The 60,001-nt window shown below is 44.2% G+C and overlaps 1 protein-coding gene and 1 long non-coding RNA gene across 2 annotated transcripts; both read right to left on the reverse strand.

Moving 5' to 3' along the window:
* Positions 1 to 18,350: 18,350 nt before the first annotated feature.
* LOC125941803 (uncharacterized) lies at positions 18,351 to 19,754 on the reverse strand. The gene is made up of 2 exons (XR_007464620.1): positions 19,443 to 19,754; positions 18,351 to 19,042 (listed from the first exon to the last, which is right to left on the reverse strand). It is a non-coding gene; the product is annotated as an uncharacterized LOC125941803 (long non-coding RNA).
* A 9,275-nt stretch (positions 19,755 to 29,029) lies between these two features.
* Positions 29,030 to 54,287, reverse strand: LOC119434951 (inaD-like protein). Its single transcript, XM_037701952.2, has 6 exons — positions 53,303 to 54,287; positions 46,558 to 46,832; positions 45,642 to 45,725; positions 42,525 to 42,731; positions 41,063 to 41,274; positions 29,030 to 36,156 (listed from the first exon to the last, which is right to left on the reverse strand). Exons 1-6 carry the CDS (start codon positions 53,412 to 53,414, stop codon positions 35,787 to 35,789), a joined length of 1,260 nt encoding a protein of 419 aa, XP_037557880.1. The 5' UTR covers positions 53,415 to 54,287; the 3' UTR covers positions 29,030 to 35,786.
* Between the last annotated feature and the right edge of the window lie 5,714 nt (positions 54,288 to 60,001).

The following is a 60,001-nucleotide window of genomic DNA, read 5'->3' on the forward strand; positions in this document are numbered from 1 at the left end:
ATGTTTCCAGGTACATATGCTCATCTCAATTTTAATACCCAGCATTATATGTTCACCTGTACAAATAGCTTTTATACGTCGTAACAGTTCGAATGTACACGAACGCCAGAAAAATATCCGCAGACATCACCGCAGCCGTGGCCTAGTGGTAGAACGCCCGCCTCGGCTGCGGGAGGTTGTGGGTTCGATTTCTACCGCCGCCCACCCACTGGTTCAAAAGGGTACAAGCGTACCCCGGCCTGGCGTTCGGCTTCCCTCAGGGGTGATACGCTTGGGAAAGGAGCCTGCGCCCTGAATTCCCGTCGAAACCAACGTGAGCACGGATGTACATGGTTTTCCCGCATCGACCTTTGTAAAGGATATTGGCAGGTTAGGCTTCGACAAGACGGTACTTGTCCACAAGAATAAATACGAGAGCGGAATGTCGCGTAACACACTTGTACAACTAGCTTGAGGTCATCACTCCCTATTTCGATGGATGCGAAATGCAATATCACTCGCCAACCGTGCTTTTTGTGCACAATAAAGAAACACAGGTAGTCAAACTTAATGCGGACTCCACCACAACGGCCTGCCTCATAATCTTATAGTGGTCATGTCTTTTTTCATTTTCTTGTCTTTCTCCCTATTGAAACGCCATGTGTTTGTCGAAATCAATGCATATAATAATCTAACAATAATTTTTGGCCTAGCCGACTTAGACGTAGGACAGGATGATGCCATGCTTTTTAATATTACATTTCCATCACCTGTGTTCCTCAGGAAAGATATCTGATGTAACCTACTTCATGGGCACCTCTGCTGAAACCGAAGAGGCCTAAGGTTATCATGATTTGTGAAAATGGTGGCACAAACCTGGTTGCATATATCTCTGCTCGCCACAGCAGTATACTCCCCAAAGCAAAAGCGCAGTTCACAGGAAGATGGTGGCTAGAAGCAATTAACAGTGGCAGAGCAAGGAATGTCGCTAAAGTCGTTTCGACAAGAGGACTTCCTCGTTATGGCAACAATCCAGTATTGCTGCCCTCAAAAAGACAATTCACGTTGTCGAAACATTCGCTTCTGCGACATTTCTGGTTTTAACACTGTTAATCAGTGTACACTCCGGTCTCGCAAAGCACAATGAACAATTCATTAAATATTAATACATCAACCGACACACCTTAGCGATTAGCAATACCTTACTAATTTCTTCAGCATTGCAGTTTTGTGTGTGGTTAACATAGATTTAGCACATTTCTCGTCTTTTTGCTTGTACGACATCTAAGATGAGTGCAATTCCACGAGAGATTCAGTTTTTGCCATTTACGTGGGGAGTATCACGAAAATTTGTCCTAGACCCCATTGGCTCGCTAACCCGCCGCAGTGGCTATGCGGCTATGGTTTTGCGCTGCTAATCCTGAGGTCGCGGGATAAAACAACCGGCTGTGGTGGCCGCATTTCCATGGGGCAAAAGGCAAAAACGGCCGTGTGCCTTGCATGATGATGGATTCAAATTCATCCCCTTTGAACGGGGACGGCGACAAATAGTCACCTAGCCTGCTTGATTTAATCAGGTATACTGTACATGTTCTTTATCTAGCATTTTTGTATGCTTCTCACCAATCTTTTTCAAAATTTACCTTGTACCGATACCTATGATTTTAAGAGATCAGGTCGTATCAATCTTTTCCCTGCCTTTTTTCCACCAGTACACTAATCGTCTCTTACTTATCTCTATGGCTCATCTGTTGATGTTTCCTTCCACTTTAAACCCAAGCGCTTATGGAAGTTTTACGTTACCTACGGTTCTCGCTGGGGTAATCCAGTCGCATTCCATTAGAATGTGCTGAGTGGTCTCTGGATCTTTACTGCAGCATACACATGCCTCACCTAGTTCCAAATATTTGCTCGGATACGTCTTGGTCCTTAGGCAACCGGCTCGAGCCTCAAATTGGGGGCACGTTAAAGATCCCCTTGTTGTCAAAATAAATCCGGAGTCGCCCACTACGGCGTGCCTCTCATCAAATCGTTGTTTTGTCACGTAAAACCCCAGAATCCATCCGATTGTCTCGCTGTACGCGAAAACGTTTTCGCGGTGCTTTGCAAGAGATATAAACTGCAATACGAGAATCTGTAGATGACACAGCATGACTGCTTCTTCATACGATAAGCATGTCATTTGGAAACGGACGTATATAATGAAATTCCGTGTTCATGTAGATGGTCTTACAACACTACAAAAGAAAAAAAATCGCAGCTATTGCACTCTGAGAGTGTGGGCTACCAACGGAGCGGTTCTTCGGCATTACGCACTACCAACACCTAAAAATTCCACAGCCCTGCACATCAAGTGATATGACGTCAACTACGTCATCACTCTCCGTCCGACCGGTCGTGTAGCGGCGCGCCGCCTCAAGCACTTCTCTCGTAATGAGGTAGCTGTGTCGCGATATCGCACGCAGTTCTGCGAAGAAAGAAATCGCAGCAGCATTGTTTCCTCTTACGTTTGTATTCAAAGCAGACATAGCATAGAGTATTGCTATATAAATTACACATAAAGGTGACGTGGAAATGTGGCAGTAAAACATAGTTTAATCTCAATTTGCACATGAAATAACACTAGATAATTACTCTAAAATACAAATACATAAAAATGGAAATGACAATTACAAATGATACAGGAGCATTTTATTTTCCAGCTACGGTTCTGTTTCCACGCTTTTGCAAGAGCTTTTGCATCAGCTTTAGCAACAGCCGCAGCGTCGTTCCTGTCTTTGCAATAATTATTTAGCATAACATTTGTTGCACATTTTATCAAGATTTATCACCAAATCTGGTGGGTGTCCGTTTGCACAGTTGACCACTTCCTCAAATTCTGGCACGCTGTCCTTCAAAAGATGTTGAACAATATCCCTGTGATTTCGTGTCTGCGAAAAGCACGCGGCACTTCTTTAATGCTGCAGAAGCTTTGTAACTACAACTTCAGTGTGCAATCACGACTGTCAAACCATACGCGTTTGGAAATTATAGACCACATTGATTTAGACTTGCTGTTAAACAATTAACGTCACCATCGCACTCAGCATAGGAACTGTCAGCAACATGGTTCGCTTGACACTAGTTGCACTTTAATGTTTGCAATACAGAATGCGCGCAAAACCCTCCAATGTAAGCAAAAACAGCGATACGTGTGCTTAAGCTGTCAAGGTCCTCAGGCTTTACAGAAATAATGAAGTCGTGTTGATGGGTGGCTGTTGCTAATGGCGGAGCCTCAATTTTAATAGGGAAATCACTACTCAATACAGGGAGAGTAGTTTGAAGTCGAATCCTGCCTTCATTTTTTTTTTTCAGTTTTCAGTTTATTCAGTCAACTTCATACAAAAACATGGTTACAAAAGTATTTGGACCATTAGCCTGTGTGGCTAGTTAGTGGTCCAATCTATTACATGTTTATTTTTTTTACATGTCAGGAGCAGAGGTGCAGTTAATAATCTGTACACAAATTCAATAAAAGGGTGGCTTTTAAGGTATATTTTATCTAATTAAATACACATGACAATAAAAGCTAAATAGCTGCAAATATTTTAAGTACACAAGTAATAAAGAACTAAAGGCATACAATGTAACAATACAGAAGATAGTGATACCACGAAATAATTAGCACAATTTAATAATTAATAATAATTAATAATTCATAATTAGCACACAAAAAATTTATTATGCCAGATGAGTGGTAAAAAAGTGTGGACGTGAGCTTAACTTTGGTTAAGAACATGAAAGACTTACAAAATGCATTTTACAAGTGAATATAAAGTTGCGGGCAAGTTTAATTTCAAGTGGAATTGTGTTCCAGATTTTAGCGCCAGTGAATTGTATTAACCGTTCGCCATATACATTCCTACAAGTAGGAAGGTTGAAGTTGCAATTGCCTGCATGCCTTGTGTTACGGGTCGGTGTTGAAAACGTACTCACAGGTAGTGGAAAGTTGGTGTTAATGATAGATTTTATCAACACCGCGGTTTTATAATTTCGCTGAGACGTGAAAGGCAGTATCCGAGTAGATGAAAACAAATCTGAGCTTGGGCAAGAAGAGGACGATGCCGTAATAATTCTTAAGGCGCGTCTTTGCAATCGTTTAATCGGTTCTGTATGCGTTAGATAAGTAAAGCCCCATATCTCGCTACAATAACTGACTTGAGTGTGAAATATAGAGAAGTATAATGATCGAAGCACGTTATATGGAAAGTAACATTTGGCTTTAATGAGTGTGAAGCATGCGAAAGCAAGCTTTCTGGATATGTAATTGACCTCATCTTTCCAATTCAGGTTTTCATCTATTAGAACCCCTAAGTATTTAAACGCGGAAACGCGCTCGATGGGCGCGTTGTCAATTTCTAAGCCCAGATGAATATAATCTAGGTTTTTTCTTCTAGAATGAAATATAATATATTTAGTTTTGGCTACATTTAATGCGAGCTTGTTGCGGGCGAACCATGCGGAAATCTGTGCTAACTCTGCCGTGATTTCTTTTTTTAGCGTGCACAGAGAGTTACCTCGAAAAAGCAATGCGGTGTCATCAGCGTACATTATGGTTTTGCGTGAAAGAGCAGATGGTAGGTCATTTATGTATAGTGAAAACAACATAGGACCTAAAACGGTTCCCTGGGGTATTCCACATGTTATTTTTCTAAATCCTGAAGATATACGATCAAACACAACGCATTGTTTTCTTTCTGCCAGATAACTAGAAAATAGCTGAAGTGTCTTCTCGGTGAAGCCATAATAAGATTCTAATTTCTTTAATAGTATGGAATGCGAAACAGTATCGAATGCTTTTTTTTATATCCAAGAAAACGCTGACGGCAATTTCGTTATCATGAAGTACTGAGTTGACGAACTGTGCCAGAGTAAAAACAGCTGTGGTTGTTGACCTATTTGTGATGAAACCATGTTGTTCAGGGCAGATTATGTCGTTTGAGCCCAGAAATCGGCAGAGACGGGACCTAATTACCTTTTCAAAAAGCGTGTTAACAATGCTGAGCACCGAGATGGGACGGTAACTGCTCGGATTTTCTCGATCCCCGGATTTGTAAATAGGTACTACTCTCGCTCTCTTTAGGATGTTGGGGTAAGTTCCATTTTGCAGGCTGTCATTCATGATGCGGGAAAGAGGCTCCGAAAGAAGGTCTACATTTGCCTTCAGTACTTTTGTAGTAATGCCATCATGACCAACGGCTTTATTGCATGGGAGTTTTAGTATTTCTGACCTAATTTCCTCAGTGGTTACGCTTGCAAGCTGAAAGTCTTCCTCAAATATTTTGTTTTGGCAAGAATGTAGAGGATCTGCTTGAGATTGAGCAGGAAAGTTGTTACCAACATTGGTAAAAAAGTTATTGAAGTTATCCGCGGTATTTGTTGTAGGATTATCTGGAGCAATGCGCTTTTTCACGCCTATTCCCGTAACTTCACGCACTAGCTTCCATACCTGCTTGATGTCGCCGCTCTGTTGGACTATTTTAGCACTGTAATACTGCTTCTTGGCTTTCCTTAGCATCCCGACTGATTTGTTTCTGAAGTGTTTAAACTGCTTTTCATAGTATTCATTTGTTTTGTTTCCATCTAGTGAAGTATGTATCTTTTTTCTTTATAACATTCAGTATGTCCCGCGTCACCCAAGGACATATTGCTTCCTTGTGTCTTCGGCCTGTGTATTCTTGGGTTGATTGGCTAATTGCATCCATTATATGGCAAATAAAATTTTCCCATTCAGTGTGAACATTGCTGTGGTACAAGGCTTCAAAATCCGTACGCTCAAGTAATTTGCGCACTACAGCGTAGTTTGTCCGCTTAACTCGTTTTGAGTTATTATGACATGGAGGTCCTAAATTTGCATTAGGCATAAACATAAAAGTTGGGCAGTGATCTGCAATAGTAACGTCATACACTCCGGCGAAAACACTCATATCAGTTCCACAAATAATATGATCAATAAGTGAGGAACAGTTATCACTTATTCGTGTAGGGGCATTAATTACGTTAATTAAATTATACGACTGGAGCATCAATACATAGTCAGGGTATTCATCTTTAAGTAGATCGACGTTAAAATCACCACATATAACCAGTGGGCGGTTGTAGGCTATCAAAGGGTCTAAGACAGTTTCCATAGTAGAAATGAATGTTGCTACAGGCGAGCTAGGTGGGCGATAAACAGCTCCGAGTATAACGCCACATTTCAAATGCACAAACAAGGCTTCACATTCAGGTTGGCTAGTAGAATGGTTAGGCATGCACTGGTAATCGATGCTTTTTTTAGGAACAGAGCAACGCCCCCACCTCGCGAAGTGCTCTTCCTAGGTAGCGATAATAATGTGTATCCTGGAATATGCGCAGATTCTCCTTCTTTCAACCAGGTTTCAGTAAGAGCGATAACGTCATATACAAATTAATGACGCGACAAATGAGCGCAGAATTGGTCCAAGTTTCTTCGCGCACTTCGAATGTTGCAATGAACAACAGACAAGTTTTCGTACTCATGCCAAGCTTGGTCGATACTTGAAAAATCAAACATCATTGCTCAAGAAATTTGGGTGCAATGAGCAATGTTATGTGCAATACTCGCGAATTTTCTGTCTTTCTCATGAGAATTTTTCCGCTGGATACCCAAGTGAATTTCCAGTTATTTTCGCGCTTCGCCTTTAATGCCTTGCCCAGCAGTACCTTGTTAGCTGGGCATAGGTGATCATTAATATAGAGCGGGGTAGAACCTTCAAAGCCTATGACTGAAGTGGTCAATCTTTGCTTCTTCGTGGCATTCATGAATTTATCTCTGGGGATGCGGGAGATGAACTTTGCAATGATGTTCGATTGTGACTTTTCCCTGGTTGGAACACGATGTACAACCTCGAGATCAGATTCATTTATATCCACTTTCAAATAGGCTGATATGCTCTTGATCACTGCTACAAGGTTCTCTCTTTCTTGGACAGGGACACCTTTAATTTCCACATTGTTACGGCGGCTATACTGTTGTAGCTCTGTTAGCTCTTTTCTTGTTTCCTTTAGCTCAGCCGTGGGCCTGCTGAAGTCGTTCTTGATTGCCCTGTTTTCCGTTCTGACGATTGCAATTTCACTTTTCAAGTCACCGATTTCCGATTTAAATTCCTCAAATTGCTTATTAATGAATTCCATTGCTTCTTTGAGGGGTTTGAGCTCTTTTTCAATTAGCTTAGGCAGCTCTTTCTTTAGTGCAGCATGCTTATGCTCAATCGACTGTTTTATCGGTTGTATCTCTACTTCAATTATTGCCTTTAAATCTTCCTTCAGTTGGTCATTTTTAACATCAAGTCGAGCACTCAAGTCCGCTAGTGCGACGTTAAGTTCCTTGACGGTTGTGGGAGTTTTGCTACTCATATCTCTGGCAGCACAAAAAAAAACTCGCGGAGCAGTCCAGGCAACACTAATTCTTAGGTTTTAGGCATTAACAAACGTAGCTTGTACGCACCTGCAGATACAGAAGAGACGATTAGTTGTTGCGCGACCCAGCGGCTGCCTGGACTGCTCCGAACAAAATTGAGAGCCTGAGAGCCTGACGCGCATTTGGCCTTGGGAGCTGCTGGACGTAGTGCAGTGTGAACTTAGGAGCGTGGAGTACCTATTTACTGCTTGGTAAATTTACTTATGAGTAAAACGCTTTGTGCAAGCACTCTTGATGCCATGCCAGCCAATGAAAAAGAGCTAAAAGAAAGGACTACAAAAGCAATCCTTGCATAATACAGCCCCTGAAGGCAGGAATGGTATATAAAAGTGCTACAAATAAAACTTCATTGTAAGTAAATTGACAGCATCTGAAAGTGGTCATGACTGAGCATACATAATGGTGGAGAAAAACAAAATTTTTTTCTCCACCATTGCTTAGTCCTGAAAAAAGTGCCAAGCTGCATTTAGAAAGAGTTGAAGATAGTCCTATGCAGTTATTTGTGAGGACTACACGTATAAAGATATGGCAACATAAAATGGTTTTATGCTCTTTTACAGGCCATGTAAAATGCTAACTAATGTGAGACTTTAGTCATTCACATCGTTGACAGCAAGAAAAAGAAAGTGCCTGTAAGAAATTTTTGTAATAGTTAAGAAGCAAGCATATTTGCTAGCAGGCTGTTTTAAATGCATGAGTTCAGTTGGGCAGCCCAACTTTGCGTGCAAAACTTGACAACTTTTGCCAAGGCAAAAATCGTAGCCTCTCACCGATCATCCCTGCCGAGGTTCCGGTGGGCTATCCTGTTGAGCTCCATGACAATCTCATCAACAAGACCCTGCCAGCCAAAGTTTCTGCAGCGAGTGGAGCACAGAGAACAACTTATAAACTGGAACAAGTGACAGCACTGATTTTAAGTGACAATGGCACAAACAGGCACCCACTTGTACTTGAATAGCCGCCCAGCTGCTCATCTGCACCCATTCCTAGGAAGACAACCTGCAGGGAATGAATATAAACGCAAAGTTCATTAAGGCTTCAACTGGGTCTGGTTGGCAAGACAGTTCTAATTGACTGCGCTGGTTTCTACAAGACAGCGAGCACTAAGAAGAACAAGGATAAGGTCAAGGGCAGGCAACTGCTCATTTTCTTGTTTCCATTGTCTTCTTTCATGCGGAAACCAGCAACATCAACCGAATAAGGATGGGTTGCAAAGGTTCACCCCAACATGCTTATACACTGAATCATCATTATCATCATGCTTCGTTAAGTTATCACTTCATATCACTTCCCAAGTGAACTGAAAGCAATGTGGGTGAAACTTTGTGCGTGTTACAGATCTTGGTGTAGACTGCTACTGTGCCATCATTGCCAGGCAGCTGCGTCTGAAGAGGAAGCTTTACCTCAGGGACAACTCCCATTTCCATATTCACATATAGTACATGTCACACGAAAAAATGCTCTCATTATACAACCGCTCAACCAACTTCGGTGAAGTTTTGTTGCACAGAGAAAACTGAATTTTACTGACTGTAGAAAGGTGAGTTTCGATCTAGGAAATCAAATACAGTGAAATCCCGGTAATATGAAATCTCTTAGTTCCAACTGATCGGCAAAGTCACAGGTCTTTGAATAGGGAAACACTCAAGCAAATTTGAATTCCTAGAACCACACAACACTTACTTTGAACAACATTTACCACTCTCATAGACTCCTTTCGAGCCAAAGGCCAAGGTCAAATGCATAGGAAGTCACCGTAGCGATGCATACTGCATAAGTTGAGTCTTATAGCTTCGTGCGATATGTTAGGCCTTCAGTAATGTTATAGCATGGTGTCATCACGTGCCACGCTTCAGCCAATAAGCAAATTAATGATGCAGCAAGGAATTAGGCTTTTAAGGCATTTAAGGCATGATTGCCAATAAATGACCAGTGTCAAGTGCTGTGGTGTTATCTGATAAGCGCATAATCTATGGGGCACACCAGTGCAATTATCGTTCCCTTTGCATTCCCAGCTCGAGTTAGCCGCACTCACTCAGAGATCCATTATTTCTCAGACAACGCTTTCAAAAATGCATGTCAAGGCCCTAAGCCCCTCAGTGATACGGTGCAGTTACCAATTGATAATCTGTACAGCTTTGAGAACATTTCAGACACTTTACAGCATGCTGTTCGAGAATTCGGACTCCATTCTGCTGCACCTGCATGATCAAATGCCATTTTGGCCACCAAGTTGAGTGAGTTGAGCAGAAAAGCGATATTTTGATATGTTGCTGGCACTTCCTAGAAACAAAAAATAACAATCTGCCTAGTCACCAAATTGATTCATACGTAGCCGGCTACACTCAAACAATGGCACAAGTCAATGCAAGCTGCTAAGCTGTGAAGGACTGCATTTGCGGTTCATCGCACTAGTTCCGTGCATTCAAGTTTGTTCCTTTATGCGTTTACGTAAATGTTGTCTAGCTCAACAACACAATACTGGTAAACTGCATTGGATGAGCTTAGCTCGACCACAGCAATGTTCTTGTTTTCAAAGCGATCTGGACAAATGGAGCGAATCAATTTAGTTTTTCTTTTACTGCACAGGTGGGCTGTACAGTCTCCGAACTACAAAGCCACAGTTATTGCGCTTTGTGTTTTACTACATACCGTATTTACTCGCATAATGAACGCACCGACCACTTTTACAATCAAAAAGTGTTTTTTTTTTTTTTTCCCTTTTCCTTGCATAATGGTCGCACCCCGAACTTGCTGCCGTGTAGTAGGAGACACACGGTATGATTTGGCATCTGATGCAGCGTCCAACGCACTGAAGCAGCAGGCGGAACCAAGGCATGTTCCCGTGCTGAAGTGCCGGATTGGATGTCTGCGATACCGCAGCGATGGCCTAGCGGTAGAGCATCCGTCTCGTATGCGGGAGGTACCGAGTTCAAATCCCGGAGCCGCCGGGAACCCACCAGTTTTTCTAATGGGTAGAGATGTCCCCTGGCCTGGTGCTCGGCTCTCGTGGGGGTACACATCTCAAAAGAGGGCCCAATAGAGATTTCAGCTCTTGTCTCTGGGCGCCTCTTGTCCAACCTGCAGACGGCATTATTGACGAGCATCCGCCGCGGCTGTGGGAGGCAAGTGCTGCCGCCGGGTACCTACCGGCAGTACAAGCGCGCTCCCGGCCTGGTGCTCGGCCATTATGGGACCTCTACGCTTGGAAAGGGGTGTTTGACCTCAACCCGAAGGCGCCCCCACCTCAATAGGTGCTTGGGGCGCCATATGGGAAATGACCGCCATGGGAGCGGCCCAGACATCACTTTTTTTCCGTGCTCACGTTGGTTTCGACGGGAATTCAGGGCGCAGGCTCTTTTCCCAAGCGTATCACCCCTGAAGGAAGCCGAACGCCAGGCCGGGGCACACTTGTATCGGTTTGAACCAGTGGGTGCCCGGCGGTGGTGGGAATCGAACCCGCAGCCGAGGCGGGCGTTCTGCATGGCAATATGCCTCAGATCCAGCTGCCGTTGCAGCGTTTCGAACGCAATATCAGACGCTGAACCATACTATGTGTCTCCTACTTTTGTTACACGCCAGGCGCTGACTAAGTAAAAAATTAGTAGCCCTTCCCCTGTCGAGGAGATGGGGGTAAGCGAAGCTTGTCGCAGTGGTGCTACAGCACGGCAAAATGTCTCAGATCCGGTTGCTGCTCCAGCGCGTCGAGTATCGTATCTGACGCCAAATTGTACCAAGTATCTCCTACTTTTAACTCACGCCAGGCGCCTGATCCGGTGCTACAGCACGGCAAAACTCCTCGGATCCAGCACGTTGGATGCTGAATTGTACCGCGTCTCCTACTTTTTAGAGGTGGCCGTGGAGAAAGAAATCTCTCAAAAGTTTGCCCCGCATGACGAACGCACTCCCCAACTTTGCACAAATTTTTCGGGGAAAAAGTGTGTCCATTATGCAAGTAAATAAGGTAGACGGCAGCACTTTTTCAGAGTTCGAAGGCCATGTTTATTAGGTATTTGTGTTCTACTACATAGATGGCAGTATTCTGTCCAGCGCTAAAAGACCGCATTTTTCACCGCCTTTTGGATGGAAGTTTTGAAACATGGTGGGAGCTCTGTGGCAAAGCTCTGTGCATCGTTCCTTGCTTCGTGAAATGTCAGACACTTTGTGGCATGCCTTAGCAGGAGAAGAATGGGTGAAAAGTGTTGTTTGATGCCGAACTTTGCTTTGCAGCATAGTTGAATTTGAAACACTGTAAAACATCTTCCTCATTTCCGACTGTATCATTCGTGGCAATGACAAATACATATTCGGTCTTAAGTGAGTAGATCAACTTAAGAATGTGGTTGGCACTGTAAGAATACATATACAGTAAAACCTAATTATAAGGAAGTTGAAGAGGACATATCCATTATTACATGTACTGCAATATGAACCTCTGTGGGGATTTCAAGGGGAATTTCACTTACTTTGTTATATATATTATTTCGTTACATCCAATGTTGTTATGAAAAGGTTTGACTGTATGTTGCTTAGTAAAGAGGTAAAATTAAGTTTGCACGCGTAAGGTATGAAGTAAATTGGTTGAAAACGCTTTAGAATAATTAAAATGCTTAACCCTTTAAGCCAGTTGTCGACAACCAACTGAATAAGTGCAGTCTGTGCCTTGGGAATTAGAAGTCTTCTGGCTCAAGTGCCGGTTGTCAAGCATTTGAGACAATTTGTGACATGCGGCACCATCTAGGAGTGACAGCGGGAGGCTGGCAACCATTGCTTGGAGTCGTGATCGATGAGGTGCTCTCACGTGTAACGTCAACTATTTTGCACATGTTTTGTGAAAAATTTTCTTTTTACTGTTTACATCTCAGATATTACGATGAGTATGCAGTGAGCTTGTGAATGCAGTTAATTTTTGCATTACCAATTTGGCAACTGTGTGTCGCGAATTTGCGAACATTTGGCATTTGCGGCACTCAATGACTGACGACATGTCCAAAGGTTTGGAAAGAGCTATGTTTTACGGCAGCGAATGGACATTAGGTCTTTTTACATTAGGCAGGAGCTTTGCACACGCCTTCCCCCAGAGGATATAAGCAACGACATCTGCCTAGGAGGAAGACAAGTTGTACGAAGTGGACACCTGTAGTGTAGTCAAATTTCTTCGAGGGATGAGGGGCACGCACATGATCGGGGTAAAGGGGTGGGGCATCTGGGTGTTGGTGCGCAGTTTTATGCCACTGGTACGAAAAAAGTTTGGGGCGGGGTAATGAGGAAGGCATGTGCTTGGTGTGTGCACCCCCCTTCTCCCTGGTTATGTCTCCTTCCTGTGCTTGCATTAGCACTTTAGCACTGACAGCACCGGACACTGGCCCGCCGTCGACAGTACACACCAACCGTGCAAGCAAACAGGGTGCAAGGGACAGACAGTTTATTGTGTGTGCAAAGTGCAATGTGCACCTCCATCTGAACAAGAGTGTCAACTGTTTTCAGTATTTTTACCAGCCATAGGTTATCAGCAAAGGCTGTGTTGCTAATTCGTTAAGAATGTAGTCATCCTTAACGAAAAATAAACAGGTTAGCTCAGGTTAAGCAAGGAGTGGCCTCAGACTTGTTTCTTTTTCTTGCAATATGTGCGCAACATTTTTTGGCCTATGTGCCAGATGTAGCGAATTAGTGACATACCCCAAAAAGTTAATAGAAAGTTCTGTCTTTCACACAAAACATTGGTTGCATTCGATTACGAAGGCTAAATGAAGTTTAAATTTCCCGCAAGAATTTTTTTCTGCTGTGCATTTAACCTATCCAGCGTTAAAGGGTTAAGGGGTTAAATTCCAACACGGTCTTCAGCAACTTTTTCGACTGCTATTACCATTTTTTGTCAGTTGAAATCGTCAAGTAGCTTCTAAAGGTGCCAACTCCCCCCTCAATGTCTCCGTTGAAGAAAGTGACGATTAGGTAAGAGAGCTGTTGGACAATGACTGTTGTGAGGAAACGTGCCGTTGGCCTCTTTTTAAAGGGGCCCTGAAACACTTCTTGAACATAGTAAAAAAAATGTTGCCGATCTGTTAATGAGGCTCCTGTTAACATGTGGGCCAAATATTATTGCACTGCATGCAGCAGGGAACAGACGCTAGCTCATGCATCCGCAATGTCGTCGTCGAAAGCTGATCGAAAGCAGTTGGCCGACCAATGCTATTATTGGCTGATATTGCGATCGCAAGAATATTCTCAGTAATACGCAATTGCTAATTTTAAGTTAAATAAATAAAAAACATATTTATGTCGGCGATCTCAAAAAGACAGTAAAATCATTTCATCTTTGCACTGCGTGCGGTTTCCTAGATGGCAGTGGCTTGCGTGTTGCGTGGCATAGTCTACCACAGCCGCCATGGGGTGTCGCAACGAGCCCGTTCGCTGCCGCGACATTCAACTTTTGGCCAGGGCATTGCCCTTTCAGATTCTCCACTGTGTAGCTTCTAGCACGCTAGCAGAGACGAAGACAGAAAGTCGAGTATAGTAGGATTTTAAAAAACTTTTCGGGCATCACATTTGTGGGACGACATCTTTAATAGTGAGGCCATTCTATGATTAGTTTGAAAAGTGTCTCAGGGCCCCTTTAAGTTGCAGGGGATGAAGATTTAATGCATTTTCAGACCATACTTCCATCTGTCCGTAGCCACGACAATGGTCAAAATACAGACTCGCTAGGTTGCAAGCAAGCACATGCACGTGCGTGCAGCAAAGTGTTTACCAGCTTTTCTGGCCGCTTGCGGAATAAAGACTTATTTTCTGGTGAATTCAATATTTCGGACTCTGATTATTTGGACTTTTAGGCAGCCCCACTGATTCGGAGTTAAAGGTAGGTGATTGTATCGCACAGCACTGTGCGTATTATTGGGTGCAACATTTAAAGGCGCTAACTTTTGTTCGAACTTTGTTTTATTCAAATAATTTTCTCGTCCCTTTGAAATTCAAATTGACGAGGTTCCATTGTAACAAATATTGGCCATAACAAAGGTATTCTCATATTTGATGCAACTTCACTGAAGCAAGCTTTTACTGCATTGCTGATTTATTTGCATGAAGGCTTCTTACCCTTGCTGGGCTCTCATAGGGAGCACCAGGGTGCGGCGCGGTGCCAGAGACATTTTCTCTACCGCGAGTGGCAAACCACAGGGCACACCCGAGGCTGTCGTTCAGGACGGTCTCCAGTGGGTAGATCAACTTGCGAATGTGGTTGGCGCTGTAAGAGAACACCGCACATGTAGGAGGCTGGCTGCCAACACTGCTTATCCTGGCACTTTGAGGCGAAACTAGGACTAAAGGAATGCAAAGCCAGACAGAGTGTGACAGAACACGATGCTGTAGGTACCCACCGGCTCAAAATTTTCAGTTTTCATTTTTTGAGAATTCGGCATACTTTGTTCTTCAGTTTCTATTTGCATCTCAAGTTCTGGCTTCTGTTTGGCGAATGTAATTTTTAACATTATCTTTCAGTTACTTTTTTCGGCGAATAAATTTTTGTGTTGAGCTCGTTGTTTTTTTCAGAGAACACAGTCAAACTTCGATATAATGGACACGAATATAGGATATAATGAAGCAAATCTAAAATGTTTCGCGCCAATATCAGCATGTAACAAATACATGCTTATAATGAAAACTCAGTATAACAAAGGTATTTTCTTATTGGATGAGATGCGGAGGCGAGCACCACCTGGGGGTGTTGCATGAAACCCAGCGGCGTGTGCGGGCTAGACCACAACAGCAGCAGCAGCGCTCGGAAAGTCAGGCTGCTTGGATTGGAATGCATATACGTATCTTGCAGCAGTGTGCCGATTGTTTAGCTCTCTGGTAAACCTGCTTTCACTGACCATTTCCAATTTTTAAAAAAATGTTTTTATTGGAGATGGTCATTGAAAGCAGATTTTTAAATTGGTATACAGTAAATTTTCGTTAACTTAAACTTTGATATCTTGACATACAGTCGAACCAACTTATGACAATATTAAAGTGCCACAAACATTCCAATGTTATAACCGATAACCGGGTTGCATGAAAACAAACAAAATAGGGGGATGGCAGAGCTGTTGTGAGAAACCTATAATGGTGGGGAGGCCAGTGCCCCTCCCCACCACTTTCCTCCATTCGTCTGCTGATTGCGTTGACTTGTTTAACTGTTCAACTCCGCTTCCTGCACGCTCCGATCCGTGTGTAGCAAGCTGCGCCTGTCAGCGTTCAAGAGTGGCACTGCTATAACAACTGCAAAGAAGGGTCACGGGTGGCACGTCCCATGCAAGCTCCGCCGAGGCATCGCTTTGGTAGCCCCAAAAGGGGTTCTTTAAAAAATGCTAGAAGGTTGCCACGGCAGCCTCTCAGCTTGAGAAATCCAGAAGAAACGCTGGGGGAAGATCGCCACAAGCATCTCGCCACGTATTTCTCACTGGCTTGCGCAAGAAAACACCACGTCCATCAGCTTTGCTAGCTTCACGCGAAGCTTGCCGACATCCTTCTCCAAGACATCCAGGTGCTCCACGTAGTGCAACAGAAGGTCCCTCGTGAAAAACGACTAAATCAACTGGAGGGTCTTAGCGAGGACAATATTGAGGCAGCCTGCCCTACCATGTCATCGCCGTCACTATCTGATGCAAGCACGTTCGCGACGATCACCTTTGAAGCACTCGATTTCCAAATCTATAACAGTGCGCTTTTTTTTCATCGGCAACGTCGTGCATTGCTGATGATCAGCGGGCGAATCAGCCATCTTCCGTTTCGGTGGTAAGTCAAACGAGGCTGAGAAACCACCGTGGCCAGGAACGACTTATATGCAACCAACAAAGATGAGCACGAGTGACTTAATCCATTGGCAGAACTGCGCAGGAATGAGGGGCCATAGAATAAAGAACCAACTTGCGATGTCAACGCAGTTGGTATGGTCCATTCGTGTTTCGAAGGTGGCGCACTGTAGAGCTATGGGCGCAGCCCATTCGTGTTCGGAGGGGCGGAAGGGAGATGGGAGGGAGGCACGCGAGGCTGGCAATGTGAAGAAGGCTGGAAAACAGCACATGGCGGTGTGAAGAGGCTCGAATTTCTTTTTTTCTTTTCAAGGATGTCGCATTCCATTACCTTTCGGCATGCACACCTAGTAGCCAGACTTCAGTGTGATAACCGATAATCCGGCACGGAGGCATTGTAGTAAGTGGGTTATTTCACCATAGAAAACATATAAAAGTTAGTGATGCAGCAGCTTCTCATTGTTATAACCGATATATTGTTAAAACCGGTATCGTTATAAGTGGGTTTGATTGCATTGGGTAAGTCGAATTTTTTTTCTCAACTCAGATATCATATATAGCATCTGGCTACACAAGGAATATTTGATGTAGATGCCGCGTGAAGAACACTCCCGCATATTTAGCACATACCTTTCAGCTTTCTCCATAATTACAAGTGCGAACAAATGCTATGACACAAAACTGTTCAATTGCAAAACTTTTACCTTGATACAAACATATGCACCCTCAGTTTTCATCAAGAAACGTGGAGCAGAAAAAGGAAATTGTTTAAGCTCATCAAGACTGTTCCTCCAGATTGCAACCCATTTATTTGAATAAAAAGGAAGGAGCACATTTAATGTTACTTTATTGGACATTTCTCCTTTTTGCTGTTGGCTTGGACAGTATTTTGAGCTATGTCTAAGCAGAAATTTGCTTCATTAGAACTGATACCATGTCAGATCTTATATTGTTGCTTTTGATTTAGCAGTAGAACACAATAAACTAAAGCACTGTAAATGAAATACCTTCACTATACCTGATAGTACTTCTCTATACCTGATAATTCGTTATATATAGGTTTGTTACATCGAGGTTTGCCTGTATCTGGAAGAAAATATTGAGTGTACCTAGTTCTATACTATTTGTCATCTTACTAGTACAGTTACCATGGACTTCAGTAAACTCTAGTTATCATAGGTAGAGCATGTGATCACTACAGTCATCAGAGTTTACCTTACAAACATGCAACACGAACCTGGCTCACTAGTTGTACTGCTGAAGCTTCCGAGCTTCTTGGAAGCCCATGCTGCATTTGTGTAGAGGCTGCCTCTGGACCATCCAAGCAGTCTGGAATTGTATCCATGCATGCTGTGTCTGCTGGCTGTGCAGCTGTTTCATGGAGGCCCTCAAAAAACCCTATACTAGGGCCATCTGTCCCCTAGCGCAAGCTTTCCGAGCTCATATCGGCCTTCCTTAGAAAGCAGAGGGGTAGTGTTCACTGTGACGTCAGCTTCTGCGCAAAGAAAAAAAATTTTTAGCATGGCACAATAAGAGGAAAGCACAGCAAGTCTTTCATGGAGCACAACTTTGAATAAGGAACAGAAGATGTTGCTTGCAATTAAATGGAAACTGTTGAAAAAATCTGGGCTTTAGCTACTTTCAGTCAGTCTGCACTTGAGAACCTACAGAAGATATGATAGCTGCAGTAACAGATTTCTACACTTCATAAGCAAAATACTGTATAGCCCTTTAGTTTCAAAATTATCTCCAATACGCAGGGAAAAAAAAGTGGAATGCGCCTGTGAGTGCGCACATTTTTGTAATGCAATGTCAGTGACAATTCTCCGTGAACGAAATGCTAACTTTGGGTGGCTCACTGTCTTTTGCTTCATTGTGACTACATTACAAGAAGTATTTCCCGAGTGCAGTCTCTGAATCAAAACAATTACATGGTAATGTAGTTCACAAAGTGTTTACAGTGAGCGAGGCAGTGAACAAGCACATTGCAGCATGTTAAATAACTATGGTGTTGCTTCCACACCCCTTGTGTGGTTTTGTAGGCAAGGTTTTTGCCCAACAGGAGTTCCAATCAACTGTTCTTTCTTTAAGAGCCCAGAATTTGTTTTTGTATGATGGCTACCACATCAAAGCAACCAGGAGAGAAACATATGCACAGCCTTCAGATTTGCATTGCTGGTTGGCACAAGAAGGCACAAAATAAACTGCAAAGAGCAACAGCACATTGTCTTGTGATAGCAGAAAGGTCACTACAGAATTCTGGCAACTGACACAAAGCTATGGTGAAATTTTTGTCTCCTCACCTAGTGCTGCATAGCCGGGTATTTTCTTCTGAAGCTTTGTGAAAGGGTCACACACTGTACCGTAATGTTCCTGCCGCCACTTTTCATAGAGGTAGTACACAGCCCTCTTTGTTGGATTCAAAGCACCACTAGCCAGTCGGACGAGGCTTGCCGCATCTCCTTCCACTGACAGCGTGCTCTCATGCAGGCGTATGGCTTCAGCAGGAGTCAGACCAGCGGAGAAATATTCTTCAAATAGTGCTTTCGTTTCGTCATTACAACGCAGCAAACGCAGAGCAGCAGCACTCTCAATTGGATGGTTGTGCTGTAGGTGCAACTTCATCACAGCACAAAGTGAAGGGTCTCGGCGAAGGTAAGCGTCATTCCTCTTGGTGCTATAATTTACCTTCTTCACCTTAACGTCTATCATTCCCATACAGCTGGTGTTTCGCTTCTTACCAACTTTGTTGTGGTGATGGAGATGACACCGCCAGACCTTGTGACAGACAATCCTGCAAGGAACCCGAACACCTTTGTCACAACACACCATCTTCATTTACAATGTCAAAATGTGCTCTTTAAGAAATGCTCGGGTTCAATCATGAGCATGAGCACTTTTTAAGTCAGCCCATCCGCCCGCATTTTCTTAATTTTAATTCCAGATGGCTTTTTAAGTTGTAAACATAACACACATTTTATTGTTCTCATTCTCCTGACAGTTTGTGTTTGAAAAATATATACGTTATGTTACAAGATGACATCTGTATTTGAAAAAGAAACACCATTTCTCCCACAGTACAGAAACCGTTTAGCGGCTCTACGGTCTGCGATAAAGTTCTTAGCGTCCTTTAAGTCCACCTTCTGCATGTTAAAGCTTCGTTTATAAAGATAGCATGACACAACAAAACTCACTTTTGGCATCTGCCTTCTTTTTGTGTGTTGTAGACGATCCACGATCCGTCGCTTCACTGTACCGCTTGACCCACTCGGAAGCGTTTTCTTCACTCCCTAGGTCGCTTCGCAACACTACAGTGTCTCCAGTGGAAGCGGAAACGTCACGAAAGCACTGCCAGCCGAAGCTAAGCTCGTCCTCGGATGGGGCAAGCATAGTCCCGTCAGGAACTCGGAGTTGAGGCGAAACACTCCCTGCAGCGTAGCTGTCACACAAAGTGCACACACGACACGCAGCAATGCTCGTAAATGCACCACCCAGATATGCTTAGGTAAATCACAGAACTCCCAGCGACAGGACTGACAACACCGATGAAACAGGATTTAAACGAGTACTACCGCGCGGTGCGCACACGTGCGCAGAACACGTGGTTTCGGTTTTGTCAAACACACCGGCGCGTTGGCGCTCGCGGCGTGTGCGATGCACATCACATTTTTTTATGATGATTTCAAGAACATTGCAATCTTTGCGCTTATTTATTTTTAATATATACATCAGAATCAACTCTGCGACCAAAACGCGGGTCTTTTCTTTAGCGCCTGAGCTTTTCGTACCACAACCGAAACTTCCGCTGCTGGGCTTTTTACAAGACGGAATGACGCAGCGGGCGTCTGCTGCCTTGCAGCGGGTACAGTGCCTAGAATATACTTTCTAGGCACTGTACAGCGGGGCACGATGTCGTAGCTTGACATGTCACCGATCGCTAGGTTTGCAGCCCACAACGCAACAAGGGCGAACCATATGTTGCTCGCGAAAAAAAAAAAAAAAAATAATTGTTGCAGGTTTGCCCGCAAAGCGAAGCATCAATTGCGATAGCAAATTAGTAGAGAGCTATTCGGAGTAGAGATAGTAGTTTTATACGCTGCATAAACTTTGACACATTCGCTTACTATACCATCTAAACAGCACACTTTCAATTTCTTCACGGGACATTGTAAAAAAAAAAAATGCGCTTTTTGCGAGTGTGCAGACGATTGCGCGTCTTACATCTTAGTTGCAGTACTCAAATGCGCAAGGAAAGAAACGGGGTTAAAAAGGGGGGTTTAGGTCGGCGTCAGGGGGGAGTTACAACCCCCAAATCCCCCCCGCCGGTGCGCCACTGAGTGTAGTGATACATGTCCTTGTGCATTCTATATCTGTTACTTTCTTTTATTGCGATAGCAATTATATGGACACTCCAAAGCAGATTTCTGCCGTCGGCGTCGCCGTCGCCGTCGCCGTGAGGTTCCGTATGACGTCAATGGAGATGAAATCGTCGCCGCGCGCCGCCGAACGCTGTATGTGCGAGTGAAAGCGGGCGAGGGACGCGTGCTTTCACGGGGAGTGAACGCACGGCGGAGAACAAACGCGCGTTCTGTGCCGTGCTCCCTTAAGGGCTGCAGAAGTATACGCGTCTCTTTCCTCCTTTACAATCACCATATATGTAGAGCAAACGCGCCTTCTTCTGACGCACGAAAGGCCGTGGAGGAGGGGTGGAGGGGGGGGGGGGGGCAGGGAAGGGAGGCGACGTTTAGCTGCGGCACCAAGTGCCTATTTATGCTCCGGCAACAGTCACCAACGCCGCACGCATTTTGTGCGAACGCGGGCAAAACGCCGACGGCGTCGACAACAGTGCTGTGTGTTGCCGGTGCTGCTGCATGTCCAAGTTTGTACAGCGGATAAAACTACTATCCTTACTCCGTATAGCTCTCTACTAAGTTGCTATCGCAATTGATGCTTCGCCTTTCGGGTGAAACTGCGACAACTTTTTTATAGAAACAAATTAACTACCATCTAAACTATTACGAACAACATTTGTTCACCATAATGTTGGAAAAATTATCGATGACGCGCCCTGGGCAGCCAATCGGATAGCTGGCCCTACTGACGTGATGATGATGATGAATTGATGATTTATTGGCATCCCCTTTGAAACAGGGCGGCAACAAACAGTCACCTAGCCTGCTTGATTTAATCAGGTAGGCTCTTTATCTAGCATTTTTGTATACTTCACATTATTCTTTTTCAAAAATTTACCTTTGAGGCAACAACAACCACCTTGTACCGCTACCTATGATTTTAAAAGATCATATCCATCTTTTCCCTGCTTTTTTTCCACCAGTACTCTAATTGTCTCTTGCTTATCTCTATGGCTGATCAGTTTATGTTTCCTTCCACTTTAAACCCAAGTGCTTCTGGGAGTCGCACGCTACCTACGGTTCTCGCTGGGTGGATCCCGTCGCATTCCATTAGGATGTGCTGAGTGGTCACTCGATCTTTACTACAGCATACACATGCCTCATCTAGCTCCGAATATTTGCTCCGGTATGTTTTGGTCCTTAGGCAACCAGCTCGAGCCTCAAATAGCAAGGCACTGCCCTTTGTGTTATCGTAGATTTTCCCTTCTAATTTCTTTCTTCTCATTCTTGTAAATCTCCATTGTCCTTTTCGTTTCCATTCTTTGCATCTAATTCACCGGTCTCTATTTCTCTCACTTTCTTTCTGATGACTCCTGGTTGTCTACTTACAGTTTCGATTATCCTGTACTTGGTTGCCAACTTCCTTGACCTCTTCCTCCATTCTGTGTCCACGCTTTTCATGTAGAGATACTTGTGCACATTAGCCGCCCATTTATTTTCATCCATGTTCCTGAGCCTTTCTTCAAAACTAATTTTGCTCTGTGCTTCTCCGACTTCAAAAGAGGCCCAGCCCATGTCACCCTGTACTGCCTCATTTGTGGTATTACCGTGGGCTCCCAAAGCCAACCGGCCTACTGATCTTTGGTTAACTTCCAAACTCGACAAGATATCCGATTTTAAGCATAGAATAGCATTTGCGAATGTTAGCGCTGGCACCATTACTCCTTTCCAGATTCCACGCACCGCCTCATACTTATTGTGGCCCCACAGTGCTCTGTGTTTCATTATTGCTGCATTCCGCTTCCCCTTTATTTTCAGATTATCTTGGTCGTTGCTTGAGTAATTCTTTCCTTCGTTTATGTGTACGCCGAGGTACTTATATTGCTTCACTATGGATATTACTTGCTGTTGAATCGACACCACGAAGTTACTCGTCTCTTCATTAAAGATCATAATTCCTAATTTCTCTGTGCTAAACTTAAGGCCTAGATTTCTCGCTGCATTCCCACAGATATTCGCAAGTATCTGTAAATCTTTTTTATTGTCCGATAATAGCAGAATGTCATCTGTGTACTTAAGTCCAGGGACCTTCTGTTGCACCATTTGTCCATTACGCATGTAGGATAAATAAAAACCTAATTCGTTGTTTTCCAGTCGTTTTTCTATACCCTTAAACGTAAAGCGTGAATAACAATGGTGACAGAGGGCATCCTTGCTTCAATCTTTGGTGAATTCTCACCATTTCACTACCTTTTCGACCTTCTCATACCACTTGTACTTCGTTGTCTCTATATATCTCCTTCAGCAGCTCCACGAAATCGTCATCTATGCCTTCGTGCTGAAGAATATCCCTTAAGAATTCCCTGTCTACGTTGTCAGAAGCTCCTTTAATATCTAGAAATGCTATCGATAAAGGTCTTTCCTGAGCTACGTGTTATGGTCAAAAGGCGTCACTTGGTCAGGGACGGCTGAAAACGCTTGGCCTTAGGCAACCAGCTCGAGCTGGCGTGCTGAGATGGGTAGCGATGTACCTTTTTAAAACCTTATAATAAATTACACGCTTTACATGGAGCGCTTAGATGCGTCAATTAATGATCAGAAGGACCTACTCTAACGACTCAGTATGTTTGTACAAAATCGTCGTCTCCTGTGGAACGCTGCTCTTTCTGTCTCCTGAGTTTGTGATTTTTTATGTATTTCGGGGATCATCGCTCTCCTGCGGGCGGCGATGGATCCTGACCCCGTTGTACGTAGTCCCGACCTGGCATTGCCTTCGACATCGGCCTCAAGGAAGCGGAACAGCCGAGATGATGACACTGCCAGCGACAGCACTGAACTGTATACGGCGAGTAGCGATGACAGCGACGACGGCTTCGTCCCTGTGGCGAAGCGCAAGGTGAAGAGGAGGATCCTCGGTGGGTCTTCGCCAGGAAGTACTTCAACATTGAAGACTTCCTGTGGTCCGCCACGCCAGACTATACTATTTGTTCCCGTTGATCCTTCGGACAACCTGAGGAGCATGAATCGGCAACTCATCTCGGCACGACTTGAATCCCTCGTGCCGAATGAGATAAAGGACATTCGCATTAATCCCCGCAAGAACGTCGCGGCCATAGACGTCGAGCACCCGGCAGCTTTACATACGTTGCGAACCGTTACGGAGCTTGGCGACATCAGAGTCCGCGCTTACATCCCGCAGGACCGAGGCACGATAACGGGCGTCATCTATGATGTCGACGCCTGTATACCGAATGCTGACCTTCCTATCCTCGTCAAGCCAGCTACTGACGCCACGGACATATTGCAAGTTTGCCGAATAGGGAACTCCCGTTGCCTCAAGGTGATCTTCAAAGGCGACTGTCTTCCTTGACATGTGAAGGTTGGTCTGTTTCGTCATGTCGTTCGAGCCTATATTCCCAGACCTCTTCAGTGCCACAAGTGTCTGAGAATGGGCCACGTCAGCGGCGTATGTAACAACAAGTTAGCTTGCCCGCGCTGCGCCGAACCCCATACAGCAGAGTTTTGCAAGGCGACTACTTTGAAATGCAGAAACTGCAATGGAGATCATGATGCATCTTCAAAAAACTGCCCGCTAATCAAGAAGGAGAAGAGAATTTTGAAACAAATGGTGAAGGACGGCTCATCACGGACGGAAGCGATAACGACTGTTAGAAGACGACGTTCTCGTCGACGGCACGCATCCAAGAAAAAAAAAAGTGCTGTTTTACCTCCAGAGCGTTCCATTACGCCACCGCCACCGCCGCCACCACCAAGTACCCTACACCTACATGGTCAGAAGAATACCGAGGCTAAGAGAAGAGAATCTGACGCTGCTTGGCCAGCACTACCACAGGCACACTTCACCGCGGAGCGACAGCATCGACTACCGCCAAGCGCTACTTCGGCAACAGATGAACGCAAGATGTCCAGGCGCAAGATGTCCAGGTCGTTGCATTGCTGAGGTCGTTGGTGAGTGTTATCCACACACTCCTGAATAATATACAAACGCCATCCACCAAATGAGCACTGCAAGTGCTGGATTCCCTTGAACCAGTACTTGCGGGTCTACAGTAAGAAGATGGCTTGCCATCCACAACCACTGCGGCCATTCCGGGAGAAAGTCAAGTGCGCTTCCATACTTCAATGGAACGCCAGAGGTCTGCAGTCACGGATGTCAGAATTTCGTCAATTTGTTTTTGAAAACAAGTTCCCCATTCTCATAATTTGTGAACCTCATTTTTCAAAGACAATTCGACTGTCGGGCTACGAATCATTTGTTTCTTCGTCATGCATTGAACGCAGTCAAGTTGCTGTGTATATCCGCAAGGAGCTCACGTATGTTCACCAATTAGTGCAGCCTCACAACGACAATCAATACGTGTGTCTCCGTGTTAAAAAGAAGAAAGTTTCATTTACGCTTATAGGCGCCTACATATGCCCATCACGTCGACTTGATCGACAGAGACTAAACGACATACTCACAAACACTCCAGGCCCTTGGATAATCATGGGTGACTTTAACGCTCACCATCCACTCTGGGGAAGCTTCAGGACAAATCAACGAGGCACGAGTCTAGTGGATCTCGCTGCCGAGCATGGACTGAGAGTTTTGAACGACGGCAGCCCGACTTATCTACGAGGAGTGACTTACAGCAGCTGTTTGGACTTGACATTAGTGTCGCATAGTTTAAGTTCAAAGGTTCAATGGTTCACAGACATTGAAACTCATGGCAGCGACCATATACCTACGTACGTGACTATCAGAGGCCTTGACAACTTTATTTCCCCTGTGCTCTCAAGACAGATAGACTGGCAAGTGTACCGCGTTTCGATCGAGGAAAAGTGCAAACATGAACATCCCGACCCCCTTGAAGACATGATCATACAAACGCTACAGGCTTCTACGCGGACATATGCAAGATCTACAAGACGCACAGATTTCGACCAAGAATTGGAGAGACTTCGGGCGATCCGCCGGCGGGCCGAGAGACGATATAGGCGTACTAAGTCTATTTATGACTTGAGGGAAGCCTGACGCATTCAGAAGAAAGTTCATCGTCAGATGATCAAACTTCAGAATCAACGATGGAAGACCTTTTGCGAATCGCTGGACCCTCGCAAGCCGTTATCACCGGTGTGGAGAACTCTCCAGGGCCTTCGCTCACTTCCACAACAACGTCGTCCCTTCACAGCGCTGGCTCTACATCAAGGTCGTCTAGAGCTTGAGGTCGCGGAAGATTTTTGTGCGAACGTTGCTGGCGACGTCGTTCTGCTGGTTGACTCCTCGCTACATGACGTTCCCGTTGCGAGAGATCAAAGCATGGAAATGCCTTTCTCTATGGAAGAGCGGCCTTGGTTGCGTGCAGGCGGTCGTCATCGCCCGGTCCTGATGGGGTGACGTACGCTGCCTTAAGGCACCTAGGTTCAACAGCACAATGCTATCTTCTGGATATCTTTAATCAATCTTGGCATGACGGCATAGTCCCCGACGATTGGAAGTGTAGCCGACTGGTGCCTCTACTGAAGCCTGGGAAGTCTCCGCTGAACATTACATCGTACTGCCCGATTGCACTTGCGAGTTGCATCGGTAAGGTCATGGAGAGGATGTTACTAACACGTATGGAATGGTACCTCGAATACTATGACATTTACCCTGAGGCTATGGCTGGCTTTCGACGTGGACGGTCTTCAATTGACAGCGTCATTGATCTTGTGACCTCCGTGCAACAACAAAAAGCTCTGAAGCGCCTCTCTGTGGCACTCTTCTTAGATGTAAAAGGTGCCTACGACAATGTAACCCACGAAGCCATCCTCCAAGCTCTTGAGGCTGCAGAACTTGGAGGTCACGTCTTTAGGTGGATTAGGAGTTATCTATCACGGAGATCTGTGTTTGTCCTAACTGAAGATGGGCCGACAAATAGATATATCTCCAGTCGTGGTGTCCCACAAGGCGGAGTGTTGAGCCCTACTCTTTTCAATCTTGTTCTAGTGGGGCTCGCCGAAACGCTACCACAGACGGCTAATGTCTCGCTCTATGCAGACGATATTTGCATCTGGGCGTCCGGCGTGACAAGGCCACAAGTGCGCGCCAGAGTACAGAAAGCGGCAACCCTGACAGCGGCATACCTTCGCCGACAAGGCCTGACGATATCCGGAGAAAAATGTGCACTAGTGGCATTTACACGACGACCGATGTATTTCTACCCGGTGTGTATCGAGGGCCAGTCAATTGAGTACAAGAAAACTCACAGGTTCTTGGGCGTTATTGTGGATCGCGACCTCACTTGGAGTCCCCATGTCTCCTACATGAAGAAAAAACTCATTTGTATTGAGAATATGTTTAAATTCGTAGCTGGAAAATCGTGGGGACCATCCGTGCACTCCATGTTACAGCTATACACGGCACTTTTTCTCGGATTCCTGCGATACAGTCTTCCTGTCTTGTCCAATACATGCAAGACTAATATCCTTGCACTACAGAGCGTACAAGCCCAAGCACTTCGGACATGTCTTGGCCTCCCGAGATGTTCATCGACAGCTGCAACAATTGTCATTGCACAGGAGCACCCGATCACCACTCATATCGTCGGTGAGACGCTAAGAGCGCACATTCGACACATTTCACGGCTACCATCCCATCATTTAGCCGATTTGCCATTGCGAAGACCACAGGCTACATTCTGTAGTATTGTGACAAGACATCACGCCTCCATACCATCTGGCTTCAAGCCTGCGAAACGCCCAACATCGGCATGGTGGTGCCTCCGGCGAATTCACGTGTGCCTCTCAGTTCCTGGGATTAGCAAAAAGGCAGACTTCTCAACACTAGCCCTGAAGCAATTGTCTCTGCTTGTCATCAACGAGTATTATTTTGACCGCATACACATTTATACGGACGGTTCCAGCATTTCCAACAGCTCTACCGGAGCAGTAGTTATTCCATCGGACGCCGTCACTTTGCAATTTAAATACTCGCACAACACCACGTCTACAACCGCAGAACTTGCGGCTCTTCAAGGTGCACTCAATTACGTGCTCCAGCAGCCTCCAAATCGTTGGGCCATTTTCAGTGATTCTAAAGCAGCTCTACAAACTCTGCAGTTTTCCCTATGACAAGCGTTACACGAGCAGCTAGTGCACGAAATTAGGTACGCTCACCATCACGCTCTCGAAGAAGGACACGATATTGTATTTCAATGGTTGCCGAGCCATTGTGGAATTGTCGGCAACGACAGCGCAGATGAAGCAGCACGCTCGGCTCATCACAAACATCAGCTGGTTCCTATACCTCTCTCAAGAACGGATGCTGCACGGCAACTTCAATCGATTGCTCGCCATATGACACTTCTGCGATGGAATTCACCGGGTTTCACCAGCTCACGTTTGCTCTCTCTTGACCCTAACTTGCGACTTCGCCTACCACCTGGACTCTCCCGTCGTGAAACAACTTTACTGTGTCGCATGTGGTTGGGTGTCGCATTTACCAATGCCTATTCGTTCCTAATAGGGATGGCCAACAGTGCGGCGTGCAATTTGTGCGGGTGCGACGAGACTCTCGAGCACCTTCTGTGTCACTGTCCATCTTTTGACACTCAACGACGTATTCTCCAAGCTAAACTCAACCTGTTAGACAACAGAACGTTCTCGGATGAAAAGATTCTTGGGCCATGGCCTATGCATTCTTGCATGCAAAAGGCCACAAAAGCCCTTCTGCAGTTCGTGAAGAGTACTGGATTGTACGAACGCTTGTGACAGCGGAGATTCTTCTTTGACTATCTCTGCGAATGACTGACTCCATTTTTTTTTCTTTGCTCTCTTTATCTATTTTTCCCCTTTCCCCCTCCCCATGTGTAGGGTAGCCAACCGGGCACGTCCTTGGTTAACCTCCCTACCTTTCCCTCTTCGTTTTTTTCTCTCTCTCTCTCTTGTACAAAATCGTCAAAATCGTTTCAGGGTCCCTTTAAGTGACTGTAAATTTATTTGCTTTGAAGCATTTTACCAGTGATTATAAAATAAGTTACTTTGCATATACCTTACTGGAATATATACAACTTATTTGCGTAATACTTTTAGGCAGTTTCTCATGTTCCGTTTTACCAGCTCCACGTTAGACATCAGCTATGAGTTTGTATGGCTGCAGCAGTGATTGCAGCACCAGCGCTGGTAGCCTGCGTGGGCAAGTCACAGAACACCGAGCCAGACTCAACCGCGCTCAAACGCAGCAGCAACGCAGCTCCCGCACAGGCTGCGTTGCTGCTGCGTTTGAGCGAGGCTGTGAGTCGGCATATAGAGATCCATAGTGCTACCGAATGGTGCGAGAACTCGCTTGTACAGCTTTGCTGCTGTCGCTGTCCTTGATGCATCAGTTGTCACATCGAAATACAAATCTGTGGAGGAATATTCCGGCAGAAAGCCATCAAAACAGACCATTGCCACACCATGACATTTTATTTTAAGTCTTCGTGAAACAATTCCATTAAACACTTGCTTCTAGCATCGAATCAACAGAGTTCTCTGGGCTCCCCAAGTGTGCCTTAATTTTGGCTGGAGTAATACTTAGAATGAACACAAGCACCGGACACCACAAAGAAATTATGCAGCGAACAGGGCACTGAACAGTGGCCAAGTGTTTCACTGATAACAACAGCAACGTACCGATTAACAGAGCGGATGCAATAACGAGATGAAATAAACAGTTTATTCCTTCCCTTTCTTTTTTGTTTTTTAAATTGTTTATTTGCGTGCCAAGCAGAAAACAAATTTTGATGAATTCTTGCGCCTTTTACCTTTCCTGTCACTGTGCATTGCTGCTGTTAGCGAGGAGCGCTGCAAGGGACACAAAAAAGATATTACGTTGATCTCAGTTAATACATTACACTTTGCAACTATAGATAGACTAATGTTACTCAGTGTGGCACAACTGCACACAAAGGTGTGAAACCAGTGGCAAGCAACCTTGAAATTTTTGCATGGAGAGCTTCTATGATGACTAAGATTTTGTCTCCTTTGTGCTGTGGAAGTGTTTACAAAAAAAAAAAAAAAAGCGATGAAGTGTCATTAAAAAGTAAGCAGACTGACAATCTGGCACCTTGACGTGAATAATAAGCCTCTAAATATGCCCCCCCCCTCCAAAAAAAAAAAAAAAAAAAATTTTAAAAATATTTACCATATGGTCTGGGTGAGGAATTCGAACTTCTGAACTTCAACCTTCATTTATTCCACTAATAACCGACTGCCTATGTAAACAAACAAAAAAAATGTTGACATGACCATCTACCTGTAAACCAATTGTTGCTCTCTAGTGTTTCTTTTGAATTTCCAAGCCAGTGCAAGATCAATTTCTCAGTCGCATTCTGCACTTGTGCTCATCCAAGCATTTCCCCAGCCGTGCATTGTCAGCCCGTACTGGCAACTCTGCACCAAGCAGGGGCAGTTCGTATGCTAGCGCATAACCAAATGAGCACTGAAAAGCTGATACACATCTGCTTAACAGCCAGGACCAAACACATGATAACAGCATGCTCAACCCGGATAATCTGGCAACAGGATAACGTGACAAGAAGCATATGCTCACCTCCCGCACATGATACACACACAAGATGCTATTGCAGCAGGATGTGTCTGGCCAGCTGAGCATGAGAGCACAAAAGAGCAGAAAATGTGATGCTATCTACAATGTCGTTGGCATGTACGCTCTCGGTGCTTGAAGCACGGATGCTTGATTAACGTGGCGACGGAAACAGGGCAACTCCGAAAGTGCAGCAAAAGCAACGCGTCTTTGAAACAGCCGGCCAAGAACAAGCCCTCGCTGCAGTTCTCGGCCATGAAAACAAAACAAAATGTGGTCACACTTTCTTGCCGAGAACCCCACCTCCAGCTTCTTACCAAGCACAACTTTTAACACAGTTTCGCTGCACGTATGTAGGCTGCCCAGTCTGCAAATGGTGCAGAATTTGATTGTGCTGTGACACTGTAGTTTCGGAAATACACATCTACGTACCTTTGTGTGTTGCGTGTAATCGCAGTGTTCTAGCACGTGAGATGTGCTAAGAACCGTGTGTTGTATTGAGAAAAAGTCAATAACGAGTATATGGTGTCAAAACGTAATGACTAGGGGTGTGCGAATGTTGGGAATTTTGAATAGCACTCAAACGTTTCTTTCAATACGATGTATTTGATTAGAGAATTTCATATATAGTTTCTCCGAGTATTCGAGTACGTAAAGAGTTACTATGATTATTGCATGCTGCCTGCCACGGAAAAGGACTTGTGCCTATGGCACACCGGCCACTGTGCCCGTTTTTAAGCCAACCAAGAGCTTTGCTGGTCTTTCATGTCTTGCTAGTTCATAACCTTCCTAGTTGCCCAAACCGCCAGCATTTCATGTACTCATATAAATAAATCAGATTTACTTTTGAATATTCTCCCTCAGTGCCTTTTTCTACTGTTAGAAGCCTAAAGTACCCAGCATTCAACTCAATGTTAGAAACACTCTTTTTCAAATACAGTAGACTTCCGGTAACTCGAATTCGGTTCATCTGAGTTTTCGGTTAATTCAACCCCCCCATGACAGTCCCGGCCGGTGCCCATGCATGCTATGGGCCAAAACTTTTGTTATTTCAATTCTTAAATTTGCCTTTGCCACTTAATACGAACTTGATTCATCAGCACGTATGTGGATGGCTCCAAGGGTGACCAAACTCGAGACCCTAATGGTGGCAGCATCTGTCTTGATGGCACTAAGGGACAGTAAAGGCGTCGAAGACATGTAGTCCCTCGCCAAAAATGCTGATTTTTGCCCTGCGTTTAGGAGATTTTTAAGAGAATATGGCAGATCACAAGTTTTGCGTAGGGTTTCAGCTTTTAATTGGGGATGTGCGAATAGTAAAATCTTCTAATTGAATCAAATAGGAATATTAAAAAAAAAAGATGGTCTTCGAATATCAAATATTTGATCACTTTTAAACAAAGGAACGTATAAAAACTCCTGTGTAGTCTTCTTGGCAACAGAAGGCTTACTTAGGTTATTTGATACATTTAATGCCGTTATCAATGGGATTTCAGGTAATTTAAGAAGCTTGTAATTGAGAACAAAGGAAATGCGAGTATATCTGGCACACTATGGCAATGACAGCAATTAAACGAACAGAAAGCACGTCAGCAGACACACATAGAACTGTAGTGCTCATTAAAAGAGCGAAGCTCATTACCATATAGTATTGCACAGTGTTCTAAAGGAATCCAAGCATGGTGACATTGCCCAAATAATACGTAGATTTGGCTAAATCTGGAGAGAAAATTTGCAGGCTGCTTAAGGTGAGACATGCACATTTAACAACTGAAAACTATTGTGCATAAATGATTTGTCCCATGTGCTCGCTCAAGAACTTATACATCTGCGCAACAACTGTGGTTCTCCTGTGGCAGTATCATTCGAAAGACTCTACGACTGATAGAAGTGGAGAAGTGTTTAAAGTCTCTTGTAGACTTTAAACACTCTGTCTGTCTGTTAATTATTGTTGGAATAAAACAAACATTCGACAACTCCGAACAGGGAACTCTCCAATCGAATACGAATCAAATAGCACGGACTATTGGATTTGTATTCAAAATTTTCAATGTATTCGCACACACCCCAAGTTTTAATCAGCAAAACTAATTCGAAAGATGAGTTGTTTTGCATAAGCTAGTGGCAGGAAAGTTGCGTCATGTCTTCTTGGCACTCCAGAAAAGCGTGCGTTGCAAGAACAGGCCACATGGTTACTCTAGCCGTGGGCCATCATCCCATTGGCGATAGTAATGGAACGGTAAGAGAAATTCAGAATATAAGACGCAATGAACCACAATGAAGGCATGATGTTGTGGTCCATAGACAGTGATCAAAAGCTGTCCGAGAGTGACAACAATTGACATGAGTAGTAAATAAATTTCGATTCTGTGAAGGTAAACTATGCAGTTTTCACCTTATTTCTTATTGCCAAAACGGATGCATGCTGCATTTTTGTTAGAAAGTCGAGCACATACGCATTAAAACATTGCTTACTAGTATGAGCCCATAAAAACTGGGTGCGCATTAGAATCGGGCACACACTGTCAAATGAACACGGTGCGTCTGCACGTATTTTGTGCCTTTTTTTAATTCAACCCGGCGAATAATTCAATCAGTTTTATCAGTTTCACCAAAGGTAAAATAAACGGAAGTCAACTGTACTGTTCTTTGATATGAAAATTTCACCATTCGAACACCCCTAATGATGACCCTTGGAAAACATTCGATTTCCTGGCCTCGCATAGAGCTCTAAAAACTTATTTCGGTGTGTCACATGTGTAGTTTTCTGCAGTGAACTGTGACAGAGCAACTTTCCATAGACGTATACTTCACCAGTTGTATGTACGTGCCACATCTGCCATGACGCACTTCAATAACACATGAACCAGACACTGTCTCGAGTACGACAATGTGACACGCTCCAATAAGATGGCACCAACTCGTAATGTTCATGCTCTAAATGGTAGTATATGACGAAAGAAAAACCCTAGTACATTTTGCCAATGTAGATTGCCCTAAAGCATCCTCTCGACAGTTACTAAAAAGAGATGGAAATGAGACTGACACATCTGTGTCATGTGTGAAGCCACATGGCACGTGAAACCACAGTCACTATAGAAAAAGAAAACCTTAAAATCTTGGGAGCAACTATGAGACAAGGGTTGTCGGTCAAGTCGGGCTCTTGACGTCAAACATAAAAATGTAATAAAATGTAGTGGTGATGGTCATAACTGCTACTGCTACGCTATATTTCGTTAGGAATCAAGTTGCACGGCCTTTCTTCTGGTTCACAAGCACCGCAAGACAGACACCAACTCTGCAACCTTCACACACTATGCAAAATCACAGTTCTTGTGAGAAATCAAAACTCGAGGGCAAGGCGGCATAGTAATCAAATAATCGTAAGTGCAGACAGCTTGCAATTTCCGAAATCGAAACTTTGCAGCAATGAACACTACGTACACAAGATGTGCAGTTACCTCTTGATTTTTTTTTTTTTTTTTATCAGGACATGCCATGGCCTTCATGGGCATTCACAATCTTTTTACACAAAAAACAGCACATTCAATGGACACTATGCCCCAACAATGCTCTTATAATAAAAATCGTAAATGCGGTGGTACAGATTACAATAGAAACTTGATTAAGCAGCTGATGATTACACCATACAGCATTCTATGCACGAGATTTTTCAATGACAAGTTACATAACTGCATATTTGGTTCTGTGGTTCTAAACAGCACTTTATTATTGACACCTTTAACTTTAGACCAAGCTCACTTTGCTGAGGAAAAAGAAAGAAAGCCTTTATGTTAAAAGCTTCCGTGAAGAGTCTTCTCTGGGCTTCTTGAGCAGCAGATACGATATGCAATTCGTACTTATTTGGTCCTTGACTGCTTTTAAGGAAGGAAACGACCGTGGCACCAGCCACAACCCCCTTCGCATGCGTCCATGCCAAATGAATAACTACACCGGATTTTGGCAATTACTAATTTCCTTTCACCGCCTGGCATTACCAGAACAAAGGCAAGTGATGGGAGATTTTGTTTAAGGCGTTAATGAAGAACTGCGATGTTTGTTCACTAGATGAACTCAGGACACAGAATCTGGTGCCCTTCGACTGCTGCTTACCCGACTCCAGTATGTCACCAGTGCAGAGTGCACTCTCCGAGTGTCCATGTGTCTATGTGTGGAGTGTTTCGACGTGTGCAACTTGGTTTTGGTCCCACTGAGTGCAAAGCTGCAAGAAGGGTGGCCCGAAACATGGCACCGGAAGATAACTACCGTGACGCTCTGCACAGGGCACCAAAGTGCTCGAAAAGTCGCCCCCATAACCCTTTCGTGCAGTACTTCTCTCGCGACGAACCATCTCAAAGGGTACAAACAACAACATGATCCGGAAAGATGAGTCGCGCCGTCTAGGCAAGTATATCCGCCTGCCAGGAAAATGCCACAACACAGCCAACGTATTCACCGGTGGTGGAGGGATTGACCGACTCGACTTCTATGGTCCCATGTAGCATCTCCTAAAATTATAAAAAAAAAGAACTACACTATTCCGTGTTTTGGTGAAGAAGAAAGGAGTGACGGCCATGCATGCGTGCAAATGTGCCTTGCACGTCCCGATGTTAGTCTCGCTTGATTACACTAGTAGCCTGTCGGAGGGCCTCATACACCTCTTTGTTCCACCTCTGCCAAGCTGCTAAAGCAGATGCACATTTGTTCTTGGCATGTCAATCAGTTTCTTTGAGGTTGTTTGCGCAAATTTGGCGCGCTAAGCTTTGTTTCACGTGCAGTGGGCCTTCTGCTTGAGACTCGTTGATGAGCTTTGCATGCATTCAGACATAGCCGCTCTCTCACTGAAGAAGCAGAGGATGGAAATGCAAAAGCATCCAAGAAGTAACGGGAGAGATGCCATGGCCTTCAACAAGAGAAAATGCTTCTTTGAACACTATCGAACAATGCAACAAGCACTCCGCAGTTCTTGACTTCACCACGGCACCAGTTTCTAGATGATGCAACGGTACAGGTGATAATGTTCCAACTAAAATGACAGTAACAAGACGCTAAAAGAAGGTGCGAGGTAACTACAGTGAGACTGGTGAAAGATTAAAAAAACAAAAAACACACACACACACACACACACACACACAGGGCAATGACACAACTTCAATGGCACCTGCAAAGCCGTGGCTTCCGCATGATCCGGGAACCTGCCCGGAAGGAAAACAAGAAATTCACGCACTCACTTCAGTCACATACGCAAAATTAAGAGACATATTGTTTTCCCCCCGTTCATCTGGATAAAGGCACGCTTGACACAGCTGCATGGATTGTGTTTGTAGGAGTGTTAAGATCAAAACAGAGATGGAGAAGAAAGCGAGCTGTACCCTTGAAAACGTATGCACCACAGGCGTGCCTGTTCTTGCAAAGACTAAAGATTTCCCAAGCGCGTTGGGTGGGCAGTGGCTTCTTTTTCACTTCAGAGTTGTTTTTTTTCTTTGCGCAAGGAAAGGCTTCACGAGGCCTTGCTAGCGGATAACACTGCTGCCACAACATGCGCAAAAGAAAACACTTCAAAGTTGTTGCACGCACTTCACTGTGTGGCACACTGCACAGTGTGTCTTTTAACACCATCACGACAATTGATCAGTCACGGTGAACAGCGACGCTGGCGGCGTGGTTGCCGTAGGACTTTGCGCAGGGCTCGGAGCTGCTGTCTCTAGGACCGACGTGTCGAGAACAACGAGTTCGACAGTTCCACGGGCATCACGAAGGAGTTCAACGGCTTGCTGGTGCGACAGTCCTTCCAGCGAGTTGCCGTTGACCGACAGAATAGCGTGTCCGCGGCGTAGTCGGCCGTCGCGAGCCGCGGCACCTTCTTCAAACACTGTCTTCACGTAGATAGGGAGATCGCCGTGCGGCGACCCTGCACCGCCAACAATGCTGAAGCCCAAGCCTTCCGAGCCTCGCTCCAGGGTCACAGTCATGGGTCCGTTAGCAATGCTGCATGCAAAAAAAGTGACAACAATGCAATGCACATTAAAATGCATGCATTGCACGTGTGAGCCTACGGTTCCTACAAAAGGGCTAACTTGTTATGCCTTTAGGTTTTGTGTGCCTGCACAGTTTCAAGTAAAGTAAATAAAGTTGAGCTGGCTTACAATGACTTGCTTTGCAAAAAGTGTTCGCTGTTAGGAAGATTCATTACAGTTTTACCTGTTCATAGAACAACCAATCAGGAAGGCTACAAGCTGCAGGATCAATAATGTTTGATGTCTACAACTAATGCAGGTGGTGCATATCACGGCATGTGGCGTGCAGTGGCACATGCACCACCTGCATTAGTTAAACAAAGTTCTTGGTCAAACGTTGGTCCAATTCAATGCTTAAAAAATTTCAAATAAATTAAACACAGTTGAACCTCGTTAAAAAAAACAGGACAAAAATAGCAAAATAGCTCGATATGGCCGAAATTCTAGGCTTGTGCAAATATTCAATATTTTTAATATTCAATTGAATGTTATGTTCTTCAGTATTTGCTTCTACTTGAATATTCAAAATGTTTTAGTATTCCGGATGAACAAATATAGTGTGGGCATTTATAAAGTTATTCATTGTCATCTGTACATGATCATCACATGGAGTTCACATGGGGTCCTTCTTCATTATCGCTTGTGGGGCTTTCTCTTGAGTGCGAGCTGTGCTTTGGGCGTGGTCGGTTCGCCGCATCTCCGACGCATAATAAATGTCGTGATAACTGCTGCGTCACAAGTGGTGGAGGTGCGGGGTAGTCGAGGCGGGAATAATGGTAGGTGTTGATCACTTCTTTTATGAATGAACTTAGGAGTTAAAGGGTTAAGAGGAGGCTCTACCTTGGGGCCAACCGTGATTTCTCAATTCAAATTACATGTGAAAAGCAGGAATGCTCTCAGTAGACAACCACTGAACACACTTGAAGGAAATTTGTTGAAGAGAAAGCTGAATTCTAGTGATGGTATGAAGGATAATTTTATTTATTGTCTCAAATTTTTTTATAGAAGTTGCCGAAAATCAGCCCGTTCCAAACCAATTAAAGCATGATGTTTACAAATGCGTAACTATGGACCAAAAATGGATATTGTAATACCCTAAACTGAATCTGTTAGAGTACTTGATGCGGACAAACATGATACACAAGTTTGTGTGAATCTGACACAATGTTCATGAGGGTTTTGCAAAAGTCCTACTCGCAAATTAGTGGTATATTTCAGGGTGGTGTTGTAATACAGCTATTTTTTCTGCTTTAGATGTCTCAGCAGGTGAACTTTGCAGAATTAGGATATCTTTTTTATTTCCAAGTTAGGAGAGTTGCATTTATCTTTGTGACTTAAAACAACTACTGAAAAAAAAAATTGCATGGCCCAAATAAAAATAAACTTTGCAGTCTTGTAACTTTTTATTTGAAATGCTAACAAAGTTCATTAAATTTAGTAAGTGGATGTAGAGCTAAACAATTTCGCTGTTCCCTTGAATTTAGATAGGAGCTCCTGGGGTAATCCTTCCTCTTAAAACAACTTCGACCAATGCAACAAGCTGCAGCACATAATGTTTGATGTGAAGAGGTGAACGACTAAGTGCATTTAGTACTTACCTTGAGATTCCTATATGCAGCATAGAGAAATGAGCACAAGACATCTCAGTCAATAGGGGCTTCAAATCCACAAGCAAAGAAATTTGATAACAATTCTAGTCTGTTTCTGATGCGACAATTTGGTATTCAACAGGCATGTTTCAGCTCCAGGTGTTTTGCCAGTTCTGAGCCAATTAGGAAGCCCTAGAGGAGTGCTAGTGCTGGATGACTTGACACTGTCTCCATATTTCTTTTTTTTTTCCTTCTGAGGTTTTATTCAGTCTCATATGCAGGCTGGCAACTTCTCATTAAAAAGAATAGTTATGGGCTGTCCTTTTTGATGGCATGATTGGAAGTGTTCTCCAATGACAAATCCTCATTGGACCATATATAAATAACTTAAAGGGACACTTATGTGCAACACTAAATTAGTGTAGACCAGTAAAGCATTCTTTCAAAACTGAAAGGAAAAGGTTTAATCAAAATTGTCGCAGTTTCGCCCGAAAGGCAAAGCATCAATTGCGATAGCAAATTAGCAGAGAGCTATTCGGAGTAGGGATAGTAGTTTTATCGGCTGCATAAACTTGGACACATTCGCTTTCTAACTGAATTGACATCGCGCACAAGCAAACATGAATAGATCACACTGAATGACTGCAGACAACGACTGTCAAAACGCTGGCAGCAAGCGCAGCTGCCGCAGCGGGCGAAGAATCGTGCGGTCTATCGCTTCAACGGAAACTGAGCGGCGAATGCACAGCGCATATAAAGGTCAGAGCTGTGTGGAGATAAGAGACGGTGCGGGCGACCGCCACCACAGCCAGTGCAAGCGTATTTGTTGGCAGAGTAGAAGCTGCTCCCCCCCCCTCCCTCCCGCGCTGCCTTCCCGCTTTTTTGCTTTTGCGTGGGAGATTGAGTGGCCAGTTCCCCTTGCGCATGGTTGCAAGATACGCCTTTGGTGCCGTAGCACAGCGTCGCCCCACCTCCCTCCCTCCCATACCTCCACCGCCTTTCGCACGACGGTTGCGTTTGCTTTCCGCCGTGCGTTCGCTCTCGGTGATAGCGGGCGTCCCCCGTGCGCTTTCACTCGCGCATACGGCGAGCGGCGACGATTTTATCGCCCTTGGAGTCTATACGGAACCTCAGGGCGACGGCGACAGCAGAAATCCGGTTGAAGTGCCCATATAATTGCTATCGCAATAATAATTTTAAAATATGACGGCCAAATTTCATTTTCTTTCAATTTTGCATCAAAATCCAAGCACCTGTACATCAGCATGACGTGGATTCCAAAGAATTTTTCCTGAACTATTTCGGGCCTTTTTCTGTGCAAGAAACGGTTATCAACACATGCTTATTTGAGGTTAAGTGTGACACAAAGAGGCGTTCCCTTTTTCAAAACATTAAGTGCTAACTGCAAGTGACGAAACAGATGGCAGACTGCATTGTTGGCTACTTTACAGCTCCTTGTTTGTGATTCAAAATTGTGGGGGCGATGGTCACTATTTGGGGCTTTGGGCAAGAACCAGGAACCGATCTCACCAAGCATGCAACGGCCTGCGGCTGCCTCCTGTAAAATGAGCACCTCTCCCATGCCCAGAAGTAGACATAAACATAGATGAATATGATTGAACAGCTGTTCATACATGAAAATACCTTTCTTTCTTTTTTGTTGAGATATTTCAGTTGATTTTGCTGTAGTGACAAATCCTACGCCTTATTAAGTGTTTTTTAAATCTGTGAAAGGATAATATGCTGCCACCATTGTTGCTTGTGTGTAGGGGTGTGTCAATAGCAAATTTTGAGTTCGAATTAAATACGAATCGAACAGTACCAGAAGACACAGAAGACATCCTACAGTATTTATAACATTAGAAAGTTTCTATCATTACATGGCATGTTATGGAGTGTTTGTTAAAAGCATAAATGGAGCATTAGGAAAAAATAAGAAGTTTGTCTGTACACACAGCTCTTCGAAGAGTGCAAATGATCGCTGCTCAACCGGTCAAGCCTGGCTCTCTGAGTGACGTAGCTTACTCCACTACGTAGGCTCTCATGTCTTATGCCTATGCTATGCCCACGGGAATGAAATTTATCAATTTCACGTCAGATTGCTCACAGCTGATGCTTCAAAATATGCGAAAACTGTCAAAGAAATATTCGTACTTACGAACAGTGACTATTCAATTTGGAGAACAAATAGAAAAAATATGCCATTCGATTCATTATTTTAAAGTTTAGAATTTTTGCACGCCCCTACCCAACTGTACAAGATATTAGGGACAGGGACCTAGTTATGTGCAGACAAGTACGTTTAGACCCTGGTTTTGTCTTTTCTTTTTGTCGTATTTTTGTCCATGTACGTCTCAAGTGGGGTACGTACATCGCACGAATGTGTGCATACAGTGGAACAGGAAAAGCCGTGAGGCACCACGAATGGAAGTGTACCAGGTGTTTAGTTGACCTGCTTCCCTCTATCAATCAGCTGCAGAAACAACCAAAGTGAGGGCCAGGCATAATGCCTTTCAGAGCTGCCTGTCGCACATGGAGAGACACAAGACACAACCTGTTGGACCATGGCATTGAGAGGGCTGCACCTTTGCTGCCCTCTCATTCTAGCTACAGACTTGCCTAAACTGAAGTTAATTGTTTGACTATAGCTTTGTCCATGTAAACTAATCACCTGAGGAGACACCACACTGCTAGCCGAACTCAACATTGCATCACATGGACGATGTGCATGCGGGGTTGCTAGCCCTTGTCCTACTTCAAATGTTTCTGGAGTGTTTGAGTGTGCTCAGTGTGAGCGGAGTAACCTTGGCTAGCTGTAATCTGCATGTCATCTATGCCTGCCGCCTGCTGCCCCAAGACGCAGTCGAGTCACCTCGGGCGACGGAGATGCCTGTGGCCAGTTCGGCTCAGCGGTTGTCTACGTCCGGCTAATGAACTCTCGACAGCTGCGAATGGAGCCGGAAATAACAAGTGGCTGCTGCTGCTCTTTTGACGAGAAGGTGTGCCGGTGCTAGCGACACTTGTTCATACTGACTACTACGTCACATCTAAAGCTTGATGTTTATTTGCATTACGGAGTCCTGGCCTGGAGACGTGCCGTCAAGTCTGCAGACAATGCTGTGCGTGGATCGTTTGAGCAGTCTGTAAGGTCTGCAGAGTGTACCACTCAGCAAGCGACAGAAGCCGGCGCTATAAAGGTGACACAGTGATCACAGAAGCTAGTGGAGAAGAACAATCATGATCAGAGTTGTCAGCGAGGAGAAGAAGAATGAAGGGTGGAGTACTCACGAGTCCGAACGCGAGACGGGCACCTGGGTGGCGCGCTGTGAGGGTGCCCGGCGCAGGCGCCCCACACGCAAACAGATGCGCCCCATGGTGGTCTTGAGCAGGGCGGCCGCTTCCTCCTGGCTGGCGCCCGCCAGGCTGTGGCCGTTTACCTCCAGAATTTGGTCGCCCTGGCAGAGGCGGCCGTCCAGCTGTGCTACTCCACCACGTACCACCTGCCGGGGTGCCATGCACACATCACTCGCAGCTTCACCGATTCTAACAAGCCATCACCGTCATTACCAGAGCCCTTAAAGGGACACAGAAGGCAGGCACTGAATCAACATAGCATGCTATGCAGAAGACTCCCGTTAACTCTACCTCGGTTAATAAGACTTTTTGCATAAGTTGAATGCACTGAAACGTCCATACAAGAAACCTTACATTGCTCTGGAAAGAAAACTCGTTCAGTTCGAACTTGAAAGCATGCATCTTCGGTTAATTTTATCCCCACAAACCCACACAGGTGCCCTCTCAGGCGCACAGCAGTTACTATAAGCGTCGAAACAAGGAATTTGGCAGACGATGCTACTGTATCCCTAGGTGTGAAGCTGTTTTATGTAAATTAGTTTTAATCTTTTTGTGGCCAGTGCTTCTTCCGCCCGTGAAGCAATCCATTGTTGCTTTTGTCACGTCACGCTGTGTCACGTCACGCGGTAAAATATGTCGGTACCCATAACACCATGCTGGTTGAGTCGCACTTAAAGAGCAAGAAACAAAAAGAAACATAGACTACTTCAAGAAAAAGAAAAAAAGAAAGAATTTGTTCGTTTTGCTGCTGTTTGTGAATTTGACCGCTTGGATAATTTGACCAAATCTTGCGGTCCTCCAAGGGTTGAATTAAAGGAAGTTGACTGCAGTTGGAAGTCTTGTTTAATAGCACCTTTACAAATCAAACTGGCTACAAGGCTGGTGACTATATCACACTGGCAAAAAGCAAGGACAAACAAACAACACTGTAGTCGGAACACACATGAATAGAGAAGGACCACCATATTGCCACATGTGGTTTTTCTTTCTACTCATTATTGCAATCTGAGCGCAACCTACGTCATGTTTCCACTCTTGTGCAAGAAGCACTTGCAGCACTACAAAAATGATGCAATCACTTCCAAAAATACAGGCCTGTCTTACTGCATGCAAAGCACGCACGTAGTTGCTTTATTACTCATGGTTATAACTGCTGGTGTGGTAAAAAGAAAAGTTACAATTTTCTTAGTTCTCCATCCTGTCGGCATCCATAACATTCATATGATTATAAGAGATAGGAGGTCAAACCTAGAGTAATACCCAACTCTGTCCAGGTGCTCAATGCCTCAGCACAGACCCAACACAGCATCGCATCTACACAGTTACAGCTGACACTATCATCTTGAATAAAAGTTGCAGAGGATATCAGCTCTGTAAATCAGAAGAGAGAACGTACCTCCGAGATAAAGACGCCCGGTGCATTGCGCCGCCCCACAATGCTCAGGCCGAGGCCACGTCCAGCCTTTTTGTGCAGCTCAACGGTGAGAATGTCTTGCTGTGGCTCTTCCTCGCGAAGCACCAGCATCCTCACCACTGACGACGTTTGCCGTAGAGCAGCAATGGCTGCTTCGTGACATGCCTCTCGCAGATCCTCGCCGTTTACCTGCACACATGAGTGAGCCGCATGTAGAGGGCGTTACGCGAAACAGAGCGCATAAATTGATTTGCTCGGTCAACGGAGAAAAGCCAACACCCCAAAAACGTGCTGCTTGACCAACATAAGATGGCGACAACCTTGCTCCAGAAGAGCAACCAATGCCCTTCGGCGCTAGTGGAACTTCGGTGCCAGTGAAACTTCGGTGCTAGTGGAACTTCGGTGCAAGTGGAACTTCGGTGCCAGTGAAACTTTGGTGCTAGTGGAACTTCGGTGCAAGTGGAACTTCGGTGCAAGTGGAACTTCGGTGCAAGTGGAACTTCGGTGCTAGTGTCTTCAGAAGCTGCAAGCAGGGTGATTCAGGCAGCATGGGAATGATCGTTAGTACATGGACTTGCTTAAACTTTGTTCTCATGTCTTCTAACAGCTTTGCGACAAAATGACCATGTTCAACAAAATTTTGCATTACAAATGCCAGACTTTGCAGCGGCTATGCATGACCAGAGAGCCTTAGTGCCTTCCGCGTTTAGAAAAAATAGGATTGCTTTATAATTTAAGCCAATAAAGGCAGACGAAGTGTAGTAAACAAAGCCACAAGAACACCTGAAGCCACGTGCACGATCAGACAAATCCACAGCCGAATGATCATAGTGCCGCGGAGTTCGCTCTAGCAATTTTAGTAGGAAACTCTATGCTGATGCCACTGCCACCCTTGCTTACTCCGCTTCTCATGTGCAATCCCCAGCTTAAACAGTGCAGTGAGTGTGCAGTCAGCCATCTTCTAGAGGGCAACGTTAGGAGGAATGAACGTATCCCCTACTGAATTGCTCCTGATGTAGCTTCAACGTTGCCATCACAACTACTGTGACTGAAAACTCTTAAAACTAAAGAGAAACACCTGAATCAGTTTAGACTGACAAAGTATTCTTTCAAAACCCTATCTTCGTTAATTTTGTGGTAATTAAGTGTTTGAACTCTAGAGAGAGAGAGAAAAAACATTTATTGAGCTCAAATGACGGCGTCTTCTCAGACGACGGACGGGGTAGTTCCCTGGTTTCGGGACCCATATACGGCCAGCAGCTCCAGAACAGAAAACGAAAGTCAAAGTTATATTTTGTCAGTGTGACGTCACAGATTTCAAAGTGTTCTTTTCGAATTTAAGTGGTTGTAACTCGGTAGAAGTTCTTGAAACTTGCCAAGTTCAGTGTTTGGCTCTTTCAGAATACAATGCAGTCAATCTTTAGCGATGAATAGTTGAACTAGGCCTGAGCAGACCCTGCCAAATTCCATAACATCATGGCGAGCTGGTGAAGGAACTTCAACGCGGCATCACCACCAGTCTTTTGTTTATGCGTGTTTTCTAGCTTTCCAAGCCTCTTCACATGGTAAGAGTGACTTTTTTGGTATTGCACAAAACTAATTTACTCCTACAGCTTAAATAATTTTTCTTTTTACTTTTTCTTTAATGTTATTTGCAATAGCCCTCCAGATGTGGACCTACCAAGAGTACTTAAAGAGATAAGATGCAGAAATAGAAGCACAGAATGGCTTGGCAGTAATCAGGCAACTTCAGACTGTAAAACCAACTGCATTCTGGGACATCAACGAGCTGCACCGATGCCACGGAATTCTGCTAATACATTCCATGATCTTGCATTTTCCTGGCTTACAACCTGCCACAACGGCGCTCTCACTACAACATTCTAGTCCACAACGTTTTGAGTTCAATTCGCAGCAACAGTAGCCGTACTTCAACAGGGTCAGAGTGCCGGAACACTCATGCATTGATATCCTTTAGGTTGATATCCTTTAGAGTGATATACTTTAGGTTTAGATGACACTCAGATCTAGATGCCTGCGCAATCCTTTGAAGCGGTTTAAGTTTTGAATTAGCATTTTATGAGCCGATTTTTTACTCAGTCACTTGCCTCGGGTGAATCACCCGATGGAATGAAGAATACATAGTACGCGAAACCACCAGGCAAATCAAGTTTATATACATCTGTACTTAGAATACCGGAAATGTCGGAAAATACAGTCACTAGAAGAGAAAGCTGGGAGAGCTGACAGTCATTGAACGTATTGCGGCAACACAAACAATGGAAAGAAGAGAGACATAACTACAAAGGACAAGCACTGACTGACAACTCTTACTTCATAGAAAAAAACGTTAAATGTAAAATCTTTCACAATTCACACCAGTACTTCAATAAATTCTCAACGTTAGTCGCAAGAGCCATCTATTAAAAAGGTCATCAAACATAAAAGCAATCACACTCAATGTTTTGTACGTAGTCTGACATGTTAGTCACTGCTTTGCCCTGTGCAGTTCTATGCTCATTTTTTTTTATTCCTGCTGCTGTCTGAATATGTTCAGTGGCAGAATGTGTAAAACGAGAGACACCAAGATGTTGGGCATTTAGGTATGTAAGCAGGGTTTGTATGGAAAAAAGAGCATCAAGAATGTTGCCACTCAAGATGACGTTTGTATCAGCCAGGCGCTGGTTGCGCTCACGCATAAAGAAATTCACTTTATCACGCAACTTGGGTGATATCACGTTGGCTCTCATGATTCTTGTTTAGTTATTTCTTCTTCACGGTATTGTTTAGCAGAGTTTTTGCAGTGCGCTCACCTCTGTGATACTGCCTCGCTGTATATTTATCTTGGCATTGCTTCAATAGGCTTCATTTGTTAGTGCAGCACTTGGCCTGTCCTCTTCTCTGTCTACGCCCTTTTTTGCACTGCTTTTTTGGTTCCCGCCATGAACACAATAAGAGCATTCTTGCTCTACACAGAGAGTGCTGAGTGAACCCTTGTGCGACACTGAAAGACTTTCTCTTCAGAACTGCTCCTCATAAATTGGCTTTCTCATTGGCGCTACAGTGTTGCAGTTTTGCTTGCGCCGTGCAGCAACTCACCTCCAGAATTTGGTCACCCGGTCGAAGACGACCGTCCATTGCAGCAGCACCATCAGGATAAACTTCATGGATGATGACTGCCCCCTATAGAAGAGAAAAAGCGAGCACCGGACATAGGATTGAGGTCAACTTCAATATTATTATCCTTGAGAACGGGGCACACAAATGCGTGCATGCACACACAGCTGTCGTAACAATATGTTTTGATGCCCCATTGCTGGGACTTGTCGCAATGATTAACTTGCAGCTTTGTTAAGCTTATTCGTAGCCTTGAAACCACGTGGGCAAACAGCTTCCATTATTTGTCGTGTTACTGAGGGGTTTTGACAGCCCTTCTTGCATAACTTTTTGGCCTTAAACAATATAATTATGACGGCATGCCCTTCTGATTCACTGTAGGTCAGGCTGTCACGTGCATTTGGTTAAACTCCCTGCCTTTCCTTGCTTCTTACACTACATTAATTTACAGAGACAATCGCTTGCAATCGTGATAGTGTGCTTTGACCAAGGACCTCTAAATGAGGAACTTATTTTAGAATGCTGACATCACAAGCCATCGCAGCGGAGGGCGACGAGGGCACTGTTGCAGTTTTTAGGGACAACAGACTTGTACAAGTGGCTGTAGCCTGAACAGATGTTTATAGTGCTACAAGTGCTACTGTGCTGTGTGGTGAAAGTGTGCGGTGACAGTGACCGACTGTGATTGTGTATCTGTGCTCCTTTTCTTTCTCTATCTCTAATTTCCTGTCACGTTACCTCCCCCTCCCTACTATCCCCAGCATAGGGTAGCAAACCGGATCTTCCCATCTGGTTAACCTTCCTGCCCCTTTTCCCTTTCTTCTGTCTCTCTCCTTTCTCCCCCTCATCGCAGTACAAATGGTGAACAACTGGACTGGAGATCAGGAAAGCCCCTTACCAGAGGCGTGTCCGAGCCACCGACAATGCTGAGCCCCAGACCAAGTTTCTCCTTGGTGATTTCGATGGCCGTCGGGCGGCCCGGCCGGATGACGTCCGACGCCGGTGAGGTGGTGCCGCTGTCTGGCTTCTGGGCCGTTTGGTCTGGCGTGTGTTCGGCCACAGTTTCCGGCCGCAGTGGGGACAGCAAGGGCGACGGCAGGCGGCCATCCGGAGACGACGGGGATGGCCGGCATTTCGACGAGCAGTGCGAAAGTGCCAGGGAGCCCACCGTGCCTGTTGCCATGACACACAGTTTTAGCAAGGGCACGGGGTGAAAAAAAGAGAGCAATTTAATGACATCAAACATTTCATTCTGAAATGCGCTGAGTGAAACTAATCACAGCAACTAACACAGACACACCAGACAGGACGAGAAACTGTCTGGTGTGTTTACTTGTGTTAGTTTCTGTAAATAGTTTAACTCAGTGCAGTCCAGAATGAATTAAAACCAACTAGCCCAGTCCCTCGCTTTACTAAAGATTTCATCACAGACCATAACACATATCTAAGACTACAGTGCATCAGTGAGGCCTTGGTCGCGTTTTTACACTGCCCCATCGTAAATTAACAACTAGCTCAAACTACTGTTGCAGCAAGTCAAAAATTGCATTAGCAGTCCACATGATAGCTTGTGAGGTCTCACTCTGTTTGCCGCATCTGGTTTTTGGAAATAGAGGCTTCAAATGCTCTTTTCAATTAACTACGTATACGAGAAATTGTGTTTACCCAGTCTGTACCACTGCTTAAAAATTGTTTCCAGGTGCTTGTTGCACTTCAAGCATTACTAAAAAGTAAACACAGAAGCATTGAAAGAAGTGGGTCAACTTGTTGGGCTAACATGCTTGTGGGGTTTTCAGATCACACAATATGTGAACGCAAAAGGAAAGAACTGCTTTAGATAGGGTTGTCAAGAAAAAGCTATGAAAGACTTCAGGTAAATATGCATTATTAGACAGCAAGAACTGTCAACAAATATTCTGGTGATATAAACTTGCAGGTGACCATACTTCTGCCAGTGACGAGTCTCCAGGATAAGCAGCAACCTGCCTCGTGAGTTATGATGAAACAGATTATAGAAAAATGCCGCAATTCATATACAACATAACAGACTATGTCGCACGATAGTGTAATAAATCTCACTGCACACATACAGTCACTCCCCACCTTTGCAAGCTAGTTCGTCGTCATCATCATCATGGCTATCATCATCCTCATCATGAAAGTTAGCTTTTCCAGCCCGCTCAAGCATAAATGCTTTTTTTTTTGTGGGAAAGGGCAGTGGTTACTTAGTGAAGATACATAGATAACTGCATTTGTTGTATATGTCTAATAATATGCACGATCATATTACCTGCTAAATTTGAAGTGTACACAATGCACCATTGAAATCAAAGACTTGACACGGGGACTCAAAGGCTTGCAATCAAAGACGAAACTTGACTTCATGAAATGCAGTCAAAACTCATTGTAACAAAGTCACATTCGGCATGAAAATACCTTTGTTATATTCGATGTTGGCTACAAGCATTTATTCATTACGCACTAATATCATCAGGAAAAATTATACAAGACTTCAGTACACTTGATAATTCATTATATCTGTGGATTGACCTTTGACTGTAAATGTCAGAGAGGCAGCAGAAAATTAAACTGAGTGGTGAAACGAGGCAACCTGTGGTAATACAATTAGTGCGGTTGGCATAGTACAACTGACGAGCTTTAGGAGATGTCCTTTTTGTGCAGCGGGCTCGGCTATGCTCCCACCAATGGTGGTGAATTTTAGTTTGGTATGTGTTGAGTGCTGTTCGCAGTCTTTAATTTCTGCTCGCCAGTCCCTGTATTTACGTCCAATCTGGCTGCTGTTTATATTGGTTTTACATGTTCTGATGATTCTTGCAGTAAACTTCAGTTGATGTTTACCAGTCTACGCTGGCATCTTTTTCCTTTGTTTTGGTCCTATTGTGCTGTTCCAGTCGTGGACGTACATTAACTTCACCAATTTTCATTTCTTCTTTACCAAGAAAAGCTTTTTCAGTGCTATCAGAAAAAAAAAAGAAAAAGTTCTATGACTTTTTCTATTATTTTTTTTCTCGAAAACAAAGAGCAGTGCCAAAAACAGTGCTCTCATTTAACCCCACAAAGCCCAAACGCCATTCCACATCAAGACAATTAAAACAGCGTGTTCACATTTATTTCTGGCCATGGAGATATGTTTATTGGTACAAGGAAAAACAATTAAATGTTATTGAGTAAACATTAATTAGTATGGCAATTACTTAATTTGTAATTTATTTGCTGTACTATCACGACTGTAAACTTCCTCCAGCACATCAAAAACCCTAGTATGGGCTCTAGTTTAGGTCATTAGCACATAAATTTGAATTTTAGGCATCAAATTCAGCGTATCAAAAATGATACGTTGGGCTTTGTGGGGTTAAACAAAACAGCAAGCTACAAATCCGTTCAAATCATCATCATCATCACCATACTTTCTTCTCCCACCGTAACATTAGAGTTAATACATACCTCCCAACATGTGACAGAGCATGGCAGTATGCCTTTCTGCCAATAATCATATAACCACCCCTGCCACCTCAGCCGACAAACCGGTTGTCATAGAGAGATGACAATGTGACAAGAAATGAACTAAGTAAGTGGAACAATGATGTCAGCCAGCCGCAAGGCGAAACGAGATTACATGCGGAGGCAAGACTACCAAAGGCTAATAGAACTGCAGCTGCATTCTCTATCAATTCCAGGAATATGACTTTCAGTGCGTTCCGATGGCTCAGTCAAACAAAAGTGGATGTAATGCAGAAAGGAATGCCAGACCTGTCATGGGAGTTATTTTCACATTACACAGTTCTCGAAAGCATTATCAGGCTGCCCGTCACTTCAGTGGGGTGCTGTACTGAGCTCAATGTCACACAAAAGCAGATGTAATGCAGAAAAGAATGCGAGACCTGCCATGGGAGTTTTTTTCACATTACACAGTTCTCGAAAGCATTATTAGCTTGCCCGTCACTTCAGCGGGATGCTGTACTAGGCTAAATGTCACATAAAAGCTAGAGTATGTTCGAATATGCCCGAATTAAAAGTACGGGCAGCTGGGTGATGCGTGCTGGCAAGGATGGAACGTCACAACAATTTCATTGTGACACTCCAGTTCTCTGTTTTCGCTTCACTTCGCAACGAGATTGCATTTCACAGCCTGCATCGTACAGTAATACATTTGTCATTCTTTGCTCATCTGTTTCATCCAATCATTTAGTCTAATCATTTAGACTGGTCATCCACTAGAGTTAAAGAAGGGAAGCGCAATCAAGGAAGGCAGAATATTAGGTGGTGTGATTAGATCAGGAAATTTTCAGGCATATAGGATGGCGACAGCTGATGCACGACAGGGGTAATTGGAGGTCGCTGGGAGAATTCTTCGTCCCGCAGTGGACATAAAATAGTTTTTTTCTTCTACAAATGCATATGTAGCAAAAGGGCGGGTAGCAATACATAATCACTATTGTGGTAGTACTGCATCATGGGAACGAAATGGTAGCCACGGATGTTATTTTTTTGCAAGAAAGCGCATTCCAAGAAAAAAAAAAAAAAAAAAAAACACATCCCCAAAAGCATTTTAGTGTGTTACTCTTTGCAAACATTCCCTGACAACCATTCAGGCATTGAACTTGTATTTCACATTCTTGAGCCAACTAGAGTAACAGTTGCAACCGAAGTGGGGGATATTTACGTTTGCTCACCATATGAATCAGCTAGCGCCTGTGCCATTGTGTCTGCTACCGAGATCTTGCACAATGGCTGCACTTCCAAATCAGCGAGTGTAGGACAACCGTGAACTCATGCTGAACTAGCCTTACTGGGGGCTTAAGTTTTGCCCTCAACTAAACTAGCACAGAAAGTGCAGCCAAATCAAAGAGACTTATATATACAAGAAGGAGAGATCTGTTGTCCTGTCGTCTGTGCTGTTGCGATGTCAAACACAAGCCAACTAGCCTAGAACTCTCAAACAGCTACATATTATCAGACAGCACAAGCTACAAGGGCACTTTGCTTTCTTGCTATCACGTCCACAGCCGGTACTGATAGTAAGAGGCAAAGTGCACAGCCAGAGCTAATCAGCGACATTCACTGTAACACCAACAACAATGCCAGACAGCACAGCAATGCAGCAGTTACTCAGAGACTGTTCTCACATGCACTTTCTGAGTTAATCTATATCATGCAGGTAAATGGTTTCAGCTACTACAGCCCAGAGACAGAGAGCTTTCAATTTTGCATGCATTAATGTAAAAAGAAAGAAAGAAATAATAGAAATGAACATCTTATTAATACACCAGATTCATTTATGAGTATTTGTTTTTAACTGGGGTCTATCGAATAGCGAAGTTTATTAATCGAATACGAATATTTAAGAAAAATGGCCTTTGAATACTGAATCCAATATCGAATATTTGCAATTTCCAAGCAAAGTGAAATGTAAAGGTTTCACTGAGTTTGTTTGGCAACAGAAGGCTTCCTTACACCACACAATATATCTGATTCCGTTAACAGCTCAATGTCAAGTCAGCTGAGAGGCTTCCAAATGAGACACAAAGGAAAGCTGATCGTATCTGTTGCACCATGGCAATGACAGTAATGAAAAGGAACAGCAAGTCACCAGATACTCTTAGTAGAGTGTAGTGCCCTTGCTGAGTGAAATACGCGCAATACTAACGCACATTATGGCCTAAATCGAGCAAATAAGTCCATAGGCTGCATAAGGCAAGACAGGCTTATTTACCAACTGGAAGACTATTGAGCTTAATTTATGCACGAGTGTTGCCTACAGGCAACGCTCGTACAGGCTGAGTTAAATTTTGGTGAGACTGAGTCCGAGTGAAGCAAAAAAATTAATTTTTGAAGTTTGAGTGGGTTCTGATTATTTTGCTGACCTACTGTCAATTTCGAAAAAGGCATCGCTAGAACCATGATGTGTGCCATGTTTCAACCGACCGTATAAACCAAAAGGAACAGAACAGCGTGGCTACTGCATTATTGGCAGCACGTTTGGATCTCTGCTGCATCCTCAGGGTCACTGCACTTACACACATATCCCTCACACATATCCCTCACACACATATCAGCTTTATGTACGCCCTGTAGTGTTAGTCCGAAGTCGTCGCAGTGCCGGCAATGCAAGTACTGCTGCCACTAAGTCTAGACATATGGCGCCATGCTTCCATCCCCCTCCTTGTCCTGTGCTTCTCGTTTCCCTCCTAAAACTGTGTCCACTCTTCGTGACTCCGGACACGATGGAGGGAGTTTGGAAGGAAAACGTGGGAAGCCTCGCAGGGAAGTGCGAAGCATTGGGTAAAATGGGAGCACAGCTTTCGCTTTCCCCTTTGTGACGAAGGTGAGACATGACCGGACCTACGGTGGCATTGTGAGAAGCGAGCGAGATCGATGCCAAGTGCCAAGTTTAGTGGGTTCAGTCGGCGTTTGTTTTCAGCCCTCACTCAACCTTCTTTCTCTGTACTGCGGACGCATGCTGCATAAAGTGAGCGTCAACACTGTTGCCTTGTGCGGACGCAGGGCTGTGACAGCCCGAATGAGTGCAAGTCCGTTAGTCTGACTAAGTTGGCCTGCCTGAGTCTGATATCGGTGAGTGCGAGTCCGAGGGAGCTTCGCTGAGTAGAATTTTGGTGAGTCTGAGTTCGAGTGAACACCTCTGAGTAAAATTTTGGTCAATATAAGCCCAAGTGAGCTTGGCTGAACAGAAAATTAGTTCGTTCAAGTGAGCCCGGCTGAGTAAGAGTCTGGTGAGTCTGAGCCCCAATCAGCCCCGCTGAATAACGTTTTGATGAATTTGAATCCGAGTGATCACTAAGGAAAAAAATATATTTTGTAAGTGAGTCTGAGTGAGTTCTGTATATTTTGCTGACTATGTTGAGGACTAATCAGTATTCAGTACAACTCCAGTGCAATATATATATATATATATATAAAGGGCAGCTGGATCATCCACCACAACAATACGTTGGGCATGCTGGTATTCCATACTTGTGAAAACAGCGTGAAACAACGAAGAATGACGAAGAGGACTAGACGGACACAGCGCTGTGTTCGTCGAGTCGTCTACTTTGTCCTTTACTGTTCTGTATCGTTTTCAAAAATATGACAATGCTCCACTCAGAGCGGTTGAGATTTTGCGTGCAATTTCATCACTATGCTCGAGCACACTTCCTCCATGCTGGATTTGGCCTCCTGCAACTTTTTTTTTGCCCACCAAATGCAAACTGGCGCTGTAGAGGCAGCATTTTGGGAGCATCGACACTGCTGCTAAAGCGTGTAGGAGGAGAAGGCCTCCAAGGGTGCTTCCAGCAATGAAAGAAGAGGTGGAACCAGTGCATTGTGTCTAACGAGGATTATTCCGAAGGTCACCACATCGATGCATCAGAAAACGTGCGACGTTAACTGTTTCTAAAACATACTGCACGAACTTTTGGAACGAACTTCGCACTTCATTATGCCTTGCTGCATCCATTCTGTAGCCCTTCATTTTCCGAGAAATGCGTCGACATGGCAAAAAAAACAACAACCAAACATAGATTTGGGAAACAAAGGAAGAGACCCGTAAATTGGGCAGCACTTTCTGCCAAAAACTCTGCCACATGGCGGAAAAGCATTGCCACTGGCCAGATGGTACTTACAAGCAATGTTTCCGAGGGACATCAAGCGGGTTAAGTAGAAGGGCATGCGGCGGCCAAAGGCGGCAAGCCAGAGCCGAAGCATGCAGAGCAGGCAATGAGACGATGCGGGCATTCACGAAGCGCAGGCCCGCCCCATGCATGCAGGCACGCATGGTTTTTCCCACACCGCCACCACGGCAGCAGCAGAAGTGGTAGTCGCGGATGTGGCAGGTAGAGGGCAGCACGGGACAGGGTAGATGAGAGAGAGAGAGAGAGAAGAGAGAAGGCGCCAGCGTGCGCCCGAGCGAGAAAGAGCGTGTTGCTTAATTTGCAAAGGTCCCTGGCCCCCCATAGCATCTATCTACCTCGCTGTCCTGCAAAATGGCTGAAAACTCTCAATGAACTTAAAGCAAAATGCTGGGCTAGAACTTATACCCTTGTCACACGGGCAAACTAAATTGCACTTTGAGCAAGTGCACTTCAGGGCACTGGGTGTCATTTTAGCGACACGCTGCTACACGAGAAAGAAAAGTGTTCTTTCAAACTGGTGGCAATGGAGATCGTCAGTCAGAAGGCAAAGCATATAACTGTTAACTTAAAAATGCGTGCACAAAAGCACCAAGTTGCTTTTTGAGAACTCGTGTCCATTTTGTACAAACAAGCGACGGCGACTTGACCGGTACCCGTCCGAACGACTCGTTCCACCAAACAACTGCACAGCCATTACCCGATGTGGTCGTAAACAGCCTGAGAGCGAGAGTAGTTTTCTGCTGGTGTTTATTTATTTTTATTTTTTTCAGTGTGGCACATTTTATTACCTTGCAACGTTAGCAATTTAAAAAAATTTAATCAAAAACTACTCCAGACTCTTCTTTCAATATTCTTTACTTATTTTTTACTCATTGCTAACGACGCTACACACTTCGCCGACGAGTGCGCTCTGCAGTAATTGTCACTAAGCGTTCCCGTGTGGCAGCCTGCGAATGACACTAGCGGCGAAGTATACTCGCTTGAAGTGCACTTTAGTTTGCACGTGTGACAGGGGTACTAGATAGAACTTAGCTAGAACTTATATATTTCGAGCTGTTTCCAGAGCTTAGGGAGGAGAAAAAAAAAATTTGTGCAGGAAACATTGATGACGATTGTCAGTGTGTGTTAATAGCTGAGCGCTTTTAGAAAGCTTAGAAAAGTACTATGCTGGGCTAGTAGGTGCATTGCTGTCGACGTTAGTGGCCCATGAGGTTGGGAAGGAATAAAGAGATGGACAGGAAAAGCGCTTTCTGACAGAAAGAGCTTTTTCTGTCATCTCTTTTTTCATTCCCAACCGTTTGTGCCACTAACGTGGACAGTCTAGAAAGCTATTCGACTTTATTAAAGGAATGGTGCGTTTGATTGCATACATTTGTCGCAGTGAAGATATTTAGGTAGCCATTGTTGCATCATTGCCTAATTCTGCAGAAAAGAGAACATGTGTCCTACAACTCACTTACACAAGAGCTTGCACCTTTTGCATCGGCTCTTTTGTATTGGTGTTGGAAGTTCGACCACAGACAACGAAAATGGGCAAAAGAGCCAAAGAAAGTTATTCGCTTCAAAAAAAAAAAAAAAAGAACCTTTTAAGAAGACAGATAAGATGACAGGACAGGAAGGATGAATGCCAGGACAGGAAGGACAGGGCAGGACGTCTAAACAAAAGGACAGGACAGGAAATGTGCTCGTATCCTGCCAGTCCTGTTGTCTTTTATGTCTTTTCCTAAGGCGTTTCTTCTTCGCCCTAAGTGCTTGAAAAGTGCCAAACTCTGAACCTATTTAGAAACGCGAGTCTCTACGTGCGCTCTTTGTGATCACCTAGCGCTCAAGGCTTGTTCACCGCATTTTCGCATGTATAACCAACACAAGAGACTCAAGCGATTTGAGAAAAAGGGGAGGCGTAAGTTAAGCACAGACTTTTCCTTCAGGTGCAGCTTCATGGAAATGTGCTTTTCATTTCCATGAAGTTGCGCCTGAAGAGAAAATTTCTGTTATCAGGACAATTGTCATGCAAAATTCATGTAAAATTCTCCATGCTGCTTTGAAGCTGTGGCATGCTTCAGCAGAAAGCAGCGAGATCGTGAAGACTGAACAGCAAAATAAGCTTGTTTTGAAAGCTATGGTTTTGCAGGTTGCGTTTGCAAAAATTTTAATGCTATGTGAGGTTACTTACATGGGTAGAGCAGTAGCTTTTTTCTTTTCCTAGGGCCATGACTGTGGCATAAATTATATGCAAAGGTGGGTTATATATGCAAAAATGCGGTCTAGTCACATGTGTTTGGTAGTCTTGGAACCAGTGGCTGAACGAAGGTCAGGTACACAATGTTGACTGGCAACACACAGCATGTTACATGCCAGTGTGTGATGCATTGTGTTGGTGATGAGACAGGCTCCATTCTACATTTGCATAGCCTGCAAGTTCAGAAAGACGTACTGACAATGCCAAAACGTTACTGCTAGCATACCATGCCAGCTCATTATCAATGTGTGGTACATTTCTTATGTGAGCGGTATTTCTGGCTTACTTCTCAGCTTGTCTACAAATTTAGCTGCCAGCACCAAGCAAGCCAAATACGTCAAAGTGCAGACAAACTTCGAGAATATCAAACACAAACATAGGCTACCAATTTCTTTTGCCTGAGTTTGGAAGCTGTCTCTGCCAAGTAACACTTCAGCACACGTTTACTGCCAATTTCATTAGACTGATGGTAATTAATACAGGCACAAGTGTGCAAATTAACAATTCATGCTAAAAGAATGGACACCCGATCATGCTAAAGCAAGATAAACTGTCATTATCAAGAGTTGAGTCATTTAATTAAAAAAAAAAACGTAAGCGATTGCTATGATACCTCCACAAACGATGACTCAATACGTACAAACACGTCCTCGGCTGGATGCTTGCGCAGTACTCAAATGTGCCTTTTATAAAGGCAGTTATGTTTGGTATGGCCACATATCTATGCGTAAAATTCTCAGCATGAACTCAAACTTGTAGTCATGCAATAACAACAAATTTAATCTGTTGTCTCGAATATTAAGTACTATGCAGTGGGGCACATCTGCATATTTTTGTTATGCTGTGGATTAGCAAAAACACATCAAATTCAGGTACATGATGTGCCACGAGCACACTGCGTGACTTGTTGCGACGTGTAGTGCATGCACCAGTGCAATCCTCACACAGAGATGGATTGGTCCACAACGGCACTCGTGAAGCTTGAAGACAATATTTGAAGGCTCAAATATTGGGAGCATTTCCTTGCTTCAAAGGGAAACTGACTCAAGATCAGCGTATGAACAGCATTATTCACACTGACGAACAACTCCACACAATGTAGGTGCTTCAGTGCCAGTGAACACATGCACAATCCGGAATGCATCGGACGAAATGGAAACAGAATGTGTGCACATGAAATTCCGAATGAATCTCGCAAGGTTTTCAATTATTGCCCATTAGGTACTTCTTTAAAGTCTCTAAATACAATCAAACGCCTTTATAACCAAGTGCTTGGGGACTCTGAAGTTATTCATTATACAGGTCACTTCATTGTAAAGGTCGGACACCGCACTGCTTACAACAGAACTGGGACAGAATTGTTCCTCCGTTATACAGGTCATTTCGTTGTGGAGGCAGTTCGTTGTAGAGGTGCTTGACTGTACAGTGCAGTCCACTGTTAAAGAGAACACTCAAATGTGCGGCTCTCACTTGGCTGGTGCCCTAGGTGCAAGTGGCTATGGAACAATGTCCCTGCACAGGTTGGTAACCTGCGCAGGTTACCAACCACAAGTTATCTGCTGCAAACCTAGGCGACTGTACTCTTGAGAGAGAGGAAAACCAGAACATTCTCTGCACGTTCCCTTTAACAGTGGACCCTTCTGTACAACTAGTTGATTTTCTAAGCATTTTTACTTCGGTAACATCATCCTCCAAAAGTGAAGGCGAGCTGACACACAAGAAACCTTTTCTGAGAATTTCAAGAGTGTTGACAATCTCTCATGTTTACTGCTTATGGTATCTACTAACAATTTACTGAATGTGCTTTCATTTGTGCTGAATGACAAAGAAATTTTGTGTCTTTGGGATTGACTGGTGGCGTTTTTTGATCACGGTTTTCCCCCATTTTTGCTATGTTTAGGGCCTTGTGGTTTTGTATGCTTTGTTGATTTGCATGTGTATATATTGCCTTGAGCACAGTAAACATGACAGCTGTTAATCAGCACTGATTCCGTGTCTACTTTCTTGTCTCATTTTCGCGCTGCATTTTTCACAGTAATCGCTCACCAATTGGATCACTTTTCTATCCTGCTGTTGTTCTTGCTGCCATCGCGTCTCAACAGTAATGTTCATCAGCTGCTATTTGCTAACTGGTGCAAGCACGCAAAACTTTGCACCGCAGCCTCTCAGGTTTCCTCTTACCCTGCTTTCTACCAGCGAGCTCTCGCGAGCCTCACTCGGAACTCCAGTGCACTGCGAACGATTTGCAGATCACGGGTCAGGCAATGTGCTGAAGGTACAGTAATTCACAGTCGGGTAAGTGCTACAGATAACCCTGGGTGTCATCAGTCGAACTGCGCCGAAGCAAGTCGTGAAGCCAGCGTATTGTCCCCAGTCCTAGAGAGGATGACAGCGGTGAGCAAGAAATGAAGATTTGCACTCTGCAGGACAGACTGTCTATTCCCGTTGCCTTATTCTTCAATAATAAATCTTCATGTGATTGCCCTATGTTTTTCTGAAGCGACATGTGCAGAACTGGTGTGTATGTGCCATGTTTTTCTTGCCACTAATTGGTGAGTGATGATGTTTGTTCATCAATGTTCATCGCCTCCAGCACCTGTTAATAGCTACATTAAGGCAGTGGTAATGAGTACAACGAGGAAAGGTACTTGTGCACATGACCAGAAAGCCCTTCGCAAGTAATGCCTTGAAGATGCATGGCTCAAACCCTGGTTGGCTAATCCTAACACCAATACCAATACTAAGAATCAGCAGCAGCCTACTTAAATCCACTGCAGAGTAAAGCCTCTCCCAACGATCCCCAGTCCATCCGGAATCGCATTTGCCAAGCCAATCCTAATTACTACTTTCATCACTGCAGGATGCCCTCGGCTGTATTTCCCTTATCTTGGCACCCAATCTGTTACTCTGCTGGACCATCCGTTATCTCTTTTGCACAATATGCGACCCACCCAACTCCACCTCCGTCGCTTAACCCGGCATGCCAGATCACGGGTCCTCTGGCCACCGATGCGCACTCCTGGCCGTGCCCGAGATAATTTGCGAACGTGAAACCTCTGCAGACTGGTTGCGCCATCTACTGAGAAGTTGGTTAAACTAAAAATTAATGGTAGGCTTTGTTTTCAGGCGACAGATGGCATGACAAAGCTTAGCAACTGTTCACGTTTTCCGACATGGTGAACTGGTGCAAAATTCTGACGGATTTTTTTAACGAAAGAAAAATTTAAGAATTTTGAACAACGCAGAAATTCAAGAGCTTCCTATGAACTCTGATTCACAGGACTTTGATGTTAATTACAAGGAATCATCGAGGGACAATGACAGCGACGGAGAAGCCATGTTGCCTGAGGAACACCCATTATCCTTATGCAAATCTTTAATTAGCATAAGCCTTAATTTTTGCTTGAATTTGCAGATTAAAAAATGTTGAAATGTTTACCAACATATTTCCAATAAATAGCATTTGACTTAAAGTCTCACAATGTGTTACCTCGCAAGAAATTGGTTTTGTTGTGCTGCGGAAAAACCACTTGACACCCGAAAGGTTAATTAATCATCAACCAGTGTCTTCTCTCTAATGCAAACTGCTGTCCTTCAATTTCTTACCCATACGTCCGTCATTTTCTATTCCCGTGATGAATGGTGTGATCCATAGCAAATTTGAATACGGGAAGCTAACAGTGCTATGAAGCTTGCATTCTTATTTTTCTCCTATGTCGTCCAGCCTCTACTCAGCAATGCTCACACCTGGTTACACTTCACCACTAAGTCTGAAGCAGCACTTTTCTTTTGCAAGGCCTGCAAAAGCATTCAAGCTGATATCATAGACACTTTTCACTAGAAATTGGGTAAATTCTTCTCTTCCCACTTCCCAAAGCAGCACTGGCTTGCGTTACTTCTACAACACTTGTAGTGAAGCTCATAACGCAGGTGCAAGGCTTTGCAACACAGACTTGCACTCAACTAAATATGCCGTGCTCTTACATTCAATTTACAAATAATGAACCCCCCCCCCCCCCCCCAAAAAAAAAAAGAAAAAAAAAGAAATTTGACACTCGAAAAGCCTCTGATCAATACGCAAATGCAAAGTTCTCCATTATTCAAACAGGAGGACAAGTACTTAATGCAACAGCAGTAAGCATAAACTAGATTTGGTTTTGTTAATAAATGCCGAATTAAATAGGTGGAAGTGCAGCATTCATTCAGTGCCTCTCATGGACACCTGTCAATGTTCAACACACATTTGCTGGTTCCAATGATGGAGAATGTGAAAGCAATTACAGTGGTCAGGCTGCTTGTCACTACAGTTTTACCGCTAGCGGCACAAAGTGCCTTGAGGGAAAAGAGGGAGGTAGGAGTTTACAAACACAGAAAATTTGGTGAGTAGGTTCACGATTATAAGCAATGCAGAACCACAAGGACAAAGTAGATAAAATTCAAACCGGATAAAT

This window comes from Dermacentor silvarum, unplaced genomic scaffold, assembly GCF_013339745.2.
Source record: "Dermacentor silvarum isolate Dsil-2018 unplaced genomic scaffold, BIME_Dsil_1.4 Seq34, whole genome shotgun sequence".
NCBI classification, from domain to species: Eukaryota; Metazoa; Arthropoda; class Arachnida; order Ixodida; family Ixodidae; genus Dermacentor; species Dermacentor silvarum.

Excerpts from the sequence above, each read along its gene's own strand:
- LOC119434951 (XM_037701952.2), bottom strand. The coding sequence starts at position 53,414 with ATGCCCGCATCGTCTCATTGCCTGCTCTGCATGCTTCGGCTCTGGCTT. Across the intron at positions 42,732-45,641 it reads CGGGTGACCAAATTCTGGAG|GTAAACGGCGAGGATCTGCG; the intron begins GTGAGTTGCTGC and ends TCATGTGTGCAG. Across the intron at positions 36,157-41,062 it reads CCCGTCTCGCGTTCGGACTC|CATTGCTAACGGACCCATGA; the intron begins GTGAGTACTCCA and ends TTTTGCATGCAG.